Raw genomic sequence first — 51,184 nt, forward strand, 5'->3', positions numbered from 1 at the left:
TAGTACTACAACTTCACCATCTAATTCAGTAGACAGCCGTACTACACCTTCACCATCTATTTCAGTAGACAGTAGTACTACACCTTCACCATCAGTAGACAATAGTACTACAGTTTCACCATCTAATACAGTAGACAGTAGTACTACACCTACACCATCTAATACAGTAGACAGTAGTACTACACCTTCACCATCAGTAGACAATAGTACTACAGTTTCACCATCTAATACAGTAGACAGCAGAACTACACCTTCACCATCTAATACAGTAGACAGCAGAACTACACCTTCACTATCTAATACTGTAGACAGTAGTACTACACCATCACTATCAGTAGACAATAGTACTACAGTTTCACCATCTAATACAGTAGACAGCAGTACTACACCTTTACCATCTAACACAGCAGGCAGGACTGCTAAACTTTCAGAATCTAAAACAGGAGACAGCAATACTCCACCTTCACCAGAAGATGCTAGCACAATAACAGCAGTCACAACGTCCACTCCTCTTGGTGACTGTATGATGATATACAGGTATTCTATCCTGCAGAAAGAAACAATGTATACTGAACAAAAAAATAAGCACAGCATGTAAAGCATTGGTCTCATGTTTCATGAGCTGAAATAAAAGATCCCAGAAAATGTCCTTATGCACAAAAAGCTTATTTCTCTAAAATGTTGTGCACAAATTTATTTACATCCATGTTAAGTGAGAATTTCTCCGCGGCCAAAATAATCCATTCACTTGACAGGTGTGGAATATAAAAAAATATGATTAAACAGAACAATCATTACACAGGTGCACCTTGTGTTGGGGGCAATAAAAGGCCACTCTAAAATGGGAAGTTTTGTCACACAACACCATGCCACAGATGTCTCAAGTTTTGAGGCAGCTTGCATTTGGCATGCTGACTGCAGGAATGTCCACCAGAACTATTGCCGGAGAACTGAATGTTAATTTCTCTACCATAAGCCACCTCCAACGTCGTTTTAGAGAATTTGGCAGTACGTCCAACCGGCTTCACAACCACAGACCATGTGTAACCACGCCAGCCCAGGACCTCCACATCTGGCTTCTTCACCTGCGGGATCGTCTGAGACCAGCTACCAGCTGATGAAACTGTGGGTTTGCACAACCTAATAATTTCTGCACAAACTGTCAGAAACCGTCTCAGGGAAGCTTGTCTGCATGCTCGTTGTCCTCATGAGACAAATGGTGGGCACACCACATACAGACTGGTTTTCTGATCCACACCCAAACTTTTTTTTTTGAAGGTATCTCATGTTGCGTTTATATTTTTGTTCAGTGTAGTTTACCATTTTATCCAGGATAATCACCTGTTTCGAAAAAGAATGGCACATCAGTAAATAGTGCTCACTTATTAATATCCCTTTTCACTTTTTAAAACAGACAACAAAACGAGTCAAACACAGGAGGAAGCAATACTACACCTTCACCGCTAGAGGGTAGCACCGTCGCAAAAGTCACAGCCTCCACTGCTCTGGGTGAGTATCTGAACTGTCAATCACACCTCTAATCACACCTATCCCCTAGTTGTATGGACCAAGAATGAATGCAGCAAATTACAAATTGTTTATCATATACAAGGATTATTTCAGAACTTGGATCAACATGGACTCTTCAAGCAGCACATACCGCCCCTGCTGTGTCTAACCCGGTACGTACCATTACCAGTCCAGCAGTCAAGTCATTTTGATCACACAACTGACACAACACCACCAGTCATAACCCTGTTCCACAATATGCACACCACAACCATTGTCTCCAGGGACACAACCGCGATAGACCATAAGAACATCATAACCTCTTACAAAGGTAGGCTATAGTCCCTACTGCCAAGTTGCTCAAGAAGGAAATTATGGATTTTGTATAGGCCATACTTTACAGTCCAGTATGGGTAGGATCATCATCTTAAAACTGATCATATGAAATTGTGATCTTTTTTTCTCACAGATACCAAAACTCTGATCGGCCATTTGAGGGTCTCTATTGTTTCAGCTGGGGAGAGAAGTGAGGAGGAGATCATTGAGGCATTGCACAATGTAAGTGAAACTTACAATCATCAACTCTGACACGGCTTCATTATTCAATAAAACATTAGAAATCCCTACATAACCAGCATGAACCATAAATAGGCTATATTAAATCAACCTGCTGAGACTCCAGGAAGGAGAGGCTTTATTTTTCACGAGATTTTGCTCTTCCTCTCCTCCTAGCTTGCAGCCCAGGTCCAAGCCTTTCTACAGAGGGAGTACTGTAAAGACTGCACACTCAGGATTAGAAACATCAGATGGACATGAGACCAACATTTGATCCAAACCATTAACCCAAACAATCTTACGAGGTCCCTGGCACTATCCCTCATCGTATAACCCTAATACAGACTAGGGTTCCAGGAGGGTTCTTCAGCTGTCCCCATAGGTTCCAGGTAGAACCCTTTTTGCTTCCAGGTAGAACCCTTTTTGCTTCCAGGTAGAACTCCTTTGGGTTCCATGTAGAAACCTCTGTGGAAAGTGTTCTACATGGAACCCAAAAGAGCTCTACCTGTAATCAAATAGGTTCTACCTGGAACCAAAAAATTGTTCTTCAAAGGGTTCTCCTATGAGGACAGCAGAAGAACACTTTTAGGTTCTAGATAGCACCGTTTTTTCTAAGAGTGTAGCCTGGGCCCCACAGATATACCTACCTCTGAATCTCCACAATGCCAGGTCACACTTTTAAGCCATTTTGATTTTGGTTCCGGCTATATCTTTTTCAGACTAATGAAACATATGGCCTATTAATTTGAAATATTTCTATTTAACCTTATTTAACCAGGTTGGCCAGACATTTGCGAGTGTAGGCTTATGATGCTGTTTGGGAATTTGTCAAAACGAGGCAGTAGAACATTTTCTTCTTTCCAACAGAAGCACAGTAAAATAAGCTTTCCTCTGTGTTCAACACCGTTTCATAAGTGGCTACAAAACAAAGTTATTTAGTGCAATTTGTGCAACAAATGCATTGTTTACAAAATACACATATAATGTTTTCATTTTTAGGTTAAACCATTTGTGCAGTTTTGAACGAATTCAGATGTGTACACGCAAAAAGAAAGAACAATATCAGCCAGAGCAGCGTGATTTTATCCTTCCGCTACACATCATTTTCTCGTAGGCGTAGCCAACATTTTTTATGCTTTTACACGTGTTCCAAACTTCAGATAGGACAACAGGCGCTGATGTGAGAAAGCAGGAGCAGTAGGAGCACAGCGCAAAAAAATCTAATTATGAGAGAAGAGGAAGGAGATTCCACCGCCCCGGGGACCGCGTTGTCTTTTAGAGCTACACCCGCTCTGTCCGTTAGATCCAATTAGGGCAGTGCAGGCACGATCTGACCCAGGATGCTGCTCCTTCTGACCCGGGAAATTCTGTTGTCCTCAAGGCCTACTCTCACCGCCTTTGACCAAGCTGTTAAAAGGTATCGACAGTCATAGGTTAGGTATACCCAGCTATTCTCAGCCACAATAGCCTTGGTTACCCCACTGAAGACACCGAACTAGGCTACAAACACTGCCGATTAATTGCAAAACACATAGCTTACATTTGCCACTTCATAAACTGGAATTTGTTTACTTTCTCTGTGTACCAACGCATGCAAAATATCTGACCATGCTTAATGGGGAGAACATAATACGAGTGGAAGTGGAATCTGCACGAGCGCATTTAGGGATTGTTGACCTTTTGAGTCCGTTACTTTGACGAGCTGGCTCGATGCGCGGCCACTATCACAAGCGGGCAGAGCGCGTGAGTTTGATTTGCCTCGAAAGCCACGGTGATATGAGCCTCGTCTCGTGGCACGGATTCGGGAGGGAGTGTTAAAGGTAGAACAGAACGATACGTTGTTCGTCGTCGTAGTCGTCCCTCTCAATCCCGGTTGTTTATTTCAAAGCATCGTTGTAGCAGTGCGTGGTGCAAATGTTAAGCGTATGTTCTCATTGCGCACATCTCCACAATCCTGCTAGATGCAATTTATGTTAGTTCTCTTGACTGATTCTAAGGGTTCGCCTTTCGCCATCTCGGTTTGTAAACTCAGCTCATGTAGGGTCACTGAGGGGTTGAAATCAGACCAACCCTTTAGCTCTGAACACACAGTTTTAGCTTGCTGCTCCCAATGGACCCCTTCCCAAGGCAATGGCATAGGAATGCCACTCAGACCATGGCTCTGAGTAGGAGCATATAACTTTGGGCTTGATTATGGTTAACTTGTATTTATTTGTAATTTTTTTAGACCAGTCAATGCTTAGACCAAGGTCTCTTTTCGAGATGAGCCCTGTGTAGCACCACAATACACATTAAAATACAATAAACACATGAAACTACACATTCGAATACATATTAAATTACATGTTATTATACACAACAACACAGTAAAAAAGGTCCCTTAGCAACCATCTGAAATTCCCTAGAGGCACCAATTCCTAAATGTTTAAAGTGCATTGTAGATCATTCAACACATAAAGTGCAACCAAAAAAGAGCAGATCTACCCAACTCAGTGTAGATCAAACGGATCTCCAGAGTCAGTCATCCCTGAGCCCTGGTCCGTAGGCCTTACAGTAGGTTATAAGGTAAGGTATGGCAAACGTTTATGCAAGACAAAAAGAGTGCAATGTATCAATCTACAAGACTACAAGGAGGGCCAGCCCACATTCTGATACAAAAAGCAATGATGCGCACTGAACCTATCGCACGCAATAAAGTGCAATGCGCTATGATAAACTGCACCCAATGACTTCAATATAGTGCCTTCTGCATTCATATAGACGATATTGCCATATTCAATAACCGGAATGAATGTTGACTGAATGATTAGTTTTCTGCTATTTAAAGACAGACGGGACCAGTTCCTAGAAGAAGCCTATTTTATTTCTTCATTTATTAACTAATTAATCAACATGCTTTTTGAAAGATAGCTTTTCAACAATCCAGATGATATTTATAGGGGCACCATCCAAATTACATATGCATAAATCATTAGATATGTGATGTGGAAATTAACATACACTTGTTTTTAACTGTATTAAGTACCAATTTCAGTTCAACAAATGCTTGGCAGATTGAAGCTCTGACAGAGCCTGGTCAGCTGTGTGGGCAAAAGCACACCACAGTGTCATCTGCATACAGGGGATTCTTTTTTTCAATTTTTTCATGTAAATAGTAAAAAGAACCGGACCAAGAATCGATCCCTGTGGGACACCCTTTGTTATGTCCAGAAAATCTGATTTAACACCATCAGTAAATACACACTGTGTTCTGTCCTTTAAATAATTTTCAAACCAGCTACATGCAGCCTGGTCCAGGCCAATTGATGAAAGCCTCTAAATTAGTAATGAGTGATCCACAGTGTCGAAGGCTTTAGACAGGTCAATAAAAAGGTCTGCACAATGTTTATTTTTATCCAAACAATTAAGAACATAATTTAAAACCAAAGAAGTAGCAGAGATAGTACTATAACCTGGTCTGAAACCTGACTGGTGTACATTTAGAATACATTTTGAAGTTAAAAGGATCTAAGTTGAGTATTTACCAAGGATTCTCACATTTTTGTTGGCAAGAGAGTTAGGAAATGGGGTGATAGTTATTTGGGTCACAAGGGTCACCACCTTTGTGAAGGGGGAGTATATTGGCTGCCTTCCAGACCCTGGGGATGGTACCAGAAATAATTGTAAGGTAAACATTTGTGTTAAAGATTCTGCAATCCGAGGAGGATCAAGCTGCAGCAAGAAAGGATCAAGCAAATCAGCCCAAGTGGATCTTGGACAAGGCATCTAGCACATGACAAGAAGAAAGTTGTGAAATTAAAAAATGTTTCACTGATGTTGACGGAACTTCCATTGAGCCAACTATAGGCTGGGAGAGTGGGTCAGTTAAACCACAATTTCTTTCAAAGAAAACAAAAAAAATCCCTACAATGGATAAATGTGTACAGTATTTTGGCTTATGGCCACATCCATAACCAAAAGCAACATTTGCGGGGAATAGTGATATTTAGAGAACATGATGCCACAAGAGTTGATTTCACATACTGTATATAGCCACCATTCACCCTTTTTTCACTCTGTCACATTTGAAGATATTGTAATCAGCCATGTCAATGTCCTTATCCAGAATCAAGCCATTTACCCAAGTCTCTGTGAGAACCGAAATATCCGGGCTCCTGTCATGCAAGAAGTTCCATCTTTGACATCAAACTCTGTACGTTGATATGTAACAACCCAAGTCCTCTATGTGATTTGTAAACAGCATGGGTATCTATATTATTTATGGTAGTTGATATAATAGCACTGGACAAGCTTACCACAGTGGCCTCCTCAATTGGGCAAACAGTAACAGAGCTAACTGTGGAATTGAACTTGATGGTCACAAGATTATTAGTGAAAATGCCCCTGGAAATCTGTAGCAGTATGATGATAACGCTGTGAAATAGTGGGAACGGGGAAAGTTAACTGAGCAGGGGTTGGGCTGTTTTTAAGTCAATGCTATGACAAGCCTATGACATACACTACATGACCTAAAGTATGTAGACACCTTCTTGTCCAACATCTCATTACAAAATTCATGGGCATTAATATGGAGTTGGTCCCCCCCTTTGCTGCTATAACAGCCTCCACTCTTCTGGGAAGGCTTTCCACTAGATGTTGGAACATTGCTGCAGGGACTTGCTTCCATTCAGCCACAAGAGCATTAGTGAGGTCGAGCACTGATGTTGGGCGATTAGGCCTGGCTCGCAGTCTGCGTTCCAACTCATTCAAAAGGTGTTTGATCGGGTTGAGGTTAGGGCTCTGTGCAGGCCAGTCAAGTTCTTCCACACCAATCTCAACAAATCATTTCTGTATGGACCTTGCTTTGTGAATGGTGGCATTGTCATGCTGAAACAGGAAAGGGCCTTCTTCAAACTTTTGCCACGAAGTTGGAAGCACAGAATCGTCTAGAATGTCATTGTTTTCTGTAGCATTAAGATTTCCCTTCACTGGAACTAAGGGGCCTAGCCTGAACCATGAAAAACAACCCAAGATCATTATTCCTCCTCCACCAAACTTTACAGTTGGCACTATGCAGTCGTGGCAGGTAGCGTTCTCCTGGCGTCCACCAAACCCAGATTTGTCCGTCTGACTGCCAGATGGTGGAGCGTGATTCATCACTCCAGAGGACGCGTTTCAACTGCTCCAGAGTCCAATGGTGGCAAGTTTTACACCACTCCAGCCGATGCTTGGCATTGCGCATGGTGATCTTAGGCTTGTGTGTGGCTGCTCGGCCATGGAAACCCTTTTTATGAAGCTCCTTTCGAACAGTTATTCTGCTAACGTTGCTTCCAGAGGCATTTGGAACTCAGTAGTGAGTGTTGCAACCGAGGACAGACGATTTTTACACGCTTCAGCACTCAGCGGTACCGTTCTGTGAACTTGTGTGGCCTACCACTTCGCAGCTGAGCCGTTGTTGCTCCTAGACATTTCCTCTTCACAATAACAGCACTTACAGTTGACGGGGCAGCTCTAGCAGGGCACAAATCTGATTAAGTGACTTGTTGGAAAGGTGGCATCCTATGACGGTGCCACGTTGAAAGTCACTGAGCTCTTCAGTAAGGCCCTTCTACTGACAATGTTTGTCTATGGAGATTGCATGGCGGTGTGCTCGATTTTATACACCTGTCAGCAACGAGTGTGGCTGAAATAGCAGATCCCACTCATTTGAAGGGGTGTCCACATACTTTTGTATGTATAGTGTAAGTTACCTATATGATTTGTTTACTTTAGTTTATTAGGATCTCCATTAGCTACTGCACATGCAGCAGCTACTTTTCTTGGGCTCCACAGAAAACGTACAAATACATGACAAAATACAGTACAGCAATAGACAAGAACAATATAAGATATTACTTAACATTCAAAATAAAATAAGAGTTATATATAGGACTGAATTCCAAGAGACAACAAAAATACTATTTGCACGCTATTCATAGCTACATATTCATATTTGTATATACAGTACAGTTGAATTAGATCTTTAGAAAAAGGAAAGGCGCTGTGATACAATATATTTTTTGTATCAGTGTTTAAAAGATGAACTTTCTTTAAAACCTCCAGGGCTCTATTTTAACAAACGTAACACAATGATAAATCTAAGAGCAGTCGGTAGCGCTATAGGTTCAGCGGTGTGTCAGAAATATCTTTGCTATTTTCACTATCACAATTATTGGCGCACTTGCTGGTGTTGGCACGAAAAGGCTAGGTTTTGATGAATTAACAAGTTGTGGGTGTGTAGAGGCTTGGCCCCACATTGGCCAATCAGAACGTTCTCCATGGCGAAATATGTGGTTGCTTTAAGTTGTGTATTTACGGTCTTTTATGTATTGACTTCCACTGCCAATGTTTATCCGTTTTAGTTTGTTAAATGGCTTACAGAAATGAAATAACAAAATGTAGACCTATCTTTGCTGAACACGTTAACGTGAACCAATTTGCAGTCCACATTGTTCTAAGTAGTTGCATGACTTCAATAGCATTCACACTGATATAGGGGCTAGGCCTACTGTAAATTGCATTATGGCTGAGCATGTACCTGCAAAACATTGTCAATAAGCAAGATTCAATTCATTATTGATAAGGCCTAAAATGAGAACGAATCATTCTAATACGTTTGGTTGTAATACAATTGAACTGAAAACAAGCAATTTTTACTGGTTACAGATAACTTCTAAATACGAGATTCACAGGTATTCACCGAGGTTCTCATCTCTCATTTCACGATGGGCATGGACACGTAGCCAACATCATGGAGGGGGTTTTACGCAATGTGGGCCTGCCTACAATGCAAAGATTAAAAGGGAATGTCAGCTCACTGTTTTACTTCTCTCAAACTTAATATTTTAATATAGCTTTGGTGATTAAGATTCATTTCCAAGTGGTCTCAGGAGCCAAACCCTTTATCGGCTGTCTTGACCACTTCACGATTGCATTGGGCAGACAAAAAAAGCCTTAATTGAGAGGAGGGGGCGCTACACTTGGTTTTTAATCAAAACAAAACGAAATGGGAAAAAATATTAGTTTTTTTATGTTTCTAAATACGAAATTTACAGGCACATTAGGCTACCCTTGTTCCATGCGCAAATGGGCGGGTTGCGTCACTGCTGGATAGGCTGCGTTTCCGCTGTCAAAATTCATGCCATAATCAACTGTGATACTGCTAAAACTAGCTTTTAGTTGGTCTTAAATATCCCTATCAGCGCTACCTGAAATTAGCACTTTGGATCATGTTTTTAATGGCACACCTCAAATATTTCCAACCCGCCCTTCTGACCACAATCAAGCTGATATAAGACAGGTAAATTGCCGAACCTGGTGTTAGGTCTGGAAATGCTAGTGCGCCAGTTTTGACAAGACGAAATGGCAAACTAACGTGGGTTTGACACTAGCGCTGCCTTGACGCCAGCCGAAAATAGAACCCATAGTGGCAGAGCATTCTACAATGACATGGCTCTATACATAACTGAGCAACACATTTAATCTGTTTCTGGTTTGGGTACCGTGAAGAAACCCGTGGTGCCGTGTCTGGTGGGGTAGGTATGTTTGTTTGGATTGTATGCAAATAGATTATACAAGTGCTTAGGCATTTTCAACACACAAATGTAATAATGATAATGGGTTGTATTTCTAATAATTATATTTCTGATAATAGCAAAGAAGGAATGAATGGATTTTTGACCAGATCAGCAGATGCCTTATCTGGTTTAGCTCAGCTGCAGCATGGTGCTCTATTCTTTGTGCAACTTCTGCATAGCTGTCTTGATGGACTTTTGTCACCTATTTAAATGCAATCACTCTCTATGTAAAATGTTTGTTCTTTATTTCATACGTACATATTAAATGCCATGAGAATAAAGGTGGAATTAAGAATTACGGCTGTCATTATTGTGTAATAACGCAAACAAACCTCTTGTTGAGTAAAACACCCCACTCAGAACAGGTTCTTTTCCCATGCACGTTTTTTGTCTCTTTTTTATGATTTGTCTCTTTCTACATACACACATGTTATCAAAGACACAAGCACACACTCTATCCATTCCACCGGCACTTTTAACTGTCTCTTACGTTCTGTGGCATGTGGCGTGTGCCATGTAAAAGGCTCTTCTGGAATTGATCCTGATTGGACCTCACAGGAGGAGATTCCGGCCTTCCGATGACCCACACTGTTTCCACCAACCCCCCCCCCCCCCCCACAGGCAGCCCTCTTCTGCATCCCCCACCCCTGATTCCCCTCCTGCTTCCAGTGTCTCACTTTAAAATGTTGAAGAGGGGGAACAAAATGAAAGAATTTGTAGCTGAAGCTTTCACAAAATCACTAGCAGGTCCACGAAAGGGCCATATTGAAGTTTTCCTGGATTTTCCGACTGTCAAAACATCTCCCTGCAGCATTGCCTCGCGGCCAGCCAGCCAGCCCGCCAGCCAGCCCGCCAGCCAGCCAGCCAGCCAGCCCGCCCGCCAGCCAGCCCGCCAGCCAGCCAGCCAGCCAGCCAGCCCGCCAGCCAGCCCGCCAGCCAGCCAGCCAGCCAGCCCGCCAGCCAGCCCGCCAGCCAGCCCGCCAGCCAGCCCGCCAGCCAGCCAGCCAGCCCGCCCGCCAGCCAGCCAGCCAGCCAGCCAGCCCGCCCGCCAGCCAGCCCGCCAGCCCGCCAGCCAGCCAGCCCGCCCGCCAGCCAGCCAGCCAGCCCGCCAGCCAGCCAGCCAGCCAGCCAGCCCGCCAGCCAGCCAGCCAGCCCGCCAGACAACCCAACCCCAGGGCTCAGATTTTCTTCTCCTCTACTCTTCAAAGTTAAATCTACTCTTAGTCGTTCAAATTCAAGTCAAAATCGTCTGTGTTCAATTTCTCCTTCCCTCCTCCTCATTCGCCCATGAACTCCTTGTAAGGGTCCTCCGTCTGTGCACTGTTGACAAAGCTCTTGAACAGGGGCATAGCCAGGAAGGAGTAGAAACCAATGACGAAGCGGATATAGAAGTAAGCGTTGTCGCAGGACGTCCTGGGGTCCTCAGCCATCGGGGTGGGGGTTGTGATGGGCATGGGGATGGATGATGATGGGATGGTAGTGGTGTTGAGATTGTGGTGGACACGGTTACAACCATTGGATTCCAGTTCTTCTAGGATGATCTTCCTGCATTGGGAGAGTAGTGCAAGAAGCAGGGTTTGGTTCATGGCGAAAGAGATGAGAGAGAAACAGAGATGTAGGGAGAGAAGATGGTGAAAATAAAAATGGTATCAAAAGTATCCAATGATGGAATGAGAGATGATGAAGAAAGAGTCCTAGAGAGAGGAAGACTTTGGAGAAAGACATGCAGAGGGAAACTAAGAGAAGGGGTAAATGGAGAGATAGAGGGTGAAGTGACGACACTGAGCTGCATTTGGGAAAGGAATGTTGTTCCTAACCTAGCAGCTCTCTGACACTGGATTAAGAGGCATTGCTGAGATGAATTCCACTTACCACCCTTACCAGTAAAAGGCCATGGCAGCTACAGGGCAAAGTTCCTCTGGGCAAAATATCAGAGAGAGTTCAGTCTATAAATTATGATATAAACATGGTTGAAATGTCATATTGATAAATGTCACTAGGCTAAAATAGCATACACACACCATGCAGAAAAGTCATGCCAGATCAATGTATCCTTTTTAACTTTTTGCCTTCAATCATAGCTTTGCTTTACCCAAAACATTGATCAAAGCACATTTTTCTCTTTCTCCCTCTTCCCTCTCTATCTTTCTCTAAAATCAACTATTCTTCACTCCTCCCTCCCTTTCTATCTCCCGCCCTTTCTTCTGAAACACCTCCTCCCCTTCCTTCACTTTCTATTGGAGGGCCGGGAGGCTGCAAGAGACTGGCGTTGTTGTCAGCTCCGGTCAAGTACTCTACACATTTCAAAGAGTGTTGGGGTCAGGGGTTAAGTTGTCTCCAGTGTGTGGCTGCTTGAGTGACACTCTGCTTCAGAGGAGGCCTTTGGCTCCTACTTCCATTGTGTTCAACAAGTTAAGCACTTGTAAAAAGAGTTTGCAGAAGGACTAAGAAAACAGTGGTATCTCACCTTGATCTCTCAACGTTAACGTACGAGCTTGGACACACAAGTAAACATTGACACGCAATCATACACACTATTGAAAATAAACACACAATGTAGGATAACATGCACACACACAGGAAGATGTATGAACTTATACATGGACACACATTCGCACACACGAACACACACACACACACACGCACGCACACACACACACACACACGCACACACACACCATATAAAATGAGTGACACTGCCAGCTGCATACACCTGATCCCTGGATCCCCCCTTCAGAGAGAGAGAAAGAAAGAACGAAAGAAGATGAGAAGAATGAGAGAGTGATAAAAACACCGATATCCATAACTTGTGAAGTGTCCGACAACTGGCTGAGTGTTTTTCTTTCTGCCAGGGCGCTGGGATCGGAACGTTTTGCCCTCTGAACCCCATGTGTGCCCCAAATGGTGCCCTATGTCCTAGATAGTGCACTACTTTTGACCAGAGCCCCTTGTAGTGCACAATCTAGGTAATAGGGTGCCATTTGGGACGCGAACGCAGTCTGAACCCCAGTCTGAATCCTAGAGAGACAGTGGCAGTGACTAATGTCCCAGTGTGTCTATGGTGTTGTGTTTAGATCGTTTACAGGGTGCTCTGTTTTACTCATTACGGGTGTGAAGGGTCCCCTGGGGAGGAGGAATTTGTCCGAAAGCGGTGTTAATTAAAGGGAATATATTTATGAATGAGTCAATGTGCCTTTAAAGTGTTAGGGAGCCACTGTGCTGCAGGGAGAGAGAACATGAGTGGAGAGGCACTGACCGACTGTCCACCATCAGTCATGGAGAATGCTTGTTCTTAGACCACAAAAAAACATGTTCTATGCTTAATTTGCTTTGTGTGTGTCTGTGCATGTGTGTGTGTGCGTGTGTGTGTGTGTTGTGGACGTGTCTAACTATTCGTGCGGGGACCAGAAGTCCCCACAAGAATAGTAAACAAACAAAAATGTCACCAACTGGGGACATTTTGTTAGTCCCACGAGTTTAGGGTTAAGGTTAGAATTAGTGTTATGGTTAGAATTACATTAAGGGTTAGGAGCTAGGGTTAGGTTTAGGGTTTTGGTTAGGGTAAGAGTACGGGGTAGAGTTAGGGTTAGGTTTATGAATGGGACTGAATTGCGTGTCCCCACAAGGTTAGCTGTACAAGACTGTGTATGTGTGTGTGTGTGTGTGTGTGTGTGTGTGTGTGTGTGTGTGTGTGTGTGTGTGTGTGTGTGTGTGTGTGTGTGTGTGTGTGTGTCTGAGCACACACACACAGGAACCATGTGTACAGGAATGGGGTGGGTGGATGGCAGATTGTTCCACTTATTTTTCTTGGAAAACAAAACATATCTTATTGCAGGAAAAACTGTCATTTTAAATATGGATACTTGAAATATGAATGAAAGAGTGGAAGTCCTGAATGAAAAACTCAGTTCTGAATTTCAGAAAAGAAAGGCAGTGGATGGTCACTTGGGACACTGCCATCTTGTCTTGTCTGAGTCATTGCTCTGTTGGCTTTCCTTTGTTTAATACAGTTACAGTATCTCAGTGTTTCTTAACCTTGGTCCTGGGGACCTAAAGGGGTGATTGAAATGATCAACTCATCATTAAGCTTTGATGATTTTAATCAGGTGTGTAGTGCGAGAGCAAAAACAAAAATGTGAACCACTTTGGGTCCCCGGGACCAGGATTAAAGAACGCTGCAGAGTATCTAAATCAGATGTACCTAATGTAGATGTCCTGAATGGGCAAGTAATCTGTTCTCAGTAATCTCATCAATAATATTTACCCTAATTCAGAACTAGTTCATATCTTATCATAACTCATAGTTAGCCAATATCTGTACTACATTTTTCAGTACAAAATCAAAATTGTAAAGCCCATAGACGGTATGGTAAAGACAGACACACATTGGTTTGAAATAAATTAAAACACTTCAGCCTGTACACATTTTTATATATTTTATTATAAATAGTAAATAGTGCTGCATTTGACACAAGACATATTAAAACACAAATCATTTTATGCAGTCATAAATGAAAATGATATATGTATACAAAAGAAACAAGGCAGAAAAATAAATGTTTGATTTCCACACAACTGAATGCTATGATCAGGGATACTAACAGAGAAGAGGTGGACTGAATAAATACTAAATGAATGAGAGTGGTATGTTTTATCAGGTCCAATTTACACTTGATTGGACTGTGACTGCTAGCCTGGGCCTGTATTCCTAAAGTGTATCAGAGTAGGAATGCTGTTTTGCCATTTGGATCATAACTAATATGATTATATGGACAGGAGGGACCTGATCCTAGATCAGTACTCCTACTCTGAGATACTTTCTGAATACAGGCCCTGGTCCTACTCCGATTTCTACTCAAATCTCCCATTGAAATCAACGCAAGATTTATGCAAAAGTCCAAGCTACCTGTACGTGCACAGATCTTGTGTTAGGATGATTTTTGCTTCAAAGTGATCAGTGCAACCCAGCTACCTTTGTTTTTGCTCAAAACAATATGGATTACAAAAAGGATGTAGTCAGTTAATTGAGGAGATTGTTATACAGGGATGTGTCAATTCATTTCATCTGAGGTTTGAATGTATTGCACTTCTTTGGGTTGCAGCAGCTTCCATCTACTACAGTATATTTCTCTCTCTATCATCCTAGTTGGGTGAAAGACTGTCCAGACCGTCACTGTCCAGACCGTCACTGTCCAGACCGTCACTGTCCAGACCGTCACTGTCCAGACCTACAGTACATATGCTTAGAGTCACTTTTACAAATCAAATTGATGGCAGTTTTTCTTCTCCTGATAGAACACATTTCATTTCCCCAAATCAAACTAATACAAAGTCTCAGCGTGCAGTATTTTCCTAAGACATTGTTAGTGTCTTACATAGAGCATTGTGGGTGAGTGAGCGGTGTGCCTATTGCAGGTCCATACATCATCATTATGCCTCAGGATTGTGCCCTAAAACCTTATTTTCCTCCCATCATCACAATATACCCTGAAAGCACATCCATGGAAGGAAAACTGTTCACCGAGTCCTCTCCCACGTATTACAAATCAAACGCAGAGTGTTGAATGAGTGAATGTAGTTCTTTGTTGGGGTTTTATTCACTCCTTTTTTTATCCTCTTCTTCTCCTTCTCTCCATTTATTTTTCTCATCAAGCATGGAGAGCGAGGCGTGCTTGGTTTTCGGAGCATGATGTGAAGCGCGAGCGGGGCGAGTGCCAGGTAACTAGAGAGGGCTTCCCCTTTGGTCCTGATTATCCCATTGAGTCAACCCCCCCCCCTCACATCCCCGAATCCCCAAAACAACCCCCCTCCCTCCATCTCTCTGGGTTGTCCCTTTTCCTCAGGGGCTGGGTGGGGAGAAGGCGGAGGGGGGAAGTAGAGAGGAAGGGGGAGTGCTCCAGAGTTGACTGTCGGGTTGACCAGAGATCTCATCCCCTCCTGGCCATGGTGGGCTTCAGATAATGAAAGGCACCTGAGAGAAAAGGAGAGAGAGAGGAAGGGTTGGAACTGTTCTCCCTTGGTTTTCATGTCACTCTCTACCTCCTGTGTCAGGGAAACATCATGCCTGATGAGTAAGAAGGTAAATAGTGGGTGAGAGGGATGAGAGCAGTGAGAGGTGGAGAGAAGGGAGGGGTTGAGGGAGTTAAAGAGAGGCAAGGAGTGTGAGGCAGATCTGGGGGTTTTCCCTGTGGCTGGGCTATACTGTACTGGGGGAGAGTTAGAGTGAGCCTGCCCTTGCTGCGTTGGTCCTGGCTGTGGCTCTGCTCCAGTGATCAACAACAACTCAGACTGCATCTGACCTGCACAGAAACACATGGTTCTAATCCCCGCCTGCCAGAGGCCATTTCGCTCCCCGTTAAAAAGACCCCCTCTCAAACCCACCTTCCACCCACCCCTCTCTTACCAACCCCCTACCCCTGCGAGCTGCCTGCACACAGGTCCCAAGCCTGGACCTCGCCAAATTAATGACATCAAGATGCCGCCACTGATGGGCCAGTATACACTACTCAACATGTGGCAGTGTACCTCACCCCCACTCCACTAACTCTACTACCCCCCCCCACCCCGCCTGTCAAACATGTTTTGGGGAAGCCGCTCATTTGATTTGGGGAGGTATCTTTGTTACCCAGGGGTCATTACATGGCTAGGTGAGTGAGCGGAGGGTTTGGTGGTCCAGCTCATCACACGGGTCGTGAAAGGTCACAGGCTGATGGTTATGGGGGAGGCCCCACTGACATACCTCTGTATCGGGCCACGTGGATATATGGCGTGGGTAAGTGCTTGAAGGTAATAGTAATGTAAACCGAAGTGCCCTCTGGACTACTAGCCGTGCCTCTGACATACATGTAATGTCACAGCCTGATTTGAGAGCGTGATTCAAGAGGCTCACTCATCATGTTGGCCTTTGCAATTAACGTGGGTTATGATTCTGAAAATCTAAACCTTGAGTATGGTCTTTAATCATAGGAGACTATATACCGGTATATAGAAATGAATGGAGTTAGTATACCTCTAATGCTAATCTAATGTGTCTTTTATACAGGCATTTAAGCAGATTTTTTTTTCAGAATAACTTACAATCAATGCATTCAAACAAAAAAGGGATATAAATAACTATATAATACACAAATACTTTAAAAAAAACATTACCAACAATCACATGGCTACAATATCATTACACATAAAACTCCCATGACCCACCTTGCTCTGTCCATACTGTCCGTATTGGTATGAGGGGTGGTGGTCCATAGCGTAGGCTGGGGAACTGTAGGTGGGCGGGCAGTAGGACTGGGAGTTGGGCAGGGTGGGCATGCTGGTCAGGCCTGGCAGACCCTCCAGGCCCCGCTGAGAGCCGTGGCAGCTGGCCGCCATGCCACCCCCGGGCTCCATCCCACCGGTCAGGGGAGAGAGGGCAAAGTCACTCTGGTGGCTGGGCTGGTGGGGCACTCCTCCCGGGTTCAACAGCCCCATCACCTGGAGAGACAGAGGAGAGGAGAGAGGTTAGAATGGAATGGATTGTGGTGGGATACGGTGGAATAGAGTAGAGTAGAGTAGAGTATGTGGTAGACACAAAGAATAGAGTAGAATAAAATTTATCAGAATACTTTTTCTCATACAGGTTACGCAAGTCTCATTTGTTCACAAACAAATGAATAGATACAGTTGAAGTCGAAAGTTTACATACACCTTAGCCAAATACATTTAAACTCAGTTCTTAACAATTGCTGACATTTAATCTTAGTAAAAATTCCCTCTTAGGTCAGTTAAGGTCACCACTTTATTTTAAGAATGTGAAATGTCAGAATAATAGCAGAGAAAATAATTTATTTCAGCTTTTATTTATTTCATCACATTCCCAGTGGGTCAGAAGTTTACATACACTCAATTAGTATTTGGTAGCATTGCCTTTAAATTGTTTAACTTGGGTCAAACATTTTGGGTAGCCTTCCTCAAGCTTCCCAAAATAAGTTGGGTGAATTTTGGCCCATTCCTCCTGACAGAGCTGGTGTAACTGAGTCAGGTTTGTAGGTCTCCTTGTTCTCACACGCTTTTTCAGTTCTGCCCACAAATTTTCTATAGGATTGAGGTCAGGGCTTTGTGATGGCTACTCCAATACCTTGACTTTGTTGTCCTTAAGCCATTTTGCCACAACTTTGGAAGTATGCTTGGGGTCATTGTCCATTTGGAAGACCATTTGCAACCAAGCTTTAACTTTCTGACTGATGTCTTGAGATGTTGCTTCAATATATCCACATAATTTTCCATCCTCCTGATGCTATCTATTTTGTGAAATGCACCAGTCCCTCCTGCAGCAAAGCACCCCTACAACATGATGCTGCCACCCCCGTGCTTCACGGTTGGGATGGTGTTCTTCGGCTTGCAAGCCTCCCCCTTTTTCCTCCAAACATAACAATGGTCATTATGGCCAAACAGTTCTATTTTTTGTTTCATCAGACCAGAGGACATTTCTCCAAAAACTACAATCTTTGTCCCCATGTTCAGTTGCAAACCGTAGTCTGGCTTTTTTGTGGCGGTTTTAGAGCAGTGGCTTCTTCCTTGCTGAGTGGCCTTTCAGGTTATGTCGATATAGGACTCGTTTTACTGTGGATATAGATACTTTTGTACCTGTTTCCTCCAGCATCTTCACATGGTCCTTTGCTGTTGTTCTGGGATTGATTTGCACTTTTCACGCCAAAGTACATTCATCTCTAGGAGACAGAACACGTCTCCTTCCTGAGCGGTATGACGGCTGCGTGGTCCCATGGTGTTTATACTTGCATACTATTGTTTGTACAGATGAACGTGGTACCTTCAGGCGTTTGGAAATGGCTCCCAAGGATAAACCAGACTTGTGGAGGTCTACAATTTTTTTTCTGAGGTCTTGGCTGATTTATTTTTGATTTTCCCTTGATGTCAAGCAAAGAGGCACTGAGTTTGAAGGTAGGCCTTGAAATACATCCACAGGTACACCTCCAATTCACTCAAATGATGTCAATTAGCCTATCAGAAGCTTCTGACGCCATGACATGATTTTCTGGAATTTTCCAAGCTGCTTAAAGGCACAGTCAACTTAGTGTATGTAAACTTCTGACCCACTGGAATTGGGATACAGTGAATTATAAGTAAAATAATCTGTCTGTAAACAATTGTTGGAAAAATGACTTGTGTCATGCACAAAGTAGATGTCCTAACCGACTTGCCAAAACTATAGCTTGTTAACAAGAAATTTGTGGAGTGGTTGAAAAACGAGTTTCAATGACTCCAACCTAAGTGTATGTAAACTTCCCACTTCAACTTTAAGTACAGCCCTTACATTGCTTAATCCATGAAGACAAACGTACAAATAGCATGTACTGTATCTTTTGCACACGTAACACATACTTTTGCTCATGCAACATTATTTTACACACATAACATACTTTTGTATAGCTCATGCATTGATGTCAATACGACATATGCATGAAGGTTCAATTTGAGCGCTCATATCACGAGTTGGGGTATGTACAGAGTCACACAGTACAGATTAGGGATGCTTACTATGTCAAAGAGGACGAGAGGAGAGTTCAAGATGGAGGAAAGCAACAGGGATTGACTGGTGAATTTACTACAGCAGTAAAGTTGTGTTACTAATCCTCACCAGGCCTAAAATATATATGTCAGTTCGCATCAGAGAAAACGTCTTCCAACTTAGTCTCGGGAAACATTAGATGGATTTTCCAGGAATATATTTGTGAAGACACATTGAATTTCTGACATTCTTTGAAGGCTGTTAGAAAATACCTTAGGGTCCTGTAACATACTGTACATCCGACTATCCATAAAAATTTAAATCATTTATGTAAAAATCACGCAACGTCTTATGAGCCTTTAACTTTACTTGTATACCTACTCTCCACTGGCAGACAACTGTAACCCTGTTCATTCTTACTAATCATGACTATGTAACTTGGTTCTGTTATATTATATACAGTTTCTAGAATAACCTCTCCTCTCCTTCTTTCCTCTCCTTCTTTCCTCTCCTCTCCTCTCCTTCTTTCCTCTCCTTCTTTCCTCTCCTCTCCTCTCCTTCTTTACTCTCCTTCTTTCCTCTCCTCTCCTCTCCTTCTTTACTCTCCTTCTTTCCTCTCCTTTCCTTCTTTACTCTCCTTCTTTCCTCTCCTCTCCTCTCCTTCTTTACTCTCCTTCTTTCCTCTCCTTCTTTACTCTCCTTCTTTCCTCTCCTCTCCTCTCCTTCTTTCCTCTCCTCTCCTCTCCTTCTTTACTCTCCTTCTTTCCTTTACTCTCCTCTCCTTCTTTACTCTCCTTCTCTCCTTTACTCTCCTTCTTTCCTCTCCTCTCCTCTCCTTCTTTACTCTCCTTCTCTCCTTTACTCTCCTTCTTTACTCTCCTTCTTTCCTCTCCTCTCCTCTCCTTCTTTACTCTCCTTCTCTCCTTTACTCTCCTTCTTTACTCTCCTTCTCTCCTTTACTCTCCTCCTCTCCTCTCCTCTCCTCTCCTTCTTTACTCTCCTTCTTTCCTCTCCTTTCCTTCTTTACTCTCCTTCTTTCCTCTCCTTTCCTTCTTTACTCTCCTCTCCTCTCCTTCTTTCCTCTCCTCTCATCTCTTCTCCTTCTTTACTCTCCTTCTTTACTCTCCTTCTTTACTCTCCTCTCCTCTCCTCTCCTCTCCTCTCCTCTCCTCTCCTCTCCTCTCCTCTCCTCTCCTCTCCTGCTTGTGACCATATGAGACACATTATACTGTGTTCACCCAGACACATGGTTCCTGTTACATCATTTCCTAAGTGACAGACGGACAGGGGAGCCCTCATCTGTTCGGGACCGCACAGTTCTGGTCCACTACACCGCTAGATAGCATTTTCAGAATGACTCTGTGGAGTTTTTACTGTATCCTATGGAATGGAATCGAAAAGGTTGTTCATGGAGGTTATTTACAATGCTAAATTTACAGTACAACTTTTTACATTTTTCATGAAACATCTTATATTTTATAAACATATTTAAAAGACATTCACAATACAAAACCTATGGTAAATAACTTGTTGATTCATTTCGTCGTCAATGTCTACTAGATAAAGCAGATGGTGTGTTTAACAGTATGATAAAGTTTATGAATGACCGTTTATGTGTTTGGACAGTATACTAAAGGAGAAAAACAGACATGAATAACCTATCCTTCTTTCTCTCCCTCCCCCTCTCCCTTCCACCCCACCCCCACCCACTCCGTCTTCTCCCTCCTTCCCTTTCTGTCTCTCCAGCTTTCACATTTGATGCCCAAATTCACTGTGTCCTTATGGGGCCTACATGGAAAGGCCACAGGGTACGTGGGAACAAGGAGTATGATTCTTTAACACATTTCCAATAAGTGTGTGTGTGTCTCTCTGTGTGTGTGTGTGTGTGTGTGTGTGTGTGTGTGTGTGTGTGTGTGTGTGTGTGTGTGTGTGTGTGTGTGTGTGTGTGTGTGTGTGTGTGTGTGTGTGTGTGTGTGTGTGTGTGTGTGTAAGGTCAGCTCTTGCCTTTTGGGGACCCTAAGCGAGATTTGGTTGGGGGGCCCACCAAGCTGGTAAAACATTACTGGAAGAATCAAAGTTTAGCACTTTCTGTTAGGGGTTAAGGGGTCTCCTTGGTGATACATCATGAACAGCTGCATGAGAGTTTGTGTGAGACGAGATATCGTCAAAACGAGGGGAAAATAGGTGGAGTTAGTGACCGTTAGAAACATACAGCAAGAGAAAGAGAGAGAGAGACAGAGGTAGAGAGACAAAAGAGAGTGGATAGATAGACAGAGAGAGGGGGGAGAGAGAGAAAGTAGAGATAAACAGGCATGAGAGTGACAAAGGTAGACAAGATAATGAAAGAGTGACATATAGAGAGAGAGAGAGCGAAAGCGAGACAATACTGTGAGAACTAAACCGAAAGAGACACTTTAAAAAGAGGCAGAGAAAATGGCAGAATGCTGAACTAATGGTGAATAATTGAAGGATAATCGTGTTGCTTCCAGACCTGGCAGCCACACACACAGACACACACGCACACGCACACACACACATATGCCCGGACAGCCACACACACACACACTATCTGTCTGAGAGTATGTAATTTACAGGAGCTCTGTCAGAGGAATCTAACCTAACGCGTCTTAGGAACATGCTGATGTGTGACTGACTACAAATGGGAAACACATGGAGGTCAACACATCCCATTCATCTTACAGTGTGTGTGTGTGTGTGTGTGTGTGTGTGTGTGTGTGTGTGTGTGTGTGTGTGTGTGTGTGTGTGTGTGTGTGTGTGTGTGTGTGTGTGTGTGTGTGTGTGTGTGTGTGTGTGTGTGTGTGTGTGTGTGTGTGTGTGTGTGTTTGAGTATATGTGTGGGTTGAGGGCGGGGAAGTATATGGAAATTATTTTTTCTGAATGGAAAACCCAAATGTTGGTCTGTTCACAGGGAAAAGTGTAGAAAACAATACGTATAGATCCTTATTATATGTGGATATTGTACTGCCATCATGGCGAGAACATTTAACCCATGTTTCCTCCGATTTGAGGTTAGATACGGGATTAGAGGAAAGATAACTGTATACAATCCAATTGATACGGTTATCTGATCAAAAACCCCTGTGTGGATGTTCTGTGTGTGCGTGCATGTGTGTGTGTGTGTGTGTGTGTGTGTTTATGTATGCGCACTAGGGCTGACCCCATTTAGTCGACCGGTCAATTGTTTGGTCAATAGGCTGTTTTTCTAACCAGATTTTTTTTAGTCAAGCAGTGGCAAATTCTATATTAAAACAACTATGGCACACGAGACACCTGTCTGATTCACTCCTGTCTGAGGGGACTAATCCATTGTGGAGACCGCGGGGATGGCACACCAGTATCACCAGTAGTACATTTACCGATAATTACCATCATTTCTCATCTACAATGTTTGTTTGTTACGGTCCTTTCTGTTAATGCACTCAATATATTAGTATTACAGACTTACCGATGTCATTGTTGAAGTGGACACGTTGTTTGCAGAGCGCACAACCTAGGCTACAAGTTTGGGTTTATTTCATGCCATTTACGAGTTGTCAATTCATTCATTGTCTTTTGTTTGGAGCGCTCCTGTCAATGTTGAGTAAGGACACGCACCTGTGTACGCACAGAAGTAGGCCTAGGCTGCCTGGCCTGTGCGCAAATGTAGGCCTATAAATGTGCTCATTTGGGGATCTGATACTATTTCTGATTGTCTTCACTCACCATCACTGTGGAGATTCTCAAAGTAGGAGAGAAAGAGAGAGAGCGAGACAGAGAGGTAGAGAAAAGAGTGGAGAGAGAGCGATAGGGAGAGAGAGAGAAAGTAGAGATAAACAGGCATGAGAGTGACAAAGGGAGACAGAAGAGAATGAAAAAATTACATATAGACAGAGAGCGAGAGATAGTAGTTGATACAATGTTTCATGATCCTTGCAGACAGGCCATGCATAGCCAATGTGATTCATAGGATATTTATTTTTATCAATGTTTTTATTTGTATTTTTACATATTGGCAACGGCAATAGAAGTTACTTTTCATTTAAATATACATGACCAGTTAAAAGTTTGGACACACCTACTCCTTTATTTTTACTATTTTCTACATTGTAGAATAATAGTGAAGACATCAAAACTATGAAATAACATGTATGGAATCATGTAATAGCCAAAAAAGTGTTAAACAAATCAAAATATATTTCAGATTTGAGATTCTTCAAAGTAGCCGCCCTTTGCCTTGATGACAGTTTTGCACACTCTTGGCATTGCGATGGTCAACAGCAGGATGGGGGTCGGGAGCAGGTTTCTTTCTTCCAGTTAGGCTATATTGATCTCTGGCTCCCTCTTTAGTAATTTGTGTGTCTTCATTTTTAATCGCAGCGCTTAAAGCATCAGACAAGCTCAGTAGCCTGCATATAGTTGATTTTATTCAAACATATTCAAAAAAATGTCCATATAGGGAAAAATACACATACATTTTTTTCATCAAATCGGTTGGTCGAAAGAACAGACGACTCTCGGTCGACCAAGATATTTTTTGTTGGGGAAAGTCCTAATGTGTCTCAGCCTATGTTTGCCAGTGTTCACGTTCAAGAGCTCCAAAAGTATTGAGACAGTGAAACATTTTTTGTTGTTTTGGCTCTGTACTCCAGCACTTTAATAATTATACAGTGACTGTGAGGTTAAAGTGCAGACTGTCAGCTATAATTTGAGGGTATTTTCATCCATTAACCATTTAGAAATTGCAGCACTTTTTGTACAATGACTACATCAAGCTTGTGGCTCTACAAATTTGTTGGATGCATTTGCTGTTTGTTTTGGTTGTGTTTCAGATTATGTTGTGCTCAATAGAAATGAATGGTAAATAATGTATTGTGTCATTTTGGAGTCACTTTTATTGTAAATAAGAATAGAATATGTTTCTAAACACTTCTATATTAATGTGGATGCTACCATGATTACGGATCGTCCTGAATGAATTGTGAATAATGATGAGTGAGAAAGTTACAGTGGCATAAATATCATGATATTTGTGCATCTGTAACTTTCTCACCCATCATTATTCACGATTCATTCATGATTATCCTTAATCATGGTAGCATCCACATTCATGTAGAAGGGTTCACCCGATATGGATGAAAATACCTTCAAATGAAAGCTGACAGTCTACCTTTTCACCTCAGAGTCATTGTATCTTTTCAAATCGAAAGTGCTGGAGTCCAGAGGCAAAACAACAAAAAATGTGTCATTGTCCCATTACTTTTGGAGCTCACTGTATGTGTGTCTAAGCCAGTGTGTGTATTCCTCCAGCCTTTCTGCTCTGTGATTGAAGCCCATGGCGGTTCCCGGGGGTGTCTCTGTTTCTCAGTGGTTCCGGGGATTAAGCCTCATCGGGGTGCAAAGCCTGGCCGCTTGCTGTACTGGTGAGAACAGATTCCTCTGGTATGCCCCGGATCAGCTAGCCAGACGTCTGAGACACCACACCCCAGGGAGATATCCCACAATACACTGGGGCAGGCTAGACTGGTCCCCTAAACCTTCATGTTTTACTACCAACCGAAGCACTAACACTCAGAGCATAGACCGAACTACTCATAACATAGGGCTAAGTCAGTGTGATGATGTATTCAAACACCATATAACCAAAGGGTAACCATTCACAGAGCTACAAAAGAAACACCACATGAATTGTTTTTTCATGGACTAAAGCCTCAAATGACTTCCAAAACCACCAAGAAGTGTCATTCAGCACGGTTTAACAATCAGACAGCCCAAAAGAACAATATACTGTAACAACCCACTGGGCAAAAACTGGTTGAATCAACTAGGTTTCCACGTCACTTCAAACCAAAAACTCTATGTTATGACGTTGAATCAACATGGAAAACTGATTTGATTTGAAAAAAGTCATCAACGTAAGGGAACGTAATGTTGTTTTTTTTTTACCCAACCAATTATTTGGTTGATTTCCCATTGAATTCACATTAGTTGAAAACTCAACCAAATGTAAATCCAAAACTAGATGTTGAACTGACGTCTGTGCTCAGTGAGAATCCACAGTATCGAGGCTTTTCTGTGTAGACATTGCAGAGTTTATATATCTTTGTGTGTGCGTTTATTTGGTATGTCTAATTGTAAACTTTTAAAGGTTTTTATCCACTCACTATAAAAGTCATAAAATGTATTAATTCGTATTCCATCTCTTTTATTATTTCAAAGTTCCATCCAGTCTGAAATGCAAATGAGCATATTCCAATATGCATTAAAAAAAACTGCAGATGAATACATGAATTAAAACAAATTAGTCAACAAAGTGAGTCATTTGCATAAATTACACACCGCATTACTAAGGGATAGATTCCTTCATTCCAATCAATTAGCACACTGGAACGTTTCATAATTGCAATTCAGGACGGATGCATACATTCCAGACGTGTGCGTTTGATCGTGCATGTGGACGTGTGCATGCATGCTTCCATATGCAAGCTAAGATAGCCACTCTCTGAAGCGAAAGACCCTCTCAGGGAGGCTGATGGTGAAAAACAGCTACGAGAGAGAAGCACCTTTGGCCTCCAAGCAGAGTAAAAGTAATCGAATGGATTTGTCCTCTTAGAAGAGAAGAAGGCATCTACTGACCGTTTGCGTGCATTAAGTCGGCTCTACTCAAGTGGTGGCTTGTGGCTAGTCAGCACCAGGATGTGAAGGAACCAATGTGTTTTACTGCTGTTCTCAGTTTAAGTAGTCAATTATTGTCCATTTCCCAAACGGTTTCATGGATCACCAGGTTGTGTTGTCCTGCTGTCATTTGCTGATGAAAATGACAAGCAGACACACACACACACGCCCTCAGGGTTCCCCTTGTCACAGAAATAGGAAGAAGTGCTCTCTCTCATGGGGCGAGGACCCAGCGTGCATTGCGTGGGGCCTGGCCACCCTTTGTGGCGGTTAAAAGCTCGTTTTCCGCCTGTTAGGACGGCCCCCTCACGGCGTACAGAACCCGCTATGGACTCTAATGACTGTGTAATCGGCCATAATTGTATTTTCCGTTTTCATTTGTGTCATCTTCCATCTGCCACTCTTCCTCTTACTATCGTCCTCTCTCACACTCCCTCCATCTTCTACTGTCTCCTCTCTCTTCATGAAACATTTGCATAGCACAAGTCATCCCTATTGAATGCATCTGATAAATGGATGTCAAGTCCACTCAGTCACCGAGCTAATACATCTACTGAAAGTTATCAAGAACAAACCCCCTAAACAGGGTTTACCATTCCGATGGCATAAAACCTATACTAAATGTCAAATTGAAACTATGGAATCGACATGTTGCAGAGCAAAACACTTATGTTTGTGCTGCTAGCTACAGTCATGACATTGAATGACTGACCTGTGGTGAGAGGCCGTTGCTAATGCTGGGGTTGACTGGGTTGGAGTGGCCAGGGGGGGGCACAAAGCTGTCTGAGTAGCCTGAGAAGCCGTGGCGTCCGGAGGACAGGCAGTAGGCCGAACTCCCGTCCTGGGTTCCCACTGAGGAGCCAAGCCCACCCTGGTGCACCGAGGTGGGGGGGAGAGGCTGAGGCCTGTGGACCGTACTGTGCTGCTCTGACACTGCTGAGAGAGAGAGAGAGAGAGAGAGAGAGAGAGAGAGAGAGAGAGAGAGAGAGAGAGAATGGATTAGGGCTAGGCTATTGATCTTGAGTCAAATACATCACATCTGTAGATGACCTTTGTTGATATAGAACGAGATCAAAGAGAGAAGTAGAAGGTGAAGGTGTGCTCACTTTGTGAGATGGAGGTGGGAGGGTAGGGGGTGTCTGACAGCTGATATGGCTGCAAGCTCGACATGGCCGAAGGTGGGAAACCGCCAGGGATCAGGTGATTAAAGGCCATTAGCTGATTGGCTCCTGCCTGTTTCCTCCACCTGGCTCTCCTGTTGCTGAACCATACCTAATAAAATAAAATAGAAGACGTGAGAATCTATTCTTGTGAAAAATAGTACATACAGTGTGTGTGTGTGTGTGTGTGTGTGTGTGTGTGTGTGTGTGTGTGTGTGTGTGTGTGTGTGTGTGTGTGTGTGTGTGTGTGTGTGTGTGTGTGTGTGTGTGTGCGCAATAGGCATGCCTAAAGTGTGTGAGAGTATTCAATGTGTGTGTGCCGGCTAACAGTATGTGTGTGTGTATCTGCGCTGTAGCCTCAAGCCGGATAGACAGAAAGAGATCTGAACATCTGGTGCACTTTGAAACCACAGTGACATTACGTCTTTGTCTAACTCAGTCACAGGGTTTACATTGACAGAGGTCCACAATTACATTCAGCCGTGGGACAATTTATCCTTCAGTGGATGGTCGGGGGAGGTATACAGTTGAATACAGTTGAAGTCGGAAGTTTACATACACCTTAGCCAAATACATTTAAACATATTTTTTCACAATTCCTAACATTTAATCCTAATAAAAATTCCCTGTCTTAGGTCAGTTAGGATCACCACTTTATTTTAAGAATGTGAAAGCTCGGAATAATAGAAGGATTTATTTCAGTTTTCATTTCTTTCATCACATTCCCAGTGGGTCAGAAGTTTACATACACTCAATTTTTTCTCAATTTCCGCCTGACTGACGTGCCCAAAGTAAACTGCCTGTTGCTCAGGCCCTGAAGCCAGGATATGCATATAATTGGTACCATTGGAAAGACAACACTTTGAAGTTTGTATAAATGTTAAAATAATGTAGGAGAATATAACACAATAGATATGGTAGGAGAAAATCCAAAGAAAAACCAATCAGAACATTTTTTTTTGAGAGACCATGCTCTTACAATGGCAAGTATAAGGGCATACTCAATTCTAGCTCCCAGGATGCAATTCATATGGTATCCACAGCGTGTCAGCAGTCTATGTTCATGGTTTCAGGCTTGTAAATTCATAAACGAATAAGAAATATCAGTTTTAGTACAGGGACACAGTCTTGGAAATTCGTGTTGGCCCGCGCCATGAAGACAAGACGCACCTGCTAAAATCGGTTTCGTATTGAACATACTTCTTTCTGTAAGAAATATTATAGTTTGATTACATTTTAGGGTATCTGAGGAGTAAATACAAACATATTTTGACTTGTTGAAACAAAGTTTAGGTGTAGATTTTCGTATTCCTTTCTCTGCATGTTGAACGAGTGGATTGTTACATGTTATAGCTGGGACCCTTTGGATGACAAATCAGAGGACGATTTTCAAAAACTAAGTGAATATTTAATCGCTATTTGTGAATTTATGAAACCTGTGCCGGTGGAAAAATATTTTGTGGGGCGCCGTCCTCAAACAATCACATGGCATGCTTTTGCTATAAAGCCTACTGTAAATCAGACAGTACAGTTAGATTAACAAGAATTTAAGCTTTTAACCGATATAAGACACTTGTATGTACCTAAATGTTTAATATCCATCATTTTTATGATTATTTCTTTGAATTGCGCACCCTCCAGTTTCACTGGAAGTTGTCCCGCTAATGGGGACACCTAGCCCCCTAAGCCATTTTGCCACTAATTTGGAAGTATGCTTGGGGTCATTGTCCGTTTGGAAGACCCATTTGCAACCAAGCTTAAACTTCCTGACAATGTCTTGAGATGTTGCTTCAATATATCCACATTCATTTCCATCCTCATGATGCCATCTATTTTGTGAAGTGCACCAGTCGCTCCTGCAGCAAAGCACCCCCACAACATGATGCTGCCACCCCTGTGCTTCACGGTTGGGATGGTGTTCTTCGGCTTGCAAGCCAGCCCCTTTTTCCTCCAAACATAACGATGGTCATTATGGCCAAACAGTTCTATTTTTGTTTCATCAGACCAGAGGACATTTCTCCAAAAAGTACGATCTTTGTCCTCATGTGCAGTTGCAAACCGAAGTCTGGATTAATTTTTTATGCTGGTTTTAGAGCACTGGCTTCTTCCTTGCTGAGTGGCCTTTCAGGCTATGTCAATATAGGACTCGTTTTACTGTGGATATAGATACTTTTGTACCTGTTTCCTCCAGCATCTTCACAGGGTCCTTTGCTGTTGTTCTGGGATTGATTTGCACTTTTCGCACCAAAGTACGTTCATCTCTAGAGACAGAACGCGTCTCCTTCCTGAGCGGTATAACGGCTGCGTCGTCCCATGGTATTTATACTTGCGTACTATTGTTTGTACAGATGAACGTGGTACCTTCAGGCATTTGGAAATTGCTCCCAAGGAAGAACCAGACTTGTGGAGGTCTACAATTTTTTTCTGGGGTCTTGGCTGATTTCTTTTTAATTTCCCATGATGTCAAGCAAAGAGGCACTGAGTTTGAAGGTAGGCCTTGAAATACATCCACAGGTACACCTCCAATTGACTCAAATGTTGTTAATTAGCCTATCAGAAGCTTCTAAAGCCATTACATAATTTTCTGGAATTTTACAAGCTGTTTAAAGGTACAGTCAACTTAGTGTATGTAAACTTCTGACCCACTGGAATTGTGATACAGTGAATTATAAGTGAAATAATCTGTCTGTAAACAATTGTTGGAAAAATTACTTGTGTCAAAGTAGATGCACCAAGTAGATTTCCTAACCGACTTGCCAAAACTATAGTTTGTTAACAAGAAATTTGTGGAGTGATTGAAAAACGAGTTTTAATGACTCCAACCTAAGTGTATGTAAACTTCCAACTTCAACTGTACTTAGAAATAATTTCAACACTGCAAATTGACATCAAGAATCCCTAGCAGTAGTTGACAAAAACAAAATCATTTCAAATCTGTATCCCACTTGGATACGATGACATACAGTATGCCTCTCTATTTATGCATGGGGATATTGGGGAACAGATTTCCTCAATTAAAATCACTTTGAGCTGATTTCCTGTGGATTTTACAGTCTTTTATGTCCAACACTGAAAATGATATACAAATGTATATATATATTCTTTGTATTTTTTTGTTTTGAACACTTGAGCCCATGGGTCGCCTGTTGGGGATCCCTGACAAACCCATAAACCAATGAAATCACTTTAATGGCTTAATAAAGAATCTCTAATTCTGGCTTATTTTTAGTTGCTTTTAATAGATATATTTTTACAAAAGATGTCAAAAAAGGAAACTTTTATAACTGAGAATACAGTGGGGCCTGTGTTTGTGTGTGTGTGTGTGTGTGTGTGTGTGTGTGTGTGTGTGTGTGTGTGTGTGTGTGTGTGTGTGTGTGTGTGTGTGTGTGTGTGTGTGTGTACAGCTGACTCATGTGACTGATGTCTGGAGGGGGTGAATGGCACCATGCCAGGCCAGTTTAACACCCATATTGCACATATCCCCAGGAATCTCCAGCCCAGCAGCTCACAGAGCAGTCGCAGACCAGATTGGGCCCCTGGGACTGTCGACAAAGACCTCCAGAATGTGTGTGTGTATGGGGCGGCCGGGGTTAAAGACATCACAGTACAACTGGTGTGTGTGTGTGTGTGTGTGTGTGTGTGTGTGTGTGTGTGTGTGTGTGTGTGTGTGTGTGTGTGTGTGTGTGTGTGTGTGTCTGAGCATGTCTGCATGCCTGCCTGCCCATGTTTGTGTATGTGCTTGCCCATGTTTGTGTACTTGTGTGTGTATGTCTGCATCCTTGCCTGTGTGTGTATTGGTCTTCACTAACCTGAACTCTGGCTTCTGTGAGTTTGGCCCTCTGAGCTAGCTCTTCTCTGGTGTATATATCAGGGTAGTGTGTTCGTTCAAAGGCTCTCTCCAGCTCCTCCAGCTGCTCAGCTGAGAAGGTGGTCCTACTGCGACGCTGTTTCCTCTTTAGTGGCAGGCCCGGCTCGGAGTCCACGTCCGAACCCTCGTCTGAGTGGCTGGCTGCAAACATGTAACAGATAATGGTTATTCTGATTGGCCGGTTAGAAAAACGAAACAGGAAAGCTGGTATCTTGAATGGAGGAGGGGGGGCAACAAAATGTATTTCTAAAACTTGGAATGTAAAGTAAACCCTTGACCTTGACCTAGAGAGACACACAGAAGCAACAGGTGTCAAAGACTAGGGATAAATCCTGCAATGTAATGTAATGACTAGGGCCCAGAGTTTGACCTAGGTAGCTCCTGCGGTCAGGGAATAATATATCTAGTTCTCACCCACTATGATGTGACCTTAGGGCTTTCACAGGGTGGGATCACTTTCAATTGATCCTCAACACCCCCTTCTAAACTCCACACAGGCCCCAGTGGATCCTAAGGTGATCAAAAGAGAGCCCAGAGAGACCAGTAGTCTGTTTAAACATGGGTTAAAGGAGTCGTATACCTGTAGGGCAAAGTAGGATATTGCCATTTTGGATGAAAAATTAATCCCAGATTGTGTCTTTTATCTGTTTGCTCAGTTGAGGGCTGCTGGACAGCGGGACAGAGAGACAGAAGGGACAGAGGGACAGAAAGGACAAAGAGACAGAAGGACAGAGGGACAGAGAGATATCGAGAGAGACAGAGGGACAGAAGAATATAGAGAAAGACAGACGGACAGACGGACGGACGGACGGACGGACGGACAGACAGACAGAGGGATATAGAGACAGACAGACAGAGGGACAGATGGACGGACGGACGGACAGAGGGATATAGACACAGACAAACAGATGGACAGATGGAGGGACAGAGGGACAGAAGAATATAGAGACAGACAGACATATAGAGAGATATAGAAACAGACAGACAGAGGGACAGAGGGATATAGAGGCAGACAGACAGAGAGATGGAGAGGGCTTTTAAGGCCTAATTCAGCAGAAGAGTGGTGAATGAAGGCTTGAGGCTGGGAGACTGAAGGACTAAAGCAGCGTATGGGGGGAGGCTAGCTGTCTATTAAATAATGATTAGGGTCCTCAAACTAGCGTGACAGCCACCCATTGTCCACCATTACGTGTCTGCAATGCACTCGTCACACACACACACACATAAACGTATACACACACATGCATCTGTCTGCTGTGTCTAGGACCTCTGATTTCACGCGTTGCTTTTTCTCTATAACAATGTTTCCAACGCAGATGGCTACAGACAGAAAGGGTTAAATTCCATTCCCTTGAGCTCTTTGCCTGAGGGACCTTCTAATCATGAAGTCTGACAGAAGGTGGGACAAAGCTTTAAATAGGGGTCTGTCTGAGTCTGTGCTCGTATGTCTCATAGACCCAAACATCCACCTAAAAGCAGAGGCAAATCCAGTTCTATTGTAATGATAGTATTACCCATACCAAGACCACCTCATGTCTCTCAGTGAGGCATCAGAGAGGAGGAAAGAGGTGGAGGAGAAAGAGAGAGAATATGGTGTGGATGCATGGTTAATGGAGGTAACCTCTCCTCTACGCTTCTCCTCTCCTCTGCTCTCTCTTTCTCCTCCCTCTCTCCTCTCTCTCTTCAGCTCTCCCTCTCTCCTCTCTCTCTCCTCTCCTCTCCAGATTTAGGTTTAATTAAAAGTAGAGAGCCAAGCAGGCAGGGGAGCGGGGCTCCCATCTCTCCCGTCTCCTCGGTGCCAGCCTCTGGAGCCGAACAGGAAATGCTTGTGCTGGTTGCCAGTGAGAGCCCATCCAGGCATTACACAGGGATTTGAGCTCTGGGAATTCTGCTGTGGCTCCGGAACGCCGAAACAAGATTCCAACGCAGGGAAGAGCTCTTTATTAGATTCAGACCAGGGGCACCGGACAGAGCATTAGAGAGCAGAGAGGCTCATGGGAGATTTGTTGGATGTGAAGAGTAAATATCCATCAGGGCAGAAAGTTTTGAGCCATGATTTGGAATACTGGTCTGGCTGGGACGTTTGCGTTACTTTGACAGCAATGTTGAGAAGAGGTATGGACACAGCATCAACCCTAACTGAAAAACTGATCAAGTATAGTAAATCATTTTTATCTGCAGTGAATTTTACATGAATTTTATTAGGATGCTATTATGTCCTAAACTATCAAATAGTCTCAAATTCTGCCCCCAAATTATTCTGCCCCAAAAGCAACTACACTTGTTACTCAAAACATTCACAAAACAAGAAACTGATTAATTAAGCGAAAAACAAGATAAAGACCAAACAAGCCAATAAACAAATACATTGCCATTTAAAGGAAAGAAGAAAGAGAGAAAATGAGACAGAAAGAGAGCTGAAAACAAGCTGAGAAGAACTGAGAGAAAAGAAGGAGACCAAAAGAAAGCTGAAAACGAGCTGAGAAGAGCTGAGAGAAAAGCTCCCCAGCAGCACTGTATCATGTTAACTGCAGGGTGGGGGTGGAGCTCTCTCTCTCTCTCTCTCTCTCTCTCTCTCTCTCTCTCTCTCTCTATTATTAGTAACTGCGCGAAAACACTCCATCACGGCCTCTACTTTAATGAAAAATGACAGTGTTACTTTTGTCATCCTTTTGGCCCTCTTTCTCTCTCCTTCTCTCCATCTCCTTCTCTCCATTTCTTTCTCTCCATCTCTCTCTTTGGGAGTGCTATGGCCCGGGTTCCTTTGTATGGCGGAGGGGAAAGGCCTGTGGCAGGGCTCTATTGGGCTGATTTCCACGCTCCATCTGTAGAATCCATCAGGGCTGCCCCGGCCCGCATTCAGGGCCCTGTCACCTGCCCAGCAGGGGAGTGAGGGAATGGGGGTCTGGATGGGTGAGCGAGGCAAGGGGGGTGGTGGGGGCACAAAGAGGGCCAGAGAGGGGCCACTGGGGGCTGTAGAGGGGCACAGCAGGGGAGCATCCCCCCCCCAATCCCTCCCACCTTCCATCTATAGCCAGAGGGGCATGGGGGTTGGTGGGGGCATGGGGGTTGTAGAGTTGAGAAGATGAGGGGGGTGGGGGTAACTGAGATGGGAGCTGAATGCACCTGGAGAAGATAGACAGAGGTGAAGGGGTGCTACGGAGGGAACGAGAGAGAGAGAGAAGACGTAAAAGTGGGGTTGTTCTCTATTCTGCTCCACTCATTGTTAAAACTGTCCCTTCCACCACGTCCATTTCCATCATGCCACTTCCTTCTTCCTCCCGCCACAACCGCCCACGTTTGAGTTTGAGAATACCAACCCCGTTCCGATGCTGTGGCGGATCACAACGAGAGGGCAACATCGACGCAAACGCAGGAACCTAGAGCAACAGGATTCCCACACATTCCCATCAGCAAACAGGAGAAGAGGATATTGAACACACAAAGAGACGCCTCGACCTCCTCACTTCAACACCCAAATCAAATGTTACGCTGGAGCTAAAGCGCCAGGGTGCTGAAAATACAAAATACTCCACAGTTTGGCTGTGCCTCTGACAATAATCTAAATTAATGTAAAAGTTGATTATTTTCCCTGAGGAGGAAATTGGTTTTGCTGCTGAATTACCCTCTAAAATAGGCATTTAAACAAAGCAGGACCAGGACGTGTAAGGCCAGTAGATAAAGGATACATTGAATAAGGTTGACAGAGTGACACAGTAAGGATAGATAGATATATAGATTTCAACAGGTACGTAGTTTGTGTTAGACAGTGCTTCCCTCTCAAGCATGAAACACACCGAGAATCTCACTGCCAATAGATACTTATCACAGTGTGAGGCCATTCCTTCTTTTGCCAGAACAAAAATTGTACCTGCTGTGTGCCAAACCGGTAGCAACGAACCTGACATTTCTACTTTTAGAATCGCAATGCACGTCAGTGGCCAACAACTTGACTTTGAGCCAATCAGAGAGAACGAATCCCCACGTGGGGGAGCCAACAGGAGTGACAACAAAAAAGAAAAAATAGGGCATGAGCCAGTCAAAATGAATATGCAATTTAGGCTATGGGATGGGAGCTAGCTAAGTGAACAGATGCAATGCACACAACACTAAATACTTCCTCCAAGCTAGCTAACCACTGTAGCTAATATTTACATTATAATTAAATCACAATGGATTAGTTTCCATGAAAAAAATGCCTGTGTTAGCTGCCGAGTTAGCGCAGTGTCCTTAGCTAACTAGCTAGGTTGTGCCAGCTAGCGAATATGCTAACATTAGCTAGATATTTCAACATGTGGCTATGGTCTGGCACTGGCAGTATGGGATTACGTATTCAATTGTTTCTTCGTCATCTTGCTAGGTAGTTATCTAGCTGCAGCCATCAAGTGCTTTCTACAAAATAGCAACATTAGCGAAGCTATCTAGCTTGTTAACATTGGAATCCAGACCATGAACTGAGCAACACATACGGACATGCATTGCCAAACAACGCTACTGCCACATTCTGGATTGGAGTATTTTAACAAGGCTGAGTGGCTGACGAATTCTAGGTCTTTGCTGTGTGAACACAAAAGGGATTGACTGCCGACACTGTTCAGAGGTGCTGAGTACTGTCGGCAGGCAAACGTTTGACAATCCTAACGGTGTGTCTGAGCTTTTAAATAATTACAGTCTCGTAGATCGAGGCATTGAGCTCTTTTTGGTTATAAAGCCCTCTTGCATAAACTTCCGCCGTATCTTACTAAATTGTTAACCTTCAGACGTATAAGTTACCAGGCCTGGAGTCAGGGATCCATTCAATCTCCACTGAGTCTCCTTTTTTTTTCGCCTCTCATGTGGAATCCTCTCCAAAAGTCCTTCAAGTTGGTGCCTTTAGGCGGGCAATTCAGGCGGACATCAGAGGGCCTTTATACTGAAGAATATGTTTGTTTCATATCATTGTGTTTTGCTTTTCGAATTTTGTGTTTGCTTTTCATGTATTGTGTAATGAATGCGTATGTAGATACAGTGGAAGTTGGAAGTTTACATACACTTATGTTGGAGTCATTGAAACTCGTTTTTCAACCACTCCACAAATTTCTTGTTAACAAACTATAGTTTTGGCAAGTCGGTTAGGACATCTACTTTGTGCATGACACAAGTAATTCTTCCAACAATTGTTTACAGACAGATTATTTCACTTATAATTCACTGTATCCCAATTCCAGTGGGTCAGAAGTTTACATACACTAAGTTGACTGTGCCTTTAAACAGCTTGGAAAATTCCAGAAAATGATGTCATGGCTTCAGAAGCTTCTGATAGGCTAAATGACATAATTTGAGTCAATTGGAGGTGTACCTGTGGATGTATTTCAAGGCCTACCTTCAAACTCAGTGCCTCTTTGCTTGACATCATGGAAAATCAAAAGAAATCAGCCAAGACCTCAGAAAAAAAATTGTAGACCTCCACAAGTCTGGTTCATCCTTGGGAGCAAATTCCAAATGACTGAAGGTACCACGTTCATCTGTACAAACAATAGTACGCAAGTATAAATACCATGGGCCGTCATACCGCTCAGGAAGGAGACGTGTTCTGTCTCCTAGAGATGAACGTACTTTGGTGTGAAAAGTGCAAATCAATCCCAGAACAACAACAAAGGACCATATGAAGATGCTGGAAGAAACAGGTACAAAAGTATCTATATCCACAGTAAAACAAGTCCTATATCGACATAACCTGAAGGGCCGCTCAGCAAGGAAAAGCCACTGCTCCAACACCGCCATAAAAAAGCCAGACTACGGTTTGCAACTGCACGTGGGGACAAAGATTGTACTTTTTGGAGAAATGTCCTCTGGTCTGATGAAACAAAAAATAGAACTGTTTGGCCATAATGACCATCGTTATGTTTGGAGGAAAAAGGGGGAGGCTTGCAAGCCGAAGAACACCATCCCAACCGTGAAGCACGGGGGTGGCAGCATCATGTTGTGGGGGTGCTTTGCTGCAGGAGGGACTGGTGCACTTCACAAAATAGATGGCATCAGGAGGATGGAAAATGATGTGGAAATATTGAAGCAACATCTCAAGACATCAGTCAGGAAGTTAAAGCTTAGTCGCAAATGGGTCTTCCAAATGGACAATGACCACAAACATACTTCCAAAGTTGTGGCAAAATGGCTTAAGGACAACAAAGTCAAGGTATTGGAGTGGCCATCACAAAGCCCTGACCTCAATCCTATAGAAAATTTGTGGGCAGAACGGAAAAAGCAAGGAGGCCTACAAACCTGACTCAGTTACACCAGCTCTGTCAGGAGGAATGGGACAAAATTCACCCAACTTATTGTAGGAAGCTTGTGGAAGGCTACCCAAAACGTTTGACCCAAGTTAAACAATTTAAAGGCAATGCTACCAAATACTAATTGAGTGTATGTAAACTTCTGACCCACTGGGAATGTGATGAAAGAAATAAAAGCTGAAATAAATCATTCTCTACACTATTATTCTGACATCTCACATTCTTAAAATAAAGTGGTGATCCTAACTGACCTAAGACAGGGAATTTTTTTACTAGGATTAAATGTTAGGAATTGTGAAAAACTGAGTTTGGCTAAGGTGTATGTAAACTTCCGACTTCAACTGTATGTGTAGTGTAATTGTTGTGTATTGATGTGTATACAGGGCTCATCTGTGAAAGAGACTGTGGTCTCAGCATGACTCTCTTCTTAAATAAAGGTTAAAAAAAGTTGTATAAAAATGTATATGCTGTTCACACAGAAACCCGCGCTAACACATGCAGACACACGCCCACACCGATTTACAGAGGACTGACATTGCCAAAAGCACACACACAAACCTTAACTAAACGAAATGGTTCATGGATCCAGGAAGCAGACAGGCATGGCACATACACAGAGATGCGAACCGTCAGACTGTCGCTGTCCATTACAATCACCTCTAGCAGAACTGTATTTAACAGTAGAGGAAAACCTCCACACAGACCAGACCTCAAATAGGGACTGACTGGTCTTGTTGACTGTGTAGAGTCCAGTGGCCAAGACACACCCTGGCAAGCACTCCCTCTCCACCCTACTCTGAGATGTTAACACGAGGAGACACATAATACACAGACATAGTGGCTGACATACACACACAGAGAGTCACGACTCGCCAATACACACACACACACAAACACGCACACACACGCAAACACACCCGCACACAGAGTCGCCAATACACACACACAAACACACACACACACAGTCGACAATACACACTCTCTGATTTTGCAATCTCAGCATAAAGACGTAGAAAGAGAGAGGGAGAGAGGGAGAGAGGGAGAGAGGGAGAGAGGGAGAGAGGGAGAGAGGGAGAGAGGAAGAAAAAGAGGCAGATTGAAGGAGACTGATGGAGAAAGAGAAAAGAGATAGAGAAAGAGCCAGAAGGACTGAGCCGGAGAAAGGAGAGAGAGAATCCAGAAAGAGACAGAAAGCAACAGACAAAGAGAGATACAGTAGGTCTAAATAGACAGAAAGGGTTTAGAGAGAGGGCCATATGGGGCCGTTTATGACGGGGCTGGTCGTAGGGCCGTGCGGCCCTTCCTCTAGGGGCTCTTAATAGAGAGGGTAATTGAGCTGCTGACATGTGTTCCCCTGCACCCAAAACAAAAGGCAGAAGAGACAAATTAACTAGTTATTTGCACAGGGAAGTAGATCTGGCCCTTTCAGAGAGCAGGACTGGATGGCCGACTCACTGAATAAAACAGTACATCATCGCCATGGAGGCGTGACAGGGAAAAGCTAGGGCTAGACCCAGCAGATGCACACAGGGTATAATGGTTAACTGACAGCTTATGGCCCCAGCTGGAGTTAACAGTGTGGTGAGAAAAGGAGGAGAAAGAGGGGAGGATGGTGAGGAAGAGGGGAGTGGGGCCTGGCTCTCACTTGACTTGCTAAGGAGCCCCCAGGAGTCTGTTGCAGCTGCCTGGGAATGAGGGAGGAAGGGACGAAGGAGGAGGGATGGAGCAGGGATGGAGGGCGAGAGAGAGAGAGAGAGAGAGAGAGCGCGTTTGGAGAGCGGGCTGCGGAGATCACACACAAAGAGAGTCGGCGATATGACGTTAAAAAGATGTATCACTCTCTAATATAGCTGAAGTGGCAAAAAGCCCCAAACGGCCCTGTGCAGGGCATTATGTGGACCCAGTGTGGGGCATCTTATTATTTAGTTCCAGTGGGGTGGAGTGAGGTGACAGTTTCACGGTGGCATTGCCACCCCCAGAGAAGGGACAAAGCAGTGGCACAGCACCCATGCAGGGCCACATGAACAGGCCAGTCTGTCACACGCTCTCTCCCCCCCCACCACCGACCCACCCCGGCCCAGCCGCCCAAGCCACCCGCTCCCCAGGTGCATAATGGGCCTTGTGGGCCTGCTCTCATAATCTCACACCAAGCAACCACCAGCATCATTCCAATTCACTTTAGCTTTACACATCCATGCAATAATATCAGAAAAACCATAAGATTCCTATAATATTGGATGTCTATGTAATATGTTCTATAGCCCAGAGAAATAGAACGGGAGTCCATTAGCTGTCATGGTGAACTAAACATTATTCTAACCTTCTCTTCCTGATGAGGAGATAGTTTTAACAGGCAGTGACCCTAAGTCGCCCTCTGACCCTGCCAAACTACACCCCATGTACTGTCATAAAGGGGAGGGGGGCAGGAGAGGAGCGGAGGTGGGCTGCTGACCCCTTTACAGGCCAACATCACCCCTCCACAAAAACTTCATAGGCAGTGAACGGCCAGAGAGTTCAACCACCGTGGCATTCCTCAGTTTCTCTTCTTTTCCATAACACATTCTCTAGGCTGTGATGTGTCTTTCTTTCTGTTTCTCCTTTTACTGGTTAGTCTGTCTGTCCTGGTTTCTTTATTTTATCGTTCTGATATTTTTTGCATTTTTTAGGCGTATCTCATAGTGCTTGGATAATGTTCGCGTCTAATCGAGATGCACAAAGACGCGAAAACAAAAGCAGACCTTTTTCTTTTGCTCTTTTCCGTGAGAAAACACGGCTAAAAAGAGCAACGAAATGACTCTACCGTGTCCATTCCATTCTGCGCCGAACTAAACCGCTCTTAAAAAATAATAAAGAAGCAAGGCTAAACCAAGTTAAGTGATTGACAACGCTGTCTGGCTTTACTCAATTAACTATCTCATTGTATCGAAACCTTTTTTGCCAGAACCCCCCCCCCCCCCCGACCTCATTCTCTCCGAACTCCTTTATCCTCCACCATCACAGAGTTTTGCTTAGCTAATACTTCCAAGGAAATAGAGCGTTCTCCTTGACCTTCTATTGGCCACTCTTCTCTTCTCTCTTCTTCTCTCTTTCTCTTTCAGCCACTTCAAACTGTCTCTCTGGACAGTGGGGAGAATGTGACGGGAGTCCATCAGCGACGAGAGGCAGGCCCAGGGCAGGACCCCGCTCCCTCACTTCAAAGTTGGCCTGCATTCATTAATTGTCCTTTGAATTAATATCACAGCCCTCACAATGCGGGTGCCAGCACAGAAAGAGGATTTAATGAAGCATAGAGCCTGTATTCACTTGCAGATAAACCAGTGTGGATTTTCTTGAGAGAGAGTCTTGAGAGTGATGCTTTGACATAGGCTGAAGTAAATGTGGTGTGTATAGCCAGGGTGAGAGGAGATAAATAAGGGAGTGAATAGGGAGGGGGATGCTTTTGAATGCACCGCTAACATACACTACATGAGCAAAAGTATGTGGACACCTGCTCGTCGAACATCTCATTCCAAAATCATGGGCATTAATATGGAGTTGGTCCCTCCTTTGCTGCTATAACAGCCTCCACTCTTCTGGGAAGGCTTTCCACTAGATGTTGGAACATTGCTATGGGGACTTGATTTCATTCAGCCACAAGAGCATTAGTGAGGTCGGGCACTGATGTTGGGCGATAAGGCCTGACTCAGTGTCGGTGTTCCAATTCATCCCAAAGATGTTCGGTGGGGTTGAGGTCAGTGCAGGCCAGTTAAGTTGTTCCACACTGATCTCGACAAAGCATTTCTGTATGGACCTCACTTTGTGCACAGGGGCATTGTCATGCTGAACACAGGAAAGGGCCTAGCCCAAACTTTTGCCACAAAGTTGGAAGCACAGAATCGTCTAGAATGTCATTGTATGCTGTAGCATTAAGATTTCCCTTCACTGGAACTAAGAGGCTTAGCCCGAACCATGAAGAACAGCCCCAGACCATTATTCCTCCTCCACCAAACTTTACAGTTGGCACTGTGCATTGGGGCAGGTAGCATTCTCCTAGCATCTGCCAAATCCAGATTTGTATGTCGTACTGCCAGTTGGTGAAGCATGATTCATCACTCCAAAGAATGCGTTCCCACTGCTCCAGAATCAAATGGCGGCAAGCTTTACAACACTCCAGCCGACGCTTGGCATGGTGCGGCTGCTCTGCCATGGAACTCCATTTCATGAAGCTCCCGACGAACAGTAATTGTGCTCACGTTGCTTCCAGAGGCAGTTTGGAACTCAGTAGTGAGTGTTGCAACCGAGGACAGACGATTTTTACGTGCTATGAGCTTCAGCACTCAGCGGTCCTGTTTTGTGAGCTTGTGTGGCCTACCACTTCGCGGCTGAAACATTGTTGCTCCAAGACGTTTCCACTTAACAGCACTTACAGTTGACCGGGGGAGCTGCAGCAGGGCAGAAATTTGACAAACTGACTTGTTGGAAAGGTGGCATCCTATGACAGTGCCACGTTGAAAGTCACTGAGCTCTTCAGTAAAGCCATTCTATTGCCAATGTTTCTCTATGGAAATTGCATGGCTGTGTGCTAATTTTATACACCTGTCAGCAACGGGTGTGGCTGAAATTACTGAATCCACTAATTTTAAGGGGTGTCCATATATCTTGCAAGGAATAGCCTTCATTTCTCAGAACAAGAATAGACTGACGAGTTTCAGAAGAAAGTTATTTGTTTCTGGCCATTTTGAGCCTGTAATCGAACCCACAAATGCTGATGCTCCAGATACTCAACAAGTCTAAAGAAGGCCAGTTTTATTGCTTCTTTAATCAGAACAACAGTTTTCAGCTGTGCTAACATAATTGCAAAAGGGTTTTCTAATGATCAATTAGCCTTTTAAAATTATAAACTTGGATTAGCTAACACAACATGTCATTGGAACACAGGGGTGATGGTTGCTGATAATGGGCCTCTCTGTACATCAATGTAGATATTCCATTACAAATCAGCCGTTTCCAGCTACAATAGTCATTTACAACATTAACAATGTCTAAACTGTATTTCTGATCAATTTGATGTTATTTTAATGGACAAAAAAATTGCTTTTCGTTCAAAAACAAGGACCTTTCTAAGTGACCCCAAACCCCTAAAGTGTACATTCTCTAAGTATGCTAGACAGGAGAATCAGGACGTCACTTACTTAATAGCTGAGCTTACGATTTTATAAAATGGTTCGTAGCAAACGACAACACACTACCGAAGTCAAAAATAAGCTACAACTTCGAAAAAGTGAACTTTCATTTTAACTTGATCCAAAAAACACCAGGAAACATCCAAGTGGAAAAAGTCAAGACCAAACACATAAGTTCATCAAAAATGTGTATGACACTAAACTGCCTCTATGTTTGACTACTTGTGATGCCACCAAACACCAAATGATCTGGGATACATCATTTATGAATCTATTGGTGTTAATAAAAACTCAGCCCTGAATGAATTCTGATCACTCCATCCAACATTCATCTCCTGGAAAGAGTTGCTATATTCCAGGGATTGTGAATTTGGATTTCTGGTGTGGCATACTGTAACAATACAGTTCCACTGGACAAGTTAAGTTGGGTTTATATAAGTAGTAATAACCCAGGCAGGGAGACAGCCAGTGATCGCACACAGAGTCAAGACCCAGCTATTTCTCTTCTCTATCCCAGTGCCTGGATTTCTCTACTGCTCTGCCTGGAGGCACAGATGGAAAGTAGTCGGTAGAAAACATTCCACTGGTCGCTATGAGGCACTGTTGTTTGTTATGACTGGAGATAGTCTCTCTCTCTCCATCTCTCAATCCCTCTGCTTCACTAAGATAGCGTAAAAACGCACGGACCGCTGACAAATATACAACGTTATAGAAAATCAATGTCTATCTTCCCGAAAGGTTTCCGCTGTTGTGTCTGAGGGGGGTATTGGTGTGTTCCTGTCATGGTCGGCTATCACTGTCTGGGTGAGAGACATGCGTTTATTGACATTTCTGAATGCCCTGGGAGAAAAGACATTATGAAACATTCTAATTGGTTTATAGGGTTTGTGTATATACACTAATCATAGTGGTCATTGATATGATTCCCTATAGATTTAGCTTCAACCGAATGATTGCAGAGTTTGCATATTACGGTCTATGCATGCCACGTTTAAAAATGGCTCTCACTTTTTTCTGTTTCTCTGTTCTCTCTCTTTCCCTCTACTCTTTCTCTCCCCCCCTCTCTCTCTCTATCCTCTCTCTCCTCTCTCTCCAAACTCTCTCAGTCCATGCCAAAGTAGTGGGGAGCCAGTTTTCCCACTTTATTTACACAAACAAAGTCCTACTCAGTTTCTTTGACAAAAGCAGCTAAATCTTTCATGTTTTGTCAGCACTTGATTCCTCCTGTCCCCCTGGCTATTTGCCTGCCTCAGGACAATGGAGCCAGGAGAATGGGAGCAGATTTTGTGAATGTGCCTCAATGAAACCAATTATTACATGTTGACTGCGTTCACCATGGCAGATTTGAAAGAACTGGGCTTATTCAATTTGGCACCGCGGGATTCCCTTTCAAGATAAGTTATCCCTTTGACTGTTTGTATTTCTGAGCTTTTCTTTTTTTCTCCCCCTCCCTCCCTCGTCCCTCCCTCAAACCCCCCCATTGTCATAAATGGAATCTGCAAGAGTAGGCTACTCCTCTTTCATGACTTTGGTTATTTTAATTAGCTAAATGAGGCTAAAGGGGTGTCCGTTGGTGTTATAGTCATATACAGAGGAAGGTGGTGTCATTCATTAGGAGGCAGTTAATGTGCCAGTATTTATTGATTAATTAACATGAAACCATTCATTCAGTTTAGGAGGCCACTTCCATGCCGGTATCCTTTATGGAATTTGCTCATGCAAGATTGACAAGGTTGAGCACTTTCTGCAGACAATTTTTGAACCAAATGAATGTGTTCATACTAATAGAAAGTATTTACTATGTCACCAATTTCTGTTATTTATTTTTTAACTACTGTTAAATAATTGGTCAATCACCATAATATTCTTAATTATATATAAATAATCGAATTTATTCATTTAACATTTTGCTTCCCCTGAACTCAACTATTCCTCTTAAACAGGAAGTGCAATCGTTTAACGTTAGATTCATTTCCTGATTAAAAGCGCGACATTTACCATTTGCTTGGGGGCATCCTTTTCCCAGAATGCTCTAGGTGCCCCGTAATGTCATGCAGATCTAGTAGTAGCTACCTGGTCCCAGTATAGCTACTTTATCCCACTGAACTCAACAGTGGACTTTTCCCAGACAAATAAATCAAAATAGAGCAGCTTTGATCTCTGCACTTAAGGGTAGCCAACAATGGAGGCCGAGGAGAAAGAGGCAGAGAGGAACAGTCCTCTCTCTCCTGCAACAATAGCCTCTACAAACACCTACTTAATCAATATTTGGCCAGAAGACACCCTCTCCATACCCAAGACAGCCTTTTCACATTCTAATGAAGAGCTTTAAAGGGAAAAGAAAACAACAAGATCAACTACTTTCACAGACACACACAAGAGGATAAGAGAATTACATATGGCCATTGCAGACTGAGGGAAAAGGGAAAGTAATCATTGGACTGTGTTTGAATTGGAATATAATTTGAGTAAACAACATCTCAGATATGCCATTATCAACACTGGAGTTTGCTCTGAGCTAATGAGTTAATGTTGCCATTGTGGATAAGATGAAGATGATTAGTCTGGCTATGTAACAAGGAGTCGAGGTACTGAATTAAAGGGAAAATACATAGAAGAATTCTTCCCAAAACACTCAGCTATATTTCTTGAATCGAAATAACACATAGAAACAACAACGTTAAGTCCATTCAAACGTTTGGCATATTTTAAAATAAATAGGCTGTAAATCATACTGTGATACATCTATAGGTCGTAATAATTTAACGTCACTTGTTGTGCACACTTGTTGCAACGTTTTATCATGCCTGGCTGTTCCTAACTTACAATATCTATATCCTAATCATAAGCCTATCTCCCAATATCTTGCAAGCCTGTATAATCTATCTAAACAAGGCATCATCAGCACGAATAGATAACAGAGAAAATAACAGAGAAAATATCAGGTATCGAAACACAATCATAATCAAAAGAGCACTATTGCATTTCCATAAATGGGCTATAGATTGAGATGGACAAAGATACAAGCCTACAAATTTGTTCCAACCCCGCAGGAAAAATCTTAACCAAACTGGGAGAATACATTTGAAAAGGTTAACAAAGTAAATTGCCTATCCTGATCTGTATTCGCGATGCCTCGCCTGGAAAAGGGAAGGAAAGCGGCTATACATATGGCATGAATGCGCGCGCCCCGGGCGAAGAGGACTGGGCGGGCTTTGTCCCTAGATGAAAGTGGGAAGAAATAAAAGGTTTGAGTTTAATCTACTAGAAAGGGTTTACACTGCGATGACTGATGTAAGGAGTAGTAAGGAGTAGTAAGCAGACCATGCCTCCTGCGCAACGAGTCTAAACACACGAGTAAAAGAGCGATAAGAAAGGCCTAATCATTTGAGGATGCTTGGAAAATGTGTAAAAATAAAAAAAATGGTTGAGTTCTTCAGATATGTATTTGCTATAAGTGAAAAGAATTTAATCCCCCCCCCCAAAAAAAAACAACCACATGTAAAACAGGCAACGTGTCCCTTCCCAAACCTTGTTATGAACTTGGAATAGGCTTTGCTCACATTTCTAAAGTTGTATGTTTAAAAAAGTCAGAAAGTATAGCCTACATTCCTGAAAAACCAACAGGTCACCAAGCAACAGGTGTTTGGGAAAAATCCAGGTCATAGGGAGAGATAGGATGCTGTCTCCTCTCTGAGTCTGAATAGCAAACCCATCTCTTGACGCTGAAAAAGTCTCCAAATGAACATTTTGTCGTTGAAAACGGCCATTTTCTCTCGGCGCGCAGTCTATAAAACCGGCCGGAGTTGCCCATTGGTGTTATCTGAATTATTCATCGCTCATTGCGGGTCCATAATGTCTTCTCCCAGCCTTTTGTCAGCGCATTTTTTCTCCCTTTCTCTACACATTTTGAAAAGCTTTGGCGTCTTTTTGTACACCACTGAGCCGCTTGCTATAGCAGGCCTTTGTGCGCCTGAAACCGAAGTGTGAGTCTCAATAGACTCTCGCGCCTTTGTCCGGCAAGTTCATCCTCAAGTGTCCGATTGTGTGCGGAGGAACCGTCTTTTTTATGGGGGACGGAACAGTTGGGCAAATGTTTGATCAACTTCATATGGAAACGTTTGCCTTTTGCAAAAGTTTCGGTTTAGTTTAAACTCAGGCATGCAACTCAAAATTCCATATTCATAAAGTTAGGCTAGGCCTATATTGCAGAAAACCACCAAAAGAGTTGTTATTTTCAAATGCTTAAATATTCGTTTTTTAAATTCAATATATATCTCTTATCTGCGCAGCAATCATTCCGCTTGACAAACCAACGACACAAAATGTTAAACGCAGAGTCACGCGTCCAGAAAAATAATTTAGTAAACGATTTAGGTATTTAATTAAATAGTAATGGTCCATGATTATATTTCCATTTATCAAATTATATGGGTATTTTAATTCACTTCTGCTTTTTTTTCTCTGCACATTATGTAGTCCGTACCCATCTGAATTTAGTGTAATATGCAGGTTATCTGCTAATTCAGCATCTTCAAGAGACAACACATTTTTCATATTCCCCATTTCTCCCAATTTTCAACTGTCTCAAGAGGCCAACGAATGAACCGACTTTTAACAACTTCTAAACAACATCTCAACACATATTTTATCACAACCAAATATAGAAAATTGAGAGGAAAAGAATCATTCCATACTTCTGAAATAAAATGAATTCTCTAAACCAAAATCGCAGACCTTGTCCAACAAGGAAACCGTGGCCTACAGTCCTGGGCCTACTCCACATCGCCAAAGCTTTGCACTGCTTTTGATTAAAATCATTACTCACATCTATCCCCGAGGATGCCGTCGATGCTGTGTTTCGCTCGTCTTTCGTTCTCTTCCAATTCCCTCTTCTGGATTTCATCATCGTCCTCCTCATCTTCTCCTCCAACTCCCCCGAATTTACAACGCATGATACGGCTGATTGAACTCACTTTGAAAGTAAATACATAAGTGATAAATGATAAATTGTTGGTAAAAAATCCAGCTTGAATTGATGAAAGTGCCAACATCCATATTGTCATAGCACCTGTTGATTGGTTTTCACCTCGCAATAATGTTTCACAATATTCTGCTTATATCTGGCAAACTTTTTCAAACTTTCAGAATGTTTACGTTTGTTGCATAAATGCAATGCATTTATGACTTCAGTAGACCTATAGGCTATCCTCTCCTGCACTTTTTACTAGGCGTATGCAAACGTATAATACTATTGTAGGCTTATACAATTTTAGTTAAGTAGCGTACATTTACATTTTGGTCATTATGCTCTGGATAAGATAATTACAATATATTTTGGGGTTGTAGATCGTTAAGTTATAAATTATTTGTTAAAAAAATGTAAATACCTGAGGGGATGTTGTTTCTGTCGCAGATCCCGTCTTTGAGTAATTTATCCCTGATTTCCCAGCTGAACATGCCCGGGTTGTCTCTCTTGTATTCCTCGATCTTCTTGTCCACATCTGGGGTTGTTGTCTGCTTCAAGTGGCAAGGATGCAGAAAAATTTCATTAGGCATGATTGCTATTGCACATTTAATATTTTTTATTTTAAAATAAATTAGGCTACACCGTGCCTAATAGGCTATACAGTTCTGTTGAGTTTTATCTTTTACTTGATCGTTTTCAAAACCCATGTTTTGACAGTCTGTATTAATATGGTGCTAAAAGTGCGCATAAAATAAGGTTTTATAAATTAAATATGTATTCGGAATAATGAATAGCATATGACAATAAATTATACCATACAAAACTGTTAATTATTATATATCCTTTTTTAACAGCCTGTCATCCCCAATTACATGTATCCTGTTAGCGGCATGTTGAGGTGCAGCCCATTAAGTTGGGCTTGACAGAGACATTGCTGCTATACAGTCCGGTTCTAGGGCCCTCACCTTGGGTTTGCTGCCTCCGATGGACCCGGGCCTGATGGAGCCTGTCTCCTGGTACCGGCACAAGATTTTAGACACGCATCCATGGGAGACTCGGAGCTGGCGGGAGATGACACAGGGTCGAATGCCGTGGTGGGCCATCTCCACGATCTTGTGGCGGATGTGGTTGGGCAGGGGTCTGCCGTTGATAAACATCCCACCGAGCTGGTTCACCCGGCCCTGGCCTAACGGGGTAGAGACTGGACGGAGGGAACGCATTTCATTCAATAACAACAACTTCAACAACAAAAGTAAACCACAGCAGCAAAAAAAAAAGCCTAAACAATCAGGCCTATGTTTATTTATTTAACGTTGATTTATCCTATCTCAGTGAAAGGGGCTATATTTTTCAAGAGAGACCTGTTGCAAGAAAATATGTTAATAACATACCATTTCATCTCGGTCTTTTGCAAAATGTTTAATTGTTCTTGTTATTACATAGGTTAGACTTAATTGATGGTGCACAATGTAAATCAATATAAAATGTATAACAAGAGCATTGTTGATGTTTTGATATCAACTGCTACTATTTCAATTCAATTGAACCAGGGATTGCTACAAACTGTTTATGGCTTAGTAGGCTAGTGTAGGCTACTTACAGTTTCCAATAGGCAGCCTACACATTTAGGGAATACATCAACTTTGATTCACTTGTCAAAATGTTAGTTCATGTGTAGGCCTACTGTTAATTGTCTGTTAAAAGGCCACACTAAGAAAATGATTTATATATGAACAACAATTTTGCAGCTGTTCAAAGTTGACACAATATCAACACTTGCGTTCTGATTGAATCACTAACAAACAAACAAAATCTTCCAATACGCAAGAAACATGCACTTGGTTCCATTTGCAATAGCCTACCTTCCAGAGAATAGCCTCCCCGCGGGTAGTTTTGGTGTGGGTTCGGGCGCATCATCCTCGGTATGCCCCCCGCTAGTGCTGTCATGTCTCCTAAAACTCCGCCAACGATGCCTTGCTCTCGGCCAAATCAACACCAACCAGTAAACTTCTGAAATATTCTGGAATCCACAAAAACGTATAGCTTAAAGGCCTACACGTTGGCTTCGATGGAGCAACAGGACAGCCTCCACGGGTTGCTTCGTCAAAATAACAACATGCAAGAAAAAACACAAGTTAAATCCTTGGAGAATGGTGCATTTGTCGATATCCAACGTGGAGTGTGAAAATATTGACAAAGCAATGTTTGCCTCTGTTGAAATTGAAGGCCGCTTAGTTGGAGTTGTTGTTGACACTTTATCTGAATTGAAAAGATGCGTGGAAGTGAAACATTTTATAAGTTGTTGCTCTCCTTTCTCCTCAGTCCTTCCAGGCTTCTGATTGGCTTAGAAAGGCGAATCCCAGGGGCGCTGAGGGTGCATTTTGATTGGCCGACTGTTTTCTGTGATGACCTCACGGGTTCAAGGCGTTGTGTCTTGAGTCTTGTGGTGCCCTCGAGCTTTTGCTTTCACAGAATCTGATCCACGATCAGCCCTCCAGTCATCAACTGTATAGGCTATATGGTCCAACCATGTTGATGGATGAAGATGCGCCTTTTAGTGAAGGCTACGCTACCCCCTGTAAGTCACCAGTCACCAATGTATTACTTTATTATGTTGTGACTATTTCATAACAGCATTGCACATACACCATTTTCTGCCTGTGAAATAACACACACACACACGAACATACACACACACACTCACACTGTTTGCTGTGCACAGTGATTTACAAACAGGAATTTATTGTAGTACTTAGACAGTAGTGCACTAATTAGAATAGAAGGAGCTATGCGACCCAGCAGGGTATGACGCCTGGAGTGCAGTAAAGTTGTCTGTAGCGAAAGAAAGTACAATTGTGTGAAGACATTATTTATAACTTCATGAGTGTCAAATGCTCCCCCCCTCTTTTATCACTCTCTCTCTCTATCGCACACGCGCGCAGACGCACTTGCACATGTACGCACGCACACACATACACACACACACACACACACACAGACACACATCCACCCCAGCTAACATATATGTTTTTTTGAAAGTTGTGGGAAGTTGTGTTTTTGACTTCACATTGGTTGTGGGAACGAATCCACATGCTTCCTTACTGGTAAAACTGAACGTTTTTTAAACATTCTGAGAACAGAAATGAAAACGTTTCCTGTTCGGGGGAATGTTCATTTTTAGGTTGCAGGGAGGTTCTGAGAACGTTTTACTCTGGTTCCTTGAACGTTTTCCTGAGAGGTTTTATTAACGCTCTGAGAATGTTTTTTGAATAAAGTCCTTAAAACTTTTACTGAATGTTTCAATAAGACTTTTAATAACTCTGCTAGCTAATTTTGGGTTCACTTTTTTTTAACTCCAAGCACAGATAGGACACATGGAAATTCATTTCCATAGGCATCAATCATGCAAGCGCATTTCTTTTTTATTGTGACACGGAATCAGTGAGATTCAAACCTATGATCTTATGTTCTCTATCCATGCAATTAGTCCACTGCACTTTGAGGATGGAGCTAGCATGCAATGTTTTTTTAAGCATACAATGCTGTTAATTTTTGTCTATTCAAACAGAACCCATTTCAAAGGAAACAAGCACTCATTAAGATCAGGTGTGGCCAATTACTGGTTGCAACCAACCCACCTGAACACATTTAACAAGATAGGGGATAGAGAGAGTTTCCTTGATGCTGAGGACTGAATATACATGTTTTTAAATAACATTCGTAGAATGTTCTTGGAAAAAAAATATTGTGGTTTTTATGGAACGTTTTCTTCAAGTTCTGAGAACGGAATGTATGTTTTTAAGTAACATTCTTAGAATGTTCTCTGAACATTACTAAAGTTTTCTTGTGTTTTTTTTTGTTGAAAGTTTGCTTAACGTTCCCAAAATAATTTGAGAACATGACTTTAAATAGAA

At 42.9% G+C, this 51,184-nt stretch overlaps 1 protein-coding gene across 4 annotated transcripts; it reads right to left on the bottom strand.

Annotated features, from left to right (window-relative positions):
• Window positions 1-15,466: 15,466 nt before the first annotated feature.
• LOC115156864 (paired box protein Pax-3-like) lies at window positions 15,467-49,631 on the bottom strand. 4 transcript variants are annotated; one of them, XM_029704647.1, is made up of 9 exons: window positions 49,133-49,631; window positions 48,236-48,471; window positions 47,692-47,818; window positions 47,130-47,276; window positions 30,809-31,008; window positions 26,946-27,111; window positions 26,552-26,772; window positions 16,860-17,132; window positions 15,467-15,630 (listed from the first exon to the last, which is right to left on the bottom strand). In XM_029704647.1, exons 1-9 carry the CDS (start codon window positions 49,215-49,217, stop codon window positions 15,613-15,615), a joined length of 1,473 nt encoding a protein of 490 aa, XP_029560507.1. In that variant the 5' UTR covers window positions 49,218-49,631; the 3' UTR covers window positions 15,467-15,612. The 4 variants fall into 4 exon arrangements, with proteins under 4 accessions (XP_029560507.1, XP_029560506.1, XP_029560505.1 ...); XM_029704646.1 differs by having other exon boundaries at window positions 26,552-26,775; XM_029704645.1 differs by having other exon boundaries at window positions 47,692-47,821.
• Between the last annotated feature and the right edge of the window lie 1,553 nt (window positions 49,632-51,184).

The sequence above is a fragment of the Salmo trutta genome, chromosome 21 (assembly GCF_901001165.1).
Source record: "Salmo trutta chromosome 21, fSalTru1.1, whole genome shotgun sequence".
Lineage (NCBI taxonomy): Eukaryota > Metazoa > Chordata > Actinopteri > Salmoniformes > Salmonidae > Salmo > Salmo trutta.

What these genes read in the sequence shown, in the direction of transcription:
- LOC115156864 (XM_029704644.1), bottom strand. Translation starts at nt 49,217, where the DNA reads ATGACAGCACTAGCGGGGGGCATACCGAGGATGATGCGCCCGAACCCA. An exon ending in CAGAAACAACATCCCCTCAG is followed by an intron (nt 47,277 to 47,691) that starts GTATTTACATTT and finishes TTACTTTCAAAG; the next exon opens with TGAGTTCAATCAGCCGTATC. An exon ending in CGGCATCCTCGGGGATAGAT is followed by an intron (nt 31,009 to 47,129) that starts GTGAGTAATGAT and finishes ACATGTTTGCAG; the next exon opens with CCAGCCACTCAGACGAGGGT.